We start from the raw sequence: 70,994 nt of genomic DNA on the forward strand, positions 1-70,994 counted from the left end.
ATGTCTGTCTGGTCCGTGTATCCCTGGAGAGGTGGATGGCGAACTCGGAGCCCTCTGGCTGATCCTAGGGAGGCTGCGTGCACTCATGGGGCCAGAGCTTTGTGTGCCTTAGTGCCACAGACAGGGTTGTACTCGCTGGAGCAGCTGCGGTTTTGGAGTTTGTGGAGAAGGAAGTTAAATGTTTTCAAGTGTAGAGTGCTGGAGCCCAAACACGGTGGCCTGGCAGGGGGGCCTTTGGCAGCAGGGCACCACAAGCCCCATGCTGAGCAGACTGGGAAGAGCCCCTGCCTCCCTCCCGGCACACAGCATGGAGCAACCGAGCCTGGGGGAGCTTAACTGGCCTTTTCCCTCCTGCAGAAGGTGCTTTTACACGTGGAAAATGATTTTATTTAGGAGGTTGTCAATAAGCAGCAATTTATTAACTGTGCCTCTGAGGGTGACCCCAGCTCTGCAGCTGGAAGGCAGTGCTGCGCAGCAGCCGGCATTTCAGTGGTGTGTCCTGCCCCCCGCATTGTTTCGCCTTTTTCCTTCCTTTGCTCCGATCTGCGGGTGATTTCCTGTGCCGTGGGGTGTGCAGGGCTGGGTGCATCCTTGCCTTGTTTTCCTGCTGCCATTTAGAGTCTGCCCAGCACAGCAGCATTTGTGTCAAATGAGACCCTAATGTCCCTCCAGCCTCATGGCGAGTCCCCCGCCATGAGCTCAGCTGCCTCGGCCGTTGCTCTGGCTCCGCAGGATGGACTGGAGAGAGGAGGTAGCAGAGCCCTCACTGCGACTTTGCCCAAGCTCAGCCATGGCATCTTTACAGGTGAGCGCTTCCCCCTGTAAACACTCCCCTGGTGTCCCCTCCAGCCGTGACCTGTGTGCACGGTGTCCATGGTGCTTCGGGCTGTGCCCCCCTGGGGCTGTGCTGCGGTGGGTGCAGGCGCATCACATGGTGGCACCGCGCGTGGCGGAGCTGCCCCACGCCGCTCTGGCTGCCTGGGAATGTGGGGCTGTGCCAGCGTGCCAGGGCTCAGCCCTGCCATGGGTGCGGGAAGGAGCCCACTTTGCCTCCATGCGAGAGATAAGGAGCTTACACTGGGGAATAAAGAGCTAACGGATCCCCCTGCGGGGCTTGAGCCAAAGTCCATTAAGTCTACGTGTGGCTCCCTATTAACCGCAATAGGCTTTTGCATGTGGGCGCTCGCCAGGCTTCACACGCGCTCTAATGCCACATGGGGATTATGCCAAAGCTGTGCCCTACTCACTCCTGTTAATTAGTAACACAAAGTGGAATTAGTGAATTGAACGATGGAGAAACGCGGAGAGGGGAGAGCACCTGCAGAGCGCGCTCCCCCAGCACTCCCGGCCCATCACCCCAAAGGACCTGCTGGTGGCACATTCCCCAGGCAAATGTGGCTCTGAAGCCTCACAGCCCCGCTGCAGGGTCCGCTGCCTTCCTGGGTGTCAGGAAACTGTAACTCTCCAAGTAAATCAGATTTCTGTAGCCGCTCTGGGGCCAGGAATGAGCAGGGGATGCCTAGGTTTGCCAGAAAGTGTCTCCCCTCGAGGATCCTCCATGGCTGCTGCTGGGTGGCACCATTAGATTTCCATTGCCATGGCATTCCCTTTCTCCTTTTTTTTCCTCCTTGGCATCTTACACCAGCTCTGAGAATCTGGAGGCATGGCATATTTGGGGAACAGATATTCCAAGGCACATTGTATTCCTCTGGAATGCCTGGATTTCCTCCTTGCTCCGTTGATCCGGAGCCCACTACGCTGAAAGCTGCAGCGACAGACTGCTGCTGCTCTCTGTGCTTGCAAAGCGTCACCCCAGCCACCCATATCTGTGTGAAGGAGGGAGCCTGATCTGTGGCATAGGAGGCAGAGAAAGGAAAAGACTGGAGTTACTGCCCAGGTGGTCAGGATGTCTGCAGGGGCTCACCTGCATTTGGGGCCGGGAGGGGGCCCTGGGGGCACCCCCAGAAGCCACAGAGGAAGCTCTAGTCCATTAGCCAAGGTCGGTGTCTTTCAAGAAAGATCTACAGCAAGCGAAGGAGGAAGCTAAAGCCCAGCAGGATCAGCAGCCTGGGTGGTTTTCTCTATTGCTTCGTCCAGCTAATATTGAACAAAACCCCCCAGCAGGGGCAGAGGCAGAGGATGGGGAAGGGCAAAGGGCCTCTGCCGCCTCCTGCCCATGAGCAGGGGCTGCCTGCAGGATGTCCCCCACTGCTGGGGCCGCAGGGGATGGACTTTTCAAGGGCATCCTTCCCACAGAAAAATCGCAGCCCACACCGGCACTTTCTGGGAGACGTGGGACGCGGCACCCTGCTGCACTCCCAGCTGGAGCTGCTTGCTGCTGCCCAGCCACAGGTAAAGCTTGGGCTCGCTCCTCTGTGCTGTGCCTGGCCCGCTGCTTGCTTCTGCACAGAAATCACAGTGTTTCTTCCTATTTCTACGCTGTAAGACTGGGAAGGCAGGGGTGGTGATGCATGGATGTGCCTGCAATGTTTAATGCTTTTAAAAATGCACCCTTGCCTGTGTCAGCCTTTGGCTGTGCCTTCCCACCTGTGTGTGACAGGAGGGATGCCTGACATGCAGAACCACTGCAGCGAGTGCCAGCTGCCCACGATTCACTTCCCAAATGGCTTTCCATCACCCTTGAGTCCCACCAGCTGCTCAGTGGGTTTGGGAGCCCTTGGCCAGGCAGCACCCCCCAGCAAAGCATGCGAGTGGAGGGGAGGGCTCCTATGGGAGCTGTGCAACCCCACGCAGATACCAGTCTTTGGCAGGAGGATGAGGAGCACCCATTGTGGTGAGGCTTGCAGCTCTCAGCTCGGACGCTGCTTGTCACCTTTAATTTGCACTGAAGGGTTGCTAAATCCAGAAATGAAGGCTGCTTGCTAATTAGTTCATTCTTTAAAGCAGCCTTTCAGGAGCAACTACATCAGCTGGGAAATGCTTCCTTCTTCCAGGGCTGCAGAGGGATGTCATTACTTCATTAGGTCAGCTAATGGAGCTGGAAAAAAACAAACCCCTGTGCACACTCCCTCCTTGGCATCTCACAGAGATCAAAGCCTGGGTGAGAGCGCGGTGTCATGGGCTGGAAGCGGTGACCAAGACCAGCCCTCCTTCCCCCGGCGCTTTCATTTAGGCTGCTGTGGGGTTTTGTCCCTGACCAGCCAGGGACCCGTGCACTGCAGCCCTGCTTCCTCCCAGGACGCGACATGTTGCTCCTGCTGTGAGCACTGTAAAGAGCAGACTTACTGAGAAATAACATTAATTCCCAGGGCTACCTGGGATTCTGCGGAGCAGCATGAGAAATTTTGTGAAAGGCTGCTGGCAAATTGTGCATCTGAACAGATTCCGCAAATGAAATAGTGCTGTGAAATTTTTAGTTCCTTACTGGTTTTCTTCTCACTCTTTTTTTTCTTCTGCCCTACTCCCTTCTTCCCTTCTGTCCCCAGGGCCACATGGAGGCAGCTGCAGGAAAGCATGTCCGCAGGAAGCAGGGGGGCACCAATGCTTTAGGAAGTTTTGGGTTGTGTTGTTGGGTTTTTAGATTTGGAGAACATTGCGCAAAAAAAATGCTTTCCCCCAAAATTCTTCCTTTTCTAAATGCCAACATGTGGCTACCTGCCACGTCAGAACGAGGTTTCTAACTGCTCCCAAACCTCTGCTAACTCTGAGTGACTTCCCCTGGTCACTATGAAACAGTCTCGTTGGGAACTCCTCACCCCTGCAAAGTCCTGGGGTGGCAGGGTAGCTGCAGGTCTCAGCCTTTCCAACTCCACCAGGCGCCTTTTCCCAGCACGAGACAGCAATGCTGCGGTGGCACAGAGGGGCGAGGCTCCGAGAGCCTGGTGAGGCTGGGAAGCACTCGGCCCCTCATGCATCCCATCAGCAGAGTGGGAATCCTGGCGGTGCTGGACCAGCACAGAAGAGGAGATGTTTTCCCTCTCTGCAGCCTCCAGCTGCCTCTGGGAAGTAAAAGCTCATCTTTGTTTAAACTCCAGTGCACAGGAGCTCTCTGGTGCACCCTGAAGCCCTGCACCAACTCCCCGAAGGTGTTCAGCTGCCCAGGACAGCTTGCGAAAGCGCCCCGCTGCCCAGACATGCCTGCGCATACCTTTCATGAAAGTCTGGTTGCCTTGTGACACTGCCTAAAGCTTTTGTGTGGGCAGGGAGGTGTTCTGTGCCAGGCACGCTGCCGTTTGGGCCTTGCAGCCATACCCTGGCAGCTGCCCTCCGTGCTCTGACATGGACCATTTTCCACCTTTGGATTTTGGGTGCTGGATTCAGCCAACATCCCCAGGAAGGAGGGAGCTGGCCTGCATGGCAGAGATGGGAGAGCCAGACTGCTTGCTGGGGTGGCAGTTAGGGAGTGGGACAAGGTCCACCCAAACTGGTGGGGGCTCAGGGCTGTTCCCCTGTAGGAGGCCAGGGTGTGGGGAAGGGGCTACCTTCCCTCTGTCCCAGAGGTTTTAGAGCCGTACTTGGTGAACACAAACCTGGCTGAGGAAGCCCAGGGTCCCTCGACAGCAAAATGAGGTGATGTTAAAGGACAGAAAAACCCCTAAGCTGCTGCTCTGCCCTCAAAATAGCATCAGTTTCTCAGTTTGGTCCCTGTGCCATTTTGGTGTAGACCTGGTTGGTCGGTTCCTGCGGTGCTTCCCCCTTGCCCAGGCAGGCTCAGCTGGGGATGATGGTGCAGTGTGCCCAGCCTGCCTGCTCCCAGCCTTCTGCTGTGTCACCAGCCAGGAGAGGGGGAGAAGCTGCTCAGCTCGTGCCTGGATGTGTCCCCGTGGGGCTGCATCTGTGGCCCAGGAGGGAAAGCTGCTGGGCAGGGGGGTAATGGAGGATCCCTGCACAGACGCTGTGTGGGACAGCCCTCCTTCCAGCCAGCATAGGGTTTGCCAGGAGTGATGCCTTGGGCAACCACAGCTTTGGGTCCCTGCCCTCTCCATGTTGTTCTGCTCCTGTCTGGAAACGTGTTTGGGAGGACTGGGGGTGGTGGGCAGGGAAGAGGCGAGTGCCCTACAGGCTTCCCCGGGGCTGGCAGAGGTGCTGACATAAAACCGAGGGCTGATGGTCACCTGAGAGCCTGCAGCTGCCTGTCCCCCATGTCAGAGCCCTCAGTGGATTGGGGATGTTGAGGTGAAGCTGGAGAAGCTCGGTAGGGAGGCTGCTTGTGGCTGAACATCTCTCCGTGGTGTCCCAGATGGTTTGTGCCACCAGCTGAGTAACACCCAGGAGGGCATCGGACAGAGGCTCCCATGGGACGGGGCAGAGGCTGGTGGTGACGTGGCCCAGGACAGGGCAGCTGGTGGCCAGGGCACACAGGGCAGAGGGGCACGGGAGGGCAGATGTGCTGACAGTGGGTGCTCTGGGAGCAAAAATACCAGCTGGTCCCTAACTGGGGATGGTTCCTGGCAAAGCTGCTGTGTGCTGTTTCAAGAATTTTTCTCCCGTTGTTGCATTTGTTACTGGTGGACATTGTTGCCGTCACTGTTGATGCTGCAGCACGCTGACGAATGTGACTCTTGCTCATCGGGAGCACTGAGCTGGTGTCCGGTGTTCCCAGCTGCTGCCCTCTCACTGCGGTTTCCTCACATTGGCCCCATTGTGGCCTTACCGGGTCCCTGGCACAGCAGATGGGGGTCCGTGGGTCTCTGGTGAGGTACGGGCACACTTGAACCTGGAAACCCGTGCCTGGGAGATGACACAGTGCATCTACCTTGGCTTCTGGCCCTGCGACAGCCCTCATGTGTGCCCTGAGGGACAGGGAAAGTGGCTTTGGCATGGCAGAGACCAGCCCAGAAGCATCGAACTGTGTGCTGGCTCTGCGGTCAGGGCAGCCACCCCACTGAGCTGTGCGCATGTTATCAGCTGGACACTGCTGCTGCTGCAATCAAAGCTTTTGTTTTTTAATTGGGTGGAGAGTGGAAACCCGGCGTCCCCTTTCTGTACAAACAAGAAAGATTTATTATCCAGGGGCCCAGCTCTCTGAATTGGACTAATGAAGCTCCTGCTCCTCTCTCATCTCATCTTTATTGCTGAGTTCTCCATGGAAATGGGCTGAGCGTCGTCCCAGCGAGCCCCACGGCTGCCCCAGCAGCATTGGCTCTATCAGGGCTGGGGTAGATGTGCCTGAGGCTGCTCTGAAACGGCTCAGAGTTCCGGCTGGCAGAGCTGCTGGCCTGTCCCAACCACAGTGCAGGTCCCACCAGGTGGCTCTGCCTGCAGGGGAAGAGGGATGTGTGCCATGGGGCAGCTGTCGCACAAGTGGAAGGGCTCAGTCTTAATCAGAGGAAGGCAATTGGTGATTTCCATTGCTTTCCCTTCCTCACAGACAGCTCAAGAAAACTCTGTTGTCTGTCAGGCTTGGTTTACTTTTTAAAAATATTATTTCGAAATACCTCTGGAGGGGTCAGAAGGGAGCTCTGGAGTTCCTGCCTGGGTTGTTACAGCTTGCAAAACAACCCCATTGTCTAATTTCTTGAGGCTCCAACACAGGTAATCCGAGGAGTGAAGTGCTTCTCCCCCACGGAGCGTACCTGACGGCAGCCCAGCCCCGCAGACGGGACTGGCTGCAGCTGAAGTTGTTTCCTCTCTGGCTCAGCTGCAGCCCTACGTCAAGCCGTGCCCCTACCACCGCGGCGAGCGGTGCCTGGTGCCTGGATGCTACTCTAGAGGTCAGCAAGCCCTGCTGAAGGCTCAGCTTCTGCCTGGCACAGCTGATGCACAGATGCATGACAACCAGAAAGGCTCGCTCTCTGGTCCGCATTTCTTTAAACTACAAGGAAGGGAAGATTTCCACAGGTGGGGACCTGGGGGCTCTGCAGTCTCTCCTGGCTCCGCTCCAGGTCGCCTCCCTGTGCTCTGGCTTCCTCAGCTGCTGAGCCCTGTCCCCTCCCCAGACTGTGAAGGTGCTCGGTGCTTAAAGGATGGGTCAGCTCTTTGCTTCCAGGTCATGTAAAACCGCAGGGCAGGTCCCTGGTGCTCTCGGCTGCCTGGCATTGCTGCTTCGATGCCTGTTGACATCTAAGGGACACTGGGACAAAACAGGAGAGCTGCATGGCAGGCTCTGGGCTGTGCTGATTTGCAAGGGATTTCCACTTTTCCCTGTTTACTCTCTGGATTGCCTTAAGTACATCAGTGATGCCGTGGGACCCCAGGAGTGAGGAATGCCATTGCTGCCTGAGCTCCTGCCTGCTGCTGGCAGCCCCTGCTGGTCCTGATGTCCTGGTCCTGCCACCAGCCCAGCCCAGGGCTGGTATCTCCACTGTGCCCAAACCAGTGTGACAGGGCTGCCATTTGGGAGCCCTGACACACGCAAACCTCCAAGCCAGCGCTTGAACCTGGCTGGAGGTGAAGGTGATGGTGATCCTCCTCCCAAGGCAGGATAATGACTTGCTTGGACCTTCCTTGCATGCTTCTTGGTCCATCGCTCTCAGCAATTAGCCTTGGGAGTGGCTGGGGAGTAGTTTCTCTTGTTTGTTCTTTCTCACGGGAGTTTCACATCAGAAGCTCTTCCCCGTAATTTGCTCTGATGTGTCTCTTTGCCCCAGCTGAACCTGTGTGGCAGCCGTAACCTCACCTGCCCACAGGTCAAGATGAGTAAAATGCTGGTCCTGCCGTAAAGCCAATGTTGGCAGTGGGTGTAAGGGTCCACAGAGTTTAAGGTGCGGCTCTTCCCTGCTGCTTATAAGGAGCCCTCTGCTTTCCAGAAAGGGCTCTTCTCATCTTCATACAGCAGAAGTACCTCTAGTGCTTGAAGAGTGTCTTGCAAACATCTAGATGCAGCGACACATGCTAGCGTTATTTCTTTTTCATCCTGGGAGAATTAATGATACCTGAAAATTAATTTTGGTTAAGAACTAGTGTGTCACAAAGTGTTTGGGATTTTTTTTTTAAATGAGGAAAAGCCCAGCTATCCCAACTGGTGCCTGAGCCAGTCCTCTGAGCATCTGAGGAGATGAAATCAGCACTCCTGCTACAGGAGCGGGGGAAACTGAGGCAGACAGGGGTAAGAGGAGGTTGGGGAGGCCGGTGCTGGAAGGAGAGCATGCAGTGAGACAGAGACCTCATGGCCAGCAGCATGGTGTGCAGTCACAGAGACCTGCCAGGGGTCAGCTCAGGGACCCTCTTTCTTACCTCTGCTCAGCTCCCTGCATCTCTCATCGCCCAGAGCTGCCGCGATGCTGACGGGCAGTGCTGAAGGCTGTGGCAGTGACGGCGCCAGGTGGAGCTGAGGCGGGAGCACAGCAGGTTTGTCTGGCAGAGCTGGTGTTTGACAGAGGTGACTAAAAGTTTCGGTGGTTGACGTTCAAAACCCCTCCTCTGGATGCTTTGCTGTGACACCCCAAAACCTCCCTTCCCCCATGAGCAGCTGCTGGGGGCTGCTTCGATCAGAGCCCTGAGGCAGCGCGGCACACGGTGCCATGCTGGCATACACAGCCACGCCGGGTGCTGTGCTTGTGCCGCGCTGCCCAAACCATGTAACCAAACGCTGTAGGTGCCCTGAGCGGTGTCTGGTATGTTCCTGCCGACCCTGAGTGGAAACAGGCTGGAGCTATGGGGTGAGAACATTGCACCCATTGGCATGTTTCTACTTTTAACATGTTAAAGATCATGTCTGTAACCTGCTCTAATTTTAAGCTGCAGTATATGTGCGCCGAATTCCTAGCACGGAAGAATGAGTGCAGGTGTAAAATTAGATGTATTATTTATGGGCTGGCGGTTACCAGTGCTCCATCACTAAAAAGTGCAGTGCTCATTCATGTCGGCACTTCTGCCTCCCATGCCTCATACCAATACTGATTTCTTCCCACCCCAGGATTAGCCTGCAGTCAAAATCTTGTTATCCAGGCAGAGGTTTATAGGGAAAGGACACTATTCCTGCGTTTAGGAATTGGTCCATATTAGCATCAGTTAAACATAGTAGCGTTTCATTCTCAGTCACTTTGGCTGGCAAGAGCTAGGAAAGCACGCTTAATCATTGACTGAACGAGTATAAATTATGTGTTTCTAGTCTCTGCCACAGCTGGAGAAAAGATTATGTGAAATAACTAACATGGAAATGTTAATCAGCATTAGCTGTAGTCCAAATTCCATTAAGAGGAATGCTAAATACAGAGGAGGAAAGTGCTCGGATTAGGGTGGCTTGGCAGCGGGCTCTCTTCCTTGATGTTTTGGTCTTGTGCTCCAGCATTTAAACTTCTATTTGAAATACAAGTAATTTTCTCTCCCTCATCAGTACCAACAACAAAAATGTCAAAATATACAGCAGCTGATGTGTGCAGGCAGCCTGGAGCACTCTTCTGAGGACACGTTAAAGCAGCAGCTTGTTAGTGTTAGCATAAACATTCCTGCTAAGGTCTGATCAGCGGGGTTCGGCATGCCAGAAACTTGTGTCATGGAGAGGCAGGCAACTGAATGGGTCTGCATGAAAGACAGTCAGCCTGGATGGTTAATGGGACTCTGAAAGTACACTCGCTTGTTCTCCAGGCCTGAATGTGCAAACCAGGACACAGATCTTATTGTGCAAGCAGAGCACATCCATGTGGACCTGTTGATTTCTCTGAAAACCACATTTTGCTGCAGGGGTTGCCTTGGTGTGCAGAAGTTTGTGGAAGGAAAGGCTTTGTGCCTGAATGTGATCTCCTGAGCTTCTGATATTTTAACACACAGTTATTATTTTGTATTAGACTATTCCGTTGCTAGTTTCAATGCTTTTCACTGCTTGCTTTATCCTGACTCTTGTTTACCAAGTCTTTGTAGTTAGTATTTCTGAAGTTACTCAGGCTCCACCTGTTCTCATGCAAGTTGGAAATGTGGGGAGGAGGTGGCCAGGGAGCTGTCTGCTGTGGAGTGGAACATGATGTGGGGGAAATCCTTACAGCAGAGTTTGCCCCACTCCAGCAAAACTGGAACTGAAATGGATTGGCCCGTGCTTCTAGCCCCCTTCCACATGCTGTGCTGGGCTGCCTGGGCTCTCCAGGGGAGGTGGAAAGGGAGCAGTGCCCTTCGATCGCACACACGTGCTCAACCCCTGCTGTACAGCTGATTGTTCCAAGAGGCACTTGCTGCAGAGGCCACTCCTGAATGCCTCCCAGGCTGTATGCAAGGGGGAACTTGGAAGCCGAAGCTGCCTGTTAGCCCGACAGAGGTTTTTTTATCCATGGAGTTACAACGCAGAATGCTCACTCTACTTCAGTAACGGAGCACACAAGTATGAGCAAATAACAAAATCCAAAAGAGATGAAGACTGACACTGTTTAGCAGGGCTGGAGTCTCACCAGGTAAAATAAGCCCTGAACTTAGGCGCTAGGAGCAGAAGTTGCCCATGTAGCCAGGGAAGCAAGCTCTTCAAGGCCCAGTGAGCAGCCCGTGTGGGATGCTCAGAGGCGTATGTGCTCTCCTGGGGGAGCTGCGCCATCCCAGCAGTGCTGGGAGAGCTCTTGACTGTCGAGACAGTGTCTGGTGTCTGCTTTGAGTGCACCCTGGCACTTGGCACATGCAAAAGCATGTGAAAGGGGCAGAGGAAAGGCCTGTTTTCAGAGTAGTTCTCAGGCTGTTTGGATGCTTTGACCCATGGGTATTTTATTTTCCGCTCTCTTGAAATGACAAAACTTTGAGAAATCCATCCTTGAATAGCTCTTGCAGCACTGCAGCACAGAGAGCAGGCTCACGTTACCAAGCTGCTGAACCGAACAGGCAGGTATTTCAGGCAGCCTCTCTCTGCCTGGTGGCTTTGTCCAGCATGCGGCAGGGAGGCACAGGAATTAGGACACTGTATACCTGCCACCTTCTTCCAGGACTGCTCCAAGGGCTGAGGCCTCTGCTCTACAGCTAGATCAACTCCTGGATTACAGATTACAGCGTACAGATTGCTGTCTAGCATAAACCAAAACTCTTTTCCAGAACTAAATCACATTCACAGGAAATTCACACCCCATTTGCCATCAGCCAGCATCCAAGAGGGAGCAGTAAATGCAGGCAGAAGATTTGTTTTGCAGGAGTATCGTGAAATCAGCAGGTGCAGGAACTGCGAGCTGACAGCTGTGTGCCAACCTTGCAGGTCACCCCAGGCACTCCTGCTCTCCCTGTGTTACCCCAAGGCATTGTGCATCCCGCAGCCACCTCCCCTTTCTCCTCTCCTGCAGCTCCCTTCTTGCTCCCTCTGTGAACCCCAGGCTGCCCCTGGTTTTGCTGTTGCAGGTTCAGCTGCTATCTCAGCACAAGGCAGGATTTCAAACTCTGCTGTTTTCCAGCTGATCAGACCAGATGGAGAGCAAAGTATGGCAGAGATAATGAAGCTATTTTGCAAGGCCTGGAGAGCTGTGTGGTGTTTCTCTGGCTTCAGGAGACGCTGCTGTTCAGGATTATTGTGGGAGACGCTGTGGTTGCTATTATTACATTGCAAATCCATGCCTGGCTGGTTGCTAACCTGGGACCCTGCTTGCTTTGCTCATCAACCTAAAAATGAATCAAGGATCTCTCCTGTGCTGACAGGCATTCCCCAGAGGGGACACAGTGTGAGGGAGCTACTGAAGGTCAAGGGGCTTCGGTTTCACTGTGGATCCCTTTGAGTTTAAACAAGGCTCGGAGCTGTTGATGGTCCAGCCCCAGACATCATACACATAAGGATAAGAAGCTTAGGAAGAGCCTTCCCTTTGCTACTGACTCCACAAAGTTAAAGCTTTGGAAACCGCAGCTGGTGTTGCCTAGGTACTCTGGTTTCCAGTGTAGCCAGACAGCAAATCTCCAGTCAGGATGGAGGATGGGCTAATGACAAACAGCTATTTGAGATGTTTTCCTCTGAACTGGGCTGGCTCCTCATATACAAAACATCGTCTCCCTGAAGACCTGTCTGCAGTTCTGCTAGTGTTCAGATGGATTTGCACACTATACATTCCCACAGACACACATTTTTCTCTCTCTTTCACTGCAAACAAATCAGTTGTTAAACCAGAGCATGGTTACTCCCTGGCTAGTCTGTTCTATCAGATGCAGGAAGGCATTCAGGTCTGGTTAAGTTCCTTTTGATCTTTACATTCCTCTTAGGCTCCTTATCACTTCTCTTTGTCCCTTCTGTTTGTCTGTCCTCCCTTTACCCGTATTTATGGTAAGGCTGATTGTGACCAAATCAGTTCATGAGTGACAGGGCTTTGTCTTGCCATTGCTATTTCGCTCAGTACAGCCCCAGAAGCATTGGTCCAGGCACAGAGCTTACTGGTGCTCCCTTTGCCTCTGCTCTGAGCAGTCAGATGCGTGGCTGCTGGGCAGCAGGTCAGTTTAAGAGCCTGCCAGAGTGAAACAGCCCCTGCAGCTTTCCTTCAGCTCTCTGCTGTAAGCCAGCCCATGGATGAGGTGCTTTTCAGGGAGTGCTTACAGGATGAGTTCAGGATCTCCAAGTTTCCAGATGCTTGTTTCATGTTTTCTGCCTCCACAGCCGTTCCTGAACTGCTTTGCTAATCCACTGGGCCTTGCGGGGCTACCGCGGGCTCTTGGTCTGCACGCTGCTGTTTCACTCTCCACAGATTTGCCCAGGGTACTGTGGCATCCCGGGGGGCCCCCGGACAGAAGCTGCTGTGTTACAGGAGCTGCATTATCTAATTGAAGCTCCTGCCTACTATCACTGATAAACACAGGCAGCAGAAAACCTTACTTTTGGTGGTGGTGTGGGGAACCAGAATCTAGCACTGATGATTTCCTGATGTGTGTGTGAATGCGAGAAGATTTTGGTATCCCTTGCACCCACTTCTGTTTCTAATTCTGGCTACACAGCATTTACATCCTTGACTATGACCATAGTGTGTGTTACACACAGTTCAATCGCAGCTTTCTGGGGGAACACTGCAGTCTGTCATGCTGCCTTTAGTTTCACTTGGAAATTCAGCTCCTTTGTGCTTATTGGAATGTGCTGCTTAATTAATGTAATTTATGACACAGATGCTGCAGACCACAGTGTTAAAAACACAGGCTTACGGGCTGTTTCTCAGTGCTGTTTCTTCATCACTATTTCACTTCTCTGAAAACATACTTGCTTTCTCTCAGCAACAGAGGTGCTTGACAAGGCTTGGAGACCCAAGATAAGATGCTTTAACATGCACATCTTACCTAGCAATATTTCAAAATCTTCCCCTTACAACGGGAACTAGAGTCCCATGAAAACTGTTAGCCACTTTCTTGCAAACATGTGGTAAAAACTGAGGAGCTGTTCTGTCTTAGTCTTCATCCACAACCTGAGCTTTACCCAGTCTTGCTGCCAAAACAGATTCCCTTCCTTTGGGGTGTGATCTTCTTTTGGGGTGTGTTTTAATCAGTAACGAATGCACAGGACAGCTTGTTCTGTTGGCTGGCTTGGAGGTAGGCAGCAGCCCTAGTTTCTACACCCACTTCTGACCTGACGTACGGCTTTGGAAAGTTGTATCCCACCTGTTCCCATTCCCACTGCTGTCCTCCTGGTTATGCACGGGCAGTCCGTCATGACGGGCTCAGTCTGGGCACTGTGCTTCATGTGCCGGGCTGAGTGTTTCCTGTGACTGTCAGGCACTGTTCTGAAATAGCCGCTAGCAATAAGCCAGAGCAGCCAAGTTGGCAGCCGAGCTTTTGTCAAATCCGGCTTCCAAGAGGCTGGCACACGCTTTGTTTTTTCCTAAGCTCGGCATCGTGCCAGACTGGTTCAGGAGCACAATGTGTAAACACTGGCTGCATGGAGGCTTCCGTCTGAACATGTTTTCTCCCTTCTCCCTTTCTTGGAACGCAGAACCTGCCTCTGCCAGATGCAGCGCATCCAGTGGTGAGCTTGCGCATGAGACAGGGTGTAAGATGCCCTAAGAGAACAAGGCCTTGCTGTACCCCTGCAGTGAAAACTGTGACACTTCATGAGTTCAAGAGCAAAAGGAGATAAAATTATATCCTACTCCATGCGTGTGCCTGGCATGGAGATTAATTCATTTGGATGATTAAGACAGCAAGTGATGCAGAAAGTGGCTGGGTAATTTAATGACCCAGGTAGAAATGGAAAGCGAGGAGCACATTTCCCTTTCAGTCATGTTGGGGTTTGATTTTTATGTCCTGTTACAAAGTGACTGAGAAGCCAAATGCCTGGAGAAGTGTAATATATTCAGACTGATCTACTTTTCTATCTTATAAAATAGCTGAGAACCTAAGTTTGTTGAGACTCTTATTGGAGACAGATGTTGCCATGTGGTGGTTTGTTTAGAGGGTGCTCCCCAGCCAGCTCCCTGTGTGGCTGCAGGGAAGATGTCACCAAGCATAGGTGGAGGTCCTGGAATCACAATCCGTACAGAAACCCACGCTCAGCTGTCTGCTGCTCACGAGCTCAGAAGGTTGGTATCATCTCACTTGGTGTGCATGACCACCTAGCTTTGTGCTAGTTTGTGACTCCGATTCAAATACTTCTTGAACTCTGACTGCAGGTAGGAGAATTGCACAAATGGTGCTCCTCTAAGAAAGCAGGAATACAGGCTTTGGTAACTCTGAAAAAACCTCCACCACGGTGAAGCTATTCCTTCCTCCTATCTCACTGTACAGTTTGACTCCAATTGGTTTGTCTCGACTGCTAGACGTGCAGGCCAACACTGCTTCTATTTCAGGGGAACTTGCCAGAGAATAATTAGATTCCAGGCCTGTAAAAGGACCAGCCAGCAGATTTTGCGTGCCATTAACTGAGTACTTATCACACAAACATTGTTGGAATAAACATACCCTTTGTTGTGCTGCTGTAAGTGACGGTTGTCACAAAAATGAAATGTTTGAGCAGATACAGAGCGTGATAGTTCCTGAGCGACATAAGCTGCTTGCTTAGATCAGATTTTAGCCATGGTTACTGAAACGGCACCAAGTGTGTATCGGTGCACGCAGCTCTGCCATGCTCAGCAGTACTTTGGCAGTCCCCGTGGCTGGCCACCCATGGCAGTGGGGAGTGTGACAGCAGCTACCGTGTACAAAGTATTGCTGATGCATGAGCATGGGCATCCACCAAACCCTAAGCTGGTGTACAAGGAGACGTATAGTCAGCATCATTGTCCCAAAGAAACCTGTGGTTTGAAGGATAAAGTCAGAAAGAAAGAAATAAGTGGAGTTGGGGAGGTAGTGGAACAATCTCCAGCCAGAGCTCCATATTTCCATTCAGTCTCTGTTTGTCAGCAGTGAAGTGACCTTATCTAACCACCCTCAGGTTGTGCTCTATTGTTTGTGCCCACGCAGAGCAAAGACAAGCCATAGCAGACTGGCTTGTATTGGCTCATATCACTTGCAAGAGAGCTGGGAGAAAGTCTAGCCAGACAAGTAGGAATGAGGCGATAGAAGCCAAAAAACAGTGATGGTGCGAGCGCACTGCAGAACAAATGAGGATATATCTAGCTAACAGGCAGAGAGCGGATGGGATGTGGAGAGGAGTGATGTAGTGGGAACTACATGCCAAGAATCTTAACAGCAGCAGCTTGAATTAATTTGGAGAGCAAAGTGAGAAGTCCAGAGAAAAAGGCTGTAGTAGTTGTGTCCAGAATCAGGGAATAGTTTTGGCACCATGGTCAGAGGAAGGGCCAGAGCATGGCCATCTGTCCAGACTGTGCTGCTATGGACTGGCTTGGACTGGAGAGTCAAAGGTGAGAGCTGCAGTACGTGCTGCTGAGGCAGTAAGATTAGCTGGGTTCCCTCCTGAATCTGTACAGCCTGGATGCCAGTCAAACGTACAAGTCAGCCCCTAGTAATTTAACGTGAAACATCTTGTTCTTGTGCTGACACATGCAGCGCTAGTGCTGAAAGATGGTGTTCAGATAGCGAACTTTCTGCTTTGACAGAAGTGAAAAAAGGGGAAGGCTCCACTCTAGCTGACCTGGCTCATCGCACTTACCCTGCACAGAGCTGGCTACTGAGAAACATGGTATGAATGGGACAAGCTTCACCCATGATCAGCTCCAGCCAGAGAAAGCTGGTTCACAAGGCAGACGCAGTCCTCTTACTGCGGTGGCTGCTGAGCCTTCAGAAGAGCAGACACCCAGCTGGTTGGTGCAAACATATGTATTCATGTGATCATCTAGGGACAGGGAACAGCACTAGAAATGGTTGAGCACTCAGAACTGCTATGTGCAGCTTCTCGGCACTGACATGATAGCAAGGAGTTATTTTTAAATTTCGGCTTTCCCTTGTACTGGAGTGACTCAGAAGGAACTTCCTTTAAACAACAGAAATTTGGTGGAAGGAGGAGAAAGCTACTGCTGTTAGCTTGGCCCTGAAAGTCAGAGAGTATTTTGTAAAGCTGAAATTTTTGGTAATAAAAACTTACTTTTAATGAACCAACTATTTTCTGCGACAACTTGGCAGACAACGGTTCTGATTTGAGCAACTCAAACCAGTTCATCTGCCCCAGGTTAGACTGGTGCTGGGGCTTAGCTTTGTGCTTGGATTTGTGAGTGGACAGGAACACGGCTGTCTCATGTTTGTGCAGATCCTTACTCAAACACCCTTTTGAGGTGCTGTGGCTTGGATGCGCTCTAGGAATTTGCTTTTTCAATCTTGTACCTTCAGCTAAAGGAAACCGCTGCTTGTATTGCCATGGGTAGAAAATAACCAGAGAATCCTGATCTCACCAGCTTCCAGCTGCTGCTGTCGTTTTACCCACCGCATCACTTTGATTTTTGCCAGGGTTCAAAGGGGACTTAGAGGCCTTTGAGAGCTGAAGTGGTGCTGGCTGACTGCACGACAGAGGTGTTGAGAAGTGTTGGCTTCTGCTCTGAGGAGATGCTGGTCTTTGAGCTTCTGTCAGTACCGTGAAAGCGTGGAGGCATCCACAGGGGGAACGGAGGTGGTTCCTGAAAGGAGGGAGGTTGCCTGAAAGCCTGGCTCTTTAAGGAGAACCCCAAACCCATTAAACGGCATTCAGAGCATGAACATAGTTTCTCCAAAGAGTTCAAATGTCAACTTAATCCCTTTTAGAGGAGGTTAAGCTGGAGGCTAGACTGCTCTGGGGAAGGTTTTCATTTTGGAGCATGCTGGTGCTTCTCAGCAACCCCAATGTGCACAAAATGATAGTATATAAAGGCACCAGTTTCCCTCTCAGCAGGTCACCTATAGAGAAAGTGTTTGAATACGTGGTTTGCCTGAAGTGATTAAAAAGCAGTGACATTTACCTCAAGCTCTTCTTATATTACATACTTTGATTGAATAGGTCCAATCCACCTGTAATAATCAAAGTTCTAAGAGTTTAAACGCAATCCATGGGTTGTAATTAGTCTCAAAACTGTGCATGACCTTAAACTTCCCAGTGCTGTGCCACTGTGTGTGACAGGGCTGTGAGTAATGTGATGAAAAGGAGATGCTAAATAGACTTCGGCCTGAACAAAGCTGTGACCAAAACAAGCAAACTGCCACCCTCAGACATTCCTTATGCAGAAGCAGAGTTAATTACATTGTTCTAAATGCTGCCTCTACTCAGCTTGTAAGATCTCTTGCAAATAAACATCTCCTTTATTAAGAGGGAGGATGTTTGCAAAGCCAGCGATCCGCTTGCATATTCTGCCCCTGGCAAGCATGCGCCAGGCTCCTACCCGCTCCCTCCTGCCACCAGGCCTGGGAGCTCTGCCCTCTCTCCCCACCCCGGCAAGCCCGGCGGTATGGAGGCGGCGTATTCCCGGGGGCAGGCCCCCACGGCAGGGCAGCCCTGCCCGGGCCCCACAGCACAGCACGGCACGGCAGGGCACGGCAGGGCAGGGTAGCCCTCTCTGTGGTGCCTCTGTGGTGCCTCTGAGGTGCTCCCTGGCGCCAGCGCGGCGTCATGTGCCGCTGCCCCGCCCGAGGCGCGCCCCCTGGCGGGCGGGCGACTCCGCAGGGCCAAAGCTCCACCTCAACCACACCACTCCCGCCCACACCCCCTCAGGCGGCCCTTAAAATGAGGAAGTCCCTCCCCCTCTTCCGCCTGCTGATTGGCCGCGGCTCCCGAGGGGCAGGTGGTGATTGGTTGCGACTCCCCGGTGGGCGGGGCGGCGGGCAAGGGGTGCCGCGGCGGGCGGGGGTCGGCTCGTCCCGGCCGTGGCGGCGGCGGGTACGCGTCGCGGGGCCGGTACCGGCCCGCCCGCCCGGGGCCGCGCCATGAAGAGCCTCAAGTCCCGCCTGAAGAAGCACGAAGCGGTCATCGGGGGCAGCGCGGTGGGTGTGGGCAGGGCTGGGCCGGGGGTAGAGGGGAGGGAGAGGTCCCCTCAGAGGCCGGGGGGCGTGCGTTGGCGGGCTGAGGGCCCGGGGGCATCTGTGAGGGCGGGCTGGGGGCTGCTGAGCTCTGGTGCTTTGGGGGCTGAGCCCCCCGGGGGTTCCCAGGGGATGGGGCCGTGGGGGCTGAGCTCCCCGGGGATGGGGCCGTGGAGCCGAGCTCTGCGGGCGGGCAGCGGGCATGCGGCTCCGTGGGGATGTAGGCTCGGACAGGGACCTCCGGGGTGGAGGGTGGGCTCTGCTGGGGCGTGCTTGGGCGGTAAGGCTGGGGAGCTGAGGGGTGATCTCTGGGGTTGGATAGGGCAGGGGGCCTGTGGGTCTGGGGGGTGCTCGGGGGCTGGGCTGTGAGGAGCAGAAGGGGCCGGGCAGGTGGGCGCTGCGAGGGGACAGAGCACAAGGAGCCGCGGGGCTTTGGTGGGGGCGGAGAGCGGGAAAGAGGGTCAGCGGGGTCTGTGGGGAGCGAGCTGTCGGGGGTAGCTCCACGGCTGCCCCCTGGCCCACGGGAGAGCTGGGCTTCAGCGAGTTGGGGGTCTGCTGTGGGAGTGGGGGTCCCTTGGGGGTGGAGTGCAAGGGCTGAAGGGGCAGGCAGCGAGCCCCCGGCGGGGTCTGTGCGTGGGGAGAGGCACAGCGGAGAGGGGATCTCTCAGGGCTGGCGTGGGGGTGAGAAAACGCACCACGCCTGACACCCAGCCTCCTGTTCAGGCTGCCCCAGATGACCTGCAGCTCGGAAAACAAGCATGCAAACGCATGTTACCTCTGCTTTCTGTTCGGCTTTCTGGCTCCAGCAGAAATTAACACCTTTCTTCCCCCCTCCCTGCCCCCGTAAGAGCCTTGGGAGCCAGTGCTGAGCTCTGACTGGCACCCTGCCCTGGGGCTTGCCCAGATATGCGAGCATGGCATTGTCAGTGGCTTGTTCAACATTAGTAATTTCTGTGGCAAAATCAGAGCATTTATCCCAGTGCACAGGAGGAGGATTTGCTTGGAAAGTGGATAAAAAGCTTTCAAAGTGGCTAGGGGTTTGAAAAAACCACACAGATGTGGTTTCTGATCATCCAGTCTGGAAAACTGGGCTTGGGGGGGACGCAGCCTCTGGAAGTGAGGTACCTTTGTACTGGTGCGGTTGTCTGTGTCTTGCTCTCTATGGCTTCCAAAATATAGGCTAGTGTTAACTAAGTTTAAATGGCTCTATTGGTTTTTATTTTTACCTCATTCAGATGACTTTTTGTGAGAGAAGTCTCTGAGGAAAGTTATATTTGGAAATTACTTTGGTAAATAATCTTTAATTGTGACCATTCGGTTAATGCTTCCCTGAGAGTCTGCTGTGGCAGTTGCACACCTAAGCTGCTTTGCTAAACTTGCCGGTGGCTACGTGGAACAGCGGAAAAGGGCAGGTTAATACGACACGCTGACTTTTGTCGGTTGTCTTTTAAGATATTAGCTATCTTTAAAATAATCCTACACGTTTGCCTTGGATCTGAAGCTATTACTTGAAAATAATAGCTCATTTGAAAGATACGTAGATATTCAGGCTTGTAAACTGCTGACTGAACTCATTGGACAAAATGACAGCTCCATGTAGAAGTGCATCATCGTGCTGAACACTTCACTGTGGAAAGGAGTGATTCAGAAGTCTGTTATGATAATTTGGCTGGCACTGATTTATGTTATTCATTAGTTGTCCTATACTTTAGGTTTACTTTGAAATAATAAACAATTTTACAATAATCAAATTTCAACAAACACTGACAGCATCCATATTTTTTTAATAGATATGGAGATTTTGCACTTCCATAGGTGGAGGCTCAACAAGCATTCCTTTCAAAGTAGGTTTGAGCAGTCTAAATACTTTAAGAGCTGAAGTTATTCTAAAATATATGAAGGGAAATGACTTGAAGTGTGATCCTTTAAGTACATCATGGGTACAAAACCCAGTTTTTATTTCTCCTACTTATTGCATATCTTGGTTACATGATCACTCCACTGGCTAATAGAAAAACTTATAACCTTTTGTGTGGGAGGAAAAAAGTTTATCCACATAGGTGGGTGTTAATAGTGAAGCTGAAGGTTGGGGGGATGAGTGGGTAAAGCCATATCTCTGTTTCCAGCTGCTGGGGAAGGAGGGGAAGTGGGTGGGAATCCTGCCAGTGTGAGCTCTATAGATCCTGCTTGAAATGAATGTAAGAGTTGCCTGTTTGAGAAACTTCATCCCTCTCTCCTGTCCCCACCCAGTGCTATTTCCTGGGGGGTGGAAAGAAGCTTAATCCCTTCATGCTTCTGAAAATTTTCCTCCAGGTTAAGATAACAGTTATTGCCTTCTGTCTTCTCGTGGTGATCTTTTGGAAGCTGCTTTATTACCTTGTGATGGAGGAAAGCCATGAAAAGCAGCAGAATTCCACAATTATCCAGAATATTGTGTCTGAAAATGGAATTATCTGGTTTTGCCAGTTCCAGCTGGCTGATGGGGCTTGGAAAATAATCTAAGCAACCTGTTCAGTAACTTCAGTGCTCTGAATAGTGAGACAAATGCCTGTCATTTGCAGTAGTGTAGGCTGGAAACTTTGACACCAGGTTCTGTGTAGTATGAAGCCTTGAGGGCATGGTCTTCACTTTGTAGGAGATGGTGCCTCATTCACCAACATTTACAAAATAGATTTTAATTAATGTAGTCGATCTTATCTGGGTGACCACAGCAGCACACACTACTAGTATTTCTGAGATTCTGAAATACATGCTGATATTATAAGTGTAGTTCTGTGATCCAGTTTGTGATTGGGATATGTGTTTTTCCAATAAAGTTAGAAATTCTGTCTGTAGTTGTATATAGAAGAAGCAAATATGAAATGCTCATTGGTTTGTTTTTCTTGAGAAGATGGTTGGGGAAAGATTGGTTTCTTGTTCTACAAAGTTATTTTTGTTTCAGGCCTTTGCTAATTGACTTTCCTTAGTGTGATTCTAACTGTTGGGCTCTGTGGTGGGGGGAAACATTACCTGCTTATTTCTTTAACACTTAAGAAATAGCTGTGGAGGCGTTCTGTTAAATTTGAGGTGCCTTATCTTATTAATGTGGGGGTTTTAACCTTTCTGCCCTTTGTGATGAGGTCTGGAATTTAGGGAAGGGGGCTTCTGGACTGCTTGCCAGAGCGTGGCTGCTTACTTGAGATTCTTGGCAGTGCTTGGAGCACAGCTGGAGCTGTGTCCCTGAACAAGTGGCAGGTCTGCATCTCTTGGGAGTTGTTTGTATCCCAAGATAAGACTTCAAAGATTGAGCTGGTGTGAGATACGCACGCACTTCAGAAATCGGCAGCGCTGCCTGGAGCACCTGCAAGTAATGAGAATGAGCAGATGTGAAACCATGTGAAAACCTCTACCAGTCCTTTCTCCTCTGGGAAAAGTAATGTTGGATTTTTTTTTTAATTAAGAGAAACTGAACATCATATATAATTAGCGGAAACCATTGTGCAAGAAACAAAGGTAGACATCTGAGCACTTGCCCTGGTATGATGATCTGTGATTATTATATTAATATCTGAACAAGTTCTGTGGTTAGTGACAGCTGAACTTATTTAAGGTTGCGTTAACACTTTTTTTCCTGTGGAGACTGCCCAGTTCTGTTAAATGGATGACTTTTCCTCTGTAAGGAGTGGAACTTCGTAGGTTGACCCAATACACAACTAAACAACTGCTACTGCCCTGTCAGCACCAGAGATGGGAGGTACCACCTCCTGTTCTGATCTGACCCTTTTTATTGAGGGAATGGAAGAATACTGTTTGTTGTCTGAATTTGCTAATTAATCAGCAACACTGTATCTTTGTATGTACTGCAGAGTAATTTTGTTAAAATTGCCTTGTAGCACCAGTCTGCTGTAGAATACACCGTAACGGAAGGAATGGAGTAAAAAAAATAGATGTTTGGTAACCTAGTTTTAATGACTAAGTCTCTTCTGTGATGAACTCCTTAAGTAAAAGAAAAAACTTGTGTGGCTAGTGGCACACATCAGTTTGTAAATGAGCAAGACTTTTGTGGTGTTTTGTCATGGCTCTGCTCTTTGCAAAGACAGAGCAGTGTTTGTCAGCCACGCTGATCACAATGCTATGACCGATCAGCAGAATTTTTCCAGCATTGCTGCTGTTGACCAGAGCAAAGTTGCTCTTCCCTCTCCCCTACCTCCCTCGCATCTGCTGTGGGCAACCTAAGGTGACTTTACAATGCCATCTTCAGGCAACGCAGCCAAGAATCAACAGCACTATAATATTAAAATATCAAGCCCTAGACTGACTGTGGTTATTCTTTAGAGTACGTTTGGGTTTCAGGAAGCTTTATTAAGGCTTGTGCTAATGTGTGTTCCTTGGGGGAAAAAAAAGCTTTGTGATTCATTTGCATTTATTAAATAGAATTAGGTGCTTGTTTGTGTGATGTTTGTGGTTGATGTTGAAGAAACATGAGGTTAGTCAAGACGGGCAGTTTGTGGTTCAGCAAAAGCTTTGTGGTGCAGTTTCTTTACAGGTGCATTGTAATTTTCAAGTTCCTTAAAAGGAGTATTTATCAATGCTTTATTGATAATTTTGGAATGTAGCAATTAAAAAAAAATTAAAAATTGAAGGTACAGTGAGTGCCTGTGTGCAAGTTAAGTATCCTTAGTTGATTTGCAGACATGATTATGTGTAGGTAAGGCAACTTGTTTGGTTACCTGTTTTAAGTTCATCTGACCTTTTGCTGAAATACAACTTACGCAGTACCTTCAGTATTTAAATATCAACATTTATTAGCGAGCAAATGCTTATAGCATCTGAGAGACTGATAATGGCTCTGTATTTTCATTACTTAATGATGACTGAACAGGATAGAGTCACTGTAGTGTGGTTTTCCCTTCTCTGTGCATACGTTTGAGGCTGCTTCCCAGCGTGATGAGCGCAATAGTCATGTTGTGTTTCATCACCCCCTAATATTTTCTGATGCTTCTTTATTAATAAATGGAAGTACACAAATCAATCGGTCCTGGCCTGAGAGCTTTCAATTTCAAACTAATGGTTTGCCTGGAGTCCTGAGGAAGGCATTGTGATACGCTGCTTTTAATGGCAACAAAGGCAGCTGGACTCTGACCTTGCTGCTGCTTTCTCCTCATTTAAAGGGGAAATACTTTCTCTAGGGCACTTCGTGGGAGCAGAGCTGGGCTACAGCAGGACCTAGGCTTCCATGGCTCCCCATTATTTTTGTGGTGAAAGCTGTGATGGTGTCATTGCTGCAAAAGGGTGTTAGGTTCTTTGTGTGCAAGTCTGGCCCCAGTTACCATGAAATGTACTTAACAGCTTGTTTTAAAGTGCAGCTGCAAAAACACTGTGTTGTTTCCAGGGTGCCTAAGTAGTTCTGATCACTTTTATTAGCGACCAAATTGGTCTGTGTCTCAGGGCTGAGAATTTCAGGATGTTTTTATCAGTAAAGTGCACTTGAGTTGTGTGTTGGCAGTGAGACATAAGGCAGTTGTTTAAGGACAAAATGGAAAAGTATTTTTAGCAGAATTTGCCTCCTTCAGGAGCCTGTATGCAGAGTTCTTTGATGCTTTGACAGTGTAGCTTGTGTGCTGTTGTAGTTGCCAGTGGTTTTTCCCCCTAGCCCAGCTATGCAGGAAAGATAAGCTGGCTATGCTGTTAGGTACGTCACTCCTTGTATATAGAAAAGTACTATTTAACACAGATTTAGAGCCCTTAGGATGGTTTTGAGAGGACTATTTGCCACATAGGTAGCTAGAAGTAGATTCAAGTACTTACTTGATAATAGTATGATCTTGATAGGATATATGAACTTGTAGGAAGGAAAATGCCTTAAGAATAGGGTAAGAACAGGAACGTTTATGATGGGGTTTTAGATGATTACTGTTAGTTGTTTTTTTTTTTTTGCTTTAACCTGTTTGTTGAGAGACTGTTACTTACAGTAATTGCAGGATGCAGTTAAATTTAAACAAGCCACACAGCAGCACAACTTAATATGAATTCTAGACTGGAACATTTTGAGAGCAATGCAAACCAGAGCATCCTAGGAAGGCTGTTGGTTTCGATCACTGTAAGCTTTGCCTGCTTTGTAGCATTCAATGACACTTTTGTAGATGGAGAAATTCCAGTAAATGAGGTGGTAACATAAAGTGCTGGGTGAAACATGGACCCTGTATTCAGGCTGTGCCTGTTTTTTCCTTATGTAGACTAAACAGTACATCTCGCTCATGCAGTTTTAGACTCCAAAATGTTTGTATGTGAGTGCAGACATATCCTGATAAGCAAGATATGCTTATAAAATATAAAATGCCATTCCCATCTCCCACAATTGAGCTAACCTTTTCCCAGACCTGGTATGTGCAGTATTTTTCTAGGCAACTGCAGAGAAGCCAAAGTTTGTGAGATAGATGGATATTGGCTGACGTGCATCTGTACTGTTGGGGGAAACTACACCTCGTGAATATCTTTAACAAATGGGTTTAGTAGTCTAATATCCTTTCGTTGTGTCAGTCTGTGTGTTTTTTAAATAAATCAAACCACTTCAAAAGCAATTGTCATTTTGTGCCATATAACATCGCAGGGTGTGTCTGTTCAGATGTTAGTTTTGATCACAAATGTACTCTGACCTCTGTAGAAAAAGCAGGAAAATTAAATGCACGGGCTGGTAGATGTGCTGAGCCTGCCCTTCTCACCTGTGCCCAGCTTACATGATGTGTATGTTTTTCAAGTAACTCTCCTTTGTTGGTGAGTGCCTGTTTTTCTCTGCAGGAAAATTGCATGAGACATCAACTGGAAAAATTAATATCTTGTGACAAAGATGGGCCTAAAATTAGTAATTCTCAGTCTGTTCTTTGACAAGAACTATTCTATCTATTGGCCTTCACAGACTTCAGAAATTGCAGTTTTAGTTTTATAACAGTTTCCATAAAGTATGATGTTAGTATTTTCATCTTGGTAACTTTTAAGACGATTCAAGTATTTGTGCACACTTGCTTTAAGTGGTGATGGCAGGGTTTTACCAGAGCTCTTTGCTCTCTGTGCTTTATGTGCTTATGTCACCCGCTAATGGCATTAGAGGAGGATGTGTCCCATTTGGGTTTTTTTGTTAATAGGATTATCTGCCTAGGCCAGCAGTGATGAGGAGCTGTGTTCACTTTCACAGGTTCATCAGCTTTCAGGCTGAAAGGTTTAAGATATGCTTTGATTTACATCTCGTATTTCTGAAGTGAGTTAGGTGACTGCTAAAGGTTGTCCGTACTTTATTTCAATAAGCTGTTTGTTTATGTAGTTGGGGTTCTGCAGCTGCATATGTAGGCAGAAGTGTTTACTGGATGAGCAATTCCCAGTTCAGGTGGAAGCTTCCTGAGCAATACTATTTCATCAACAAGTTAACTTGTCACATTTTTTTTCGCTGCAACATTAAGACCAGTATTTCTTGTGTCCCTGGCCCTGTATTATCTTTTTAAACAAGGTCAGTGCGTTATCATACCTCATTGTATGTTCTCAGATTGATGACCAGGTATCTCTTCTTGCTGGCATGAAAAGTCTTGTGAGTTTGCGTCTGGCTGCTGGGATTTCACAGGAGAATATTTAGGCTGAGAAAAATCTCAGAAGAAGAGCCGCTGGGATTAAATGGTATTATGGTTTATTTTCCAAAGGTTTTCAGGGGTTAGGATCTTTATTTGTCTGTCCTGTTTGGGTCCCCATAACCCTGGTATTATTCTCTCATGCCTTGGGATCACTAATAAAGCCCTTTCTTTGCTTTGAGTTCCTCAGTGGGGGCGCTTGGGTGGGTGATGGGATGTGCAGTAGTACAGCGCATGGCTTCAGGGGCTCTGCCTTATTTTCTGGCTTTTTTGTTGAGAGGGGAGAAGATGCCCTGTAGCTTCAAGCTCAGATTCCCCAAGTATGGTGCTGTGCTTGTTTATTGATTAAATATATGTCCTGTGATAACAATAAACTTTAAACATTAACTTTGCTAATTACTTTGGTTGTCAGCAGTGTACAAATATGTATTTACTTTTTGTAGTCTCAGGACTACAGTTACCGATAGTGCCTCATGGCTTTCATTGCTGGCAGCGGCATGCCATTTCCGCTGCGTTTGGTAACTCTAGAACATCTTGTCTTGCTTTGCTCAGAAAAGTGAGAGTAATTAGTCTTGGTACCAAATATGCCCTGATTTTAACTACCTCTAGTGGCTGTCATTAGTATTCTTGTGTTCATCTTTAAATACTTGTCTCTTCCTCATTCGTCACTACAATTGTTTTCAAAGTAGTTTTAAAGAGCCTCCTATAAACTTTGGCTCTGAACTGTATGCTGTATACTCAGTAAACAACAGAAAGTGGTGATACTCTTTTTCTGCTGCCTGAACTGATGCTGGTTGAGAGTATGGTAGTGTACCGGGTAGGAGGATGTAACAATGTAATGTAATGGTTCAAAGATATCTACAAGATGAGGACTGCAGATAGGTAAAGTAGCTTGACTTCTGATCTGCTAAATATCTGCTAATGTAAGGGGTTTGGGGTTCAGAGACAATAGAAGTAGATAGTTGTTTGTGCAATATATAGCTATGTTGTACAGTTCCTTACCAAAGGGTGTTGGGGATGCTACAGCTTACCTGGACTTGAGGAAAGACTGGATAAGTTAGAGCAATTCATTCAGAATTACTGAGCATGTAAGCAGAATCCCTCTAGCCCACAAAGTTTAAATCATTCATTGAAAGCTAGGTGAACATTTAGAAAACACCCTGTGCTTGTGCAGTCTGTGTTCTTTTCCTGAGTATGCTGGTGTGAATGTACAGCTTCGCAATGCTCCTGAAGGCGTTAAAGTACCAGATGGATATATGGAGTGTGCACAGACAGCCAAGGTATCTGCTTAATATAAAGCCCTTAAACTGAGAGCACACCAGATACAAGCTGATAGGAACAAGTACTGCTTTTGATCCTAGCCAGGTGGTGGAGATGGGCTACTCCCTTATCTTTGGAGGCCTGGAGATGGGAAGAATTCCTGGCAGGCTGAGCTTAGGAAAAACAGGTGCTCTGTGTTAACAGAAAATGGGCAATATTGGCCTTAGCTAGGCATCTGTGGTATGTTTGGCAGTTTAGCACCTCCAGAGATTTGCACTTCTGGTTTATCTGATGGTAGTCTTTGTTCTGAAAAACTGTATCTGAATTAGGCTCCAAACTTCAGTTACACTTAAAAGAATGCAGCAGAAGCACATTTCATTAGTTTCTACCCTTTGAGCTCTCTGAGATTCAGCTGCCTTGGAGAACAATTTAATCGGTGGGAGTTTGCAGCTGGGCTGTGTTTACCGAAGCTGCTCTGTGCTGATAGAGCCATGAAGGCTGTTTCCTGAGAACTGCTGTCTGTGCTTAGTCTGAGCTGGGCAGGCCTGGGGAATGTGTTTTAGCAATCCTAAATCTTGTGGTCAAGACTGTCTTGGGAGGATCTTCAGTGTAAAGGGGCTGCAGGATGAGTGCAGCTCGTGAGGAATGTCTGCAGGCAGATAAAAATGGAGACTAGTGAAACCTTTGGGATAAGTAAATTGGAGAAGACTGTCCACCTGGAAGGCATAGTCTCTCACCTGTGTGGTTTCTTACCAAACTGATTTCAGTTAAGTGGAGTTTTTTTGCTGTTGCTGTCACCTCTGAAGCTTATTTATTTCTTTACGCCCCCCACCCCCCAAATGCCATTTTTGGTTTCAGGAGACAGACTTGGTTCTGGTCAGAAGATGACTTGAGATGACATAGTCATTGCACTTCTTTGGAGTGGCTTTGTCATGTGGACACTAATTGCAGAGAAGTCATGGAATGTTCTTGTGAGAAAAATGCTAGTGCTTCAAGGCAAAGGGATGGTGCTCGCAGCAAGTGATGTGGAACAGTTTAGAAGTTACCGGGAAAGAAATAATTTGTGCAAATATGAGTGATTTAAAAAAAATCTCTTTCCTAAGAAGATCCATTTATTGGGTTATTTGCAGTCTCATGTGGTTTTTCTGGCTATGCACCATGTTCTGCTGCTGCAGACAAAACAGTGCATTGCTTGTCATGTTGACCTAGTCCTCTAAATATGGCACTTTGAGATCTCCATTTAAATTTAAAACTTGTGAAAGGAGACTCTACATCTTCCCTACTGTTAATCATTATGCTGTCTATTTAATGTTTTCACAGCCTCTGTGACTCCTCTCATTTAACATGTTGGGAGACAGACTGGCAGCAGCAGTAAGCTGAAACCAGGTTCTATTCAGAATGGGTTTCATCACTGTAAAAGGAGAATTTTTTTTAAGCAGAGGCATGTGTATTTTCTAATTTAAAATCGGTTACATTTCTGTCAAAATAGGATCATGCATTCCATCTGCTCTGCAGTTGTAACTGTCTGAAGTCTGATCGTGAGTCTGGTTTAGGCTTTGTGGTGTGGTGGAATGGGGAAAAAATTACTCCTGGGAGTATTTCAGTCCTCTGTTATTAGTGGTGATAAGTATGACCTCTGTTAATGCCAGTGGACAGTTAATTTGACTAATGTGTTTGTTATTTTAAAGTGAGTGTTTGCATGTCTGCAGAACATAACAACACTGTAGTAAAGTTTCATGCATGCTTGTGTAGTTAGTTAACATTAAATCTAAAATGTGTTACTCAGGGCATGAGCATGCGGAGAATGTATTAATAGCTATTGCTTTCTATCGCTCGGCTATCAAGTACTGGATTATCAGAAAATAGATCTAGGCTGATGAGACTGTCTACGTATTGTTTACAAGATATTTCGGATCGGGGCAATATTTACTTGTGAGCCTGAGTCACTCTGGCAGTCTGTTGCAACACAGAAAGAAAAGCTCTGGGAAGGTTTTCTTGGGGATTGCTGGGGAGGGACAGCTTGGGCGAGCGGCCGGACCCGCAAAGGGCTTCACCGGCCGGGCAGCCTCTGGCCAGGGGTAGCCCCTATTTTAGTAAGAGTTATGAAGTCTGAAGATGATCCTGAAGATGGGGAAAATACACTTGGGGATCCAAGCTAAGTGAAGGATGGAAGAAGATGAATTCAGGGTGGTGGAGAGAACACGTTTCTCGAAGCAGCCTGTTTGAACTCTGGCTCTGCGCTTTGTGAGCTGCAGTGGTTTGTAACTTGATGCGAGATAAACTGATTGCTTCTGGCAGCAAGAAGCTGCAAGTTCTATGATGACTTGTTGGTTTTCTTGTGCAGCTAAAGACACAGTAGGTATCTTAGGTTTCGTATCAATGGCAGTAGCTGACAGCTGCTAAAATGCAAAAGCTTGAATTTTCTAAGTGTTTTGTAACAGTTTCTTCTTAATTAAATGTGTGTTATATCTGTCTTTAACAACTCTTCCTGTGAGGAATTTTCCTTAAATGTGAAGTGCTTGGGTGACAGTATTTGATTTAGTGCATCATAGGAAATGGATGCAATTTACTTAAGTGTTATAACCAAAGAGGGGGGGGGAAATTAAGGTGAAAGATGATTTTTTCTTTTTTTTTTTAAGTAATGGTGCTGTTAATCACATGATTTATGAAATGGCAGCAAGGAATGGCTAGCAAAGGATTTCTTACAGATTTGAGTGAGTTTTTGCTAGCAGGTACAAGCTGCAAGTATAAAACTTTGCAATTGGAAACCAGGGGCAAACATGCAAGATGTGATTGCTTTCCTCCACAGATGTGAAATGTGTCACCTGAAAAGGAACTTAAGAGGGAGCAGAGCTTGATGCTATATATGTACAGTTTCTAAAGTATTTTAAAATCAAGCTTAATAAGGTAGCTTAGCAGAGGAGGCATTGCCAAGCTGTGGAGGAATACTGTCTTTCCCCTGGCTGTGCATGCGGCTCTTGATGTGAACAGTAATGTCACCAATGCAAAGACTTTCTTATGCCAACCAGGCTGGTGTGGCTTTTAAGCTAATGGATATTTTCATTGATTGACAAATTGGTACTGCACTTTAGCTGGGCAATGCTAGTGGTTGTAATTTAATTAGCTGTCTTATTTTTAGTACTTCATGTCACTTTTAGCAAGTATTGTGCTGAATAAGCTATTGCTAAGACTTCACGATTACTGTAATCTTGTTTATCGTGAGAATGAGGAATGAAGATGGTCGTGATTATACGTCCGTTATACAAATCATTCTACAGATGCAGGGTGGTGGCACTGGGCTTTTGGTTTTGTTCCTTTTTGTATCTCCTTTATGTACCAAACCCTGGCTCTGGTGCAAGGTGAGACCTTGGTTGCTGCAGCTCTGAGCCCTGTGAGAACCGGCTAGTTGACATTGGCTCTTTCCATTGTGGATCTTCCAGACTTTATTATGTGAAATCTTGAAAAGTTTCAGGCTGTGCCAGTAAGACAGTCTTAAGGGGACGTAGTTCTGTTGTGACAGAATGTTAACTATTTTTTTTAACATGAAGATTACAGAGCTTTTTTTCCTGTTCTTCCTGCTTTCACATGAAGACTGCTAAGACTTGAGTATTGTGTTTGGCATTTTAAGGAGATGGAGGAGTCTATTGTGATGAGTCCAACATGAAGGATGTGGGATTGTTAGGCTGCTTTCTCTCTTCAAGAAACAAAAATGTTTTCAGCTACTCTTTGGCTGCTCTATTTTGGAAATTATTCGCTTTACCAGTTTTAATGTTCTTTACTCAGTGAGGTGTAGAACTTCTGATCTACAGTGATAAGTAACTTCATGTGCCTACAGGCGACTTATGTCTGACTGTTATCAGTAAATTCCTTTGCTGTGTAGAGTTAGATTTGAATATAATACTCCTTTCTAAGCCTTTTTCTTCTGTTAAAAGCTTCTTGAATATCAAGTTGTCAGTGTCTAGCTTGGCTCTGAAGTTTCTGTCACAGAACAGAATTTCCTAAAAAGTGTAAAGTAATTCAGAAAGGGTGGTTTGGCAACAAAGAGAACAAACTACATTTTGGGGTGGGATGCTTGGCTTGTGGCCTGAAATTCTAAATTTGAAGTAAACGAGGAAAAAGAGGGGGGTGGTGAATGTCTGAGACTTGAATGTGTGGTGGTCTATTTATAACTGACGTCCTTTTTTTTTTTTTCTTTTTCCTTCTACACTGTATGTTGCTTTGGTAATTGCAGGCAATTTAAAGCTATAAACTTTAAATCTCTTCCACAGTTCAGTAGGTCTTCGCCTCGTGAATATCACACTTAGCTAAAATTTGACCCTTTGAACAGCCTGACACAGGAAAAACTGTGCGCTGGCACATATTTTTAGCACATCCATTTGATGTTAAAATCTGAAAACTGCTTGGGATATAATGGAGCTGATTCAGATCTATTTTTAAGAATGGCCAAATTCAGTGAGTTGAATTAGTAAGTACATTTCTGTACTGATATGTTGTGGTTTTTTGTTAATTTCAAGTTAGGCATTGGATGTGAAAAACTGTAACTTTCAGTAAAGCTGGAAAGCTCAGTTATTCTTGATAAATATGAACTTGGTTTAAGGAGGGCTAAATTTAGTACATATTTCATCTGTTGCTGAATTATTGAAAACCGAAGCCTGCTGTTGATTACATATACTTTGTAATTGTCCTGTTTAAACATCTCAAAGTTCACCTTCTTCATGGTACCTTTACCATATAAGTGTTGATAGAGGGGGAAATTGTAGCAGCTGTGTTTTATCTGCCCACTTCCTTTTGAAATATTTTTTTAATGAATACTGAAAAGCTTGTATTGAAGATGATTACTTAGATTGGAAGTTGTTAGTGCTATTTTGGGCTCTGTTGCTTGCAATTACTCATCTGTTTCTGTGTTGCATCTTACTTATTAATTTGTAAATTTTGTATCTGTACATGCCACTTAATATACAGATATGCAACACTTGACTGTTTTATGTGGACTATTACAATTTAAATGATCAATAATAAAGATGAACAAGAAACCCTCCAGTTTTCATATACTTAATGGAGTTAATTGCCTTGTTGATGTGCCTTCCCCTAAAGGGTATGAGACTGAGGCAGCTTTTCAAATACATAGTTGCTGCAGAGAAAAGTGGATGGGGAGTTCTTAATGTGCATAGTGGAGAGATTAGAATGTTATAACTAGGCATTAGGAAAAATGGTCTCTGGTAACGATTAATGGAGTGAACTGCAGGTCTCCTTGGACACTCTACCTCTTCCTTCAGTGAAGTTTTTGAAAGCTAGATGAGTACTAGGACAATACCACGTAGCTATAGCTGATCTTGTGTGGGGTTCTCTGTCAGAATGATTTAAGAAGTTCCTTCTAGACACATCACAATGTTTTTGTGATATTGCAAGTTTCTCTTCTATAAAGTATGTGTACAAGTACACATGCTAGCCCTTCCTTTGTTGTGTGAAATCCTTAGTTTATCATAGCCTGATGTGGTGTTTTTTCTTGTTTGTTAATCAACTGCTGTGGGGGAGAGATGTATTTTTTTCCCAGAATGGAATTATCCATGATTAGAGAAGGTAAAGTTGCAGTGAAAAGACAGCTGCCTGGACAGCCTCATGTGGCAGATAGAGGGACTAGGAGGAGAAGTCCAAAGACAACCAAATATGAGAAACTGTCTGAAAACTTTGAGAGCAAGGTTAGAAAACGACTTACTATGTGCGGCTCTAGACCTATTAGATACAGTAAAGCAGAATGAGGAAAACCGAAGAGGTTTGATGTTAAAGGTCTCTTTTAGGACCAGGGTGACTTAACCAGACTGTCTTGGAGCACTGTACATTGAATGACAACAGCCTGATTGAAATGCTATGGTGATGTTGTATATAGATAACTCTAAATATCTTAACAGGTACAATGCTGTTTGCCAGCCAAGATATTTTTGTCGTATCCCCCCTCAATTGCATATGAGTCAGCCTTTCCTTGAAGTTCCTTTTAGTAGATCGATAGTGTACCATAAGCTCACTTGCTTTTCTGATTCTCTCTTACACAGCTGAACACAGACTGGAACAAATATGATGACAGGTTAATGAAAGCAGCTGAAAGGGGTGATGTGGAAAAGGTTTCATCAATCCTTGCCAAAAAAGGAGTCAGTCCTACTAAACTGGATGTGGAAGGGAGATCTGCGTAAGTAACTTCCAGTACTCCAATAACAGCATTGGGAAGCTACTTGAAAGTAACTCAATTCCTAAAGCTTGCTGCTGGTCTAAACCCTCTTTTTTTTAATATATAAATCTATGCAATAAATCACGTTAAATTCTAGCCTTGTCTAAATTAGAATACCAGAGAGCTAGAATGTGAAATTCTCATAAAAAATTTTCACTTCAAAGTGAAGATCAGTAGTTAAATAATTGTTTTTGCCAGATTTGAACATTAAGGGGAAATGGAAAGCGTTTTGGTTTTTCACATGGTTTGCTGATTTAAGGTAAATAACTTTCTTGAGAAGTAATCATTATCTTGGTCCTTAAGGTAAAATCTGTGAAACTCTTAACTGGATTTGAGTGCTGTCCAAAGCTGGATTTGTACCATATAATGTTTCAGTATACAGCTCTTTGCTTTGAATTTCCTGGTTAATATTAATGGTTTTGGGTATAAAACAGTTGTGCTTAAGCAAGGTACTTTCTGTTTTTAGATTCCACGTTGTAGCATCAAAGGGAAACCTGGATTGCTTGAACACCATCCTTATTCACGGAGTTGACATCACAGCCACTGATGCTGCCGGTAGGCTTACTCAAATGTCCAGCTGCAGCTTGAAAAAGTACACAGCTTGGGTTTTATTTTGGAGTAGAATTAAGCTGAACTACAGAACTTCCTCCTTTCTGTGGCTTCCTGTAGTTGGCAAAAAAAAAAATTGATCATCTGTGTGACTTGTTGCTGAACTTTGAGGAAACTGGTCCTGTCATGTAAGGTCATGAATGCAGCAGAACTTAAGAACTTTGGTCTGCTGCTGCTGTAACCGTATATATAGTCTGCTCCAGACTCACTGTTGAGATCAGCATTTCTGGGGGAGAATAACAACATAAGAATGGTTTAAAATGAATTTGTTTCATTTAAATACTAAGTGTATTTCACTGAGACTTGTACTGTGTGCAGTGAGGATTAAAATTAAATGATACGTTAGGTGTTTGTGCACCCATACTGAGCACTCAAATTCAGAATACGCCTGTGCTACCTTCTTCATTTGCATGTGTGATATCAGAGTTGGTGTGAAGGTCTTATGGGGGAGGTTGTTAAAAATGCGTGCTAATTTTGCCTCAGAAATTAAGGTAAACATGGTTAATGAATATTCTCTTGTTTTCAACTTCATTACAGAAATAATCTAGCTTCCTTCTGTCATGTAACAGATTATTTTTTAAATGCTTATGTGGAGTAATTTGAAGTATTTTGAGATTTATTTCACTAATGAACTTGAATCCTTGGTTGCAGTTTCTCTAAAATAAGAAAAGCCTGTGTAACAAATAGTGAAATATACACAAGAGAGATGACTTAGTTATAGTACTGACAGAATTGATGGGGGAGACGGGGACGGTTGCCTCTAAAATGATGTGAATGTTGCTCTGAACTGTCTTTTGTCGTGAAATTGGTCTGATGACATGTGTGTATCTGTTTCATACGTCTAGCACATGATTAGCAGTAATGAAGCATATAGAATTATGGAGGAGGAAGATGACAGTTTTTTTCTTCAGGTGAAATAAACTATGCTAATGTTTTAGTGAAGTACAAATTAACTTCTGATGAATTAGTATTACAGGATTAGTAATATACTTTCTGAGAAACAACATAGGCATGTTGAATTTTTGTGTGGTATTTCTAAATGCATGTTCAAAATAGATCCTGAATTGATGTTGATTTTTTTTTTTTTTTTTTAGGTAGAAACGCATTGCACCTAGCTGCAAAATATGGACATGCTTTATGTTTGCAGAAGCTTTTGCAGGTACTGAAAAATAAAACTTGTCTGTTATGGTTTTTATTCTTGAGAATAAAAAAAGGTGCTCTTAAATATACTGACTCAAAATTGAGACATGCCACTCTTCTTAAACAATTACATGCTTTTTTTAAAAAGATAGTTCTGTGGAAAAGACCTCATAGTAAATAACAGATGGTGGCTAAAAGAGTGCTAAAATAAACTTTCTGTCTCTTCACGTAGACAGTCAAATCAAGTTGCAATTTCTACCTCTTAAAGAAAATGGAGTTGAGTGTCTTTTAAAGACTAGTGCTCTTTTTCTGAACGTTTGTATTTAGGAACAGTAACACTGAAAGGTCTGCTCAAGGGTAGTGTTTTCTTCAAAAGATGAGCGTTTACATCCATAAACTTTCATTAGTGAAACAGTATTAGTGGGTTGTCTTAGGTTTGTGGGATATTTATTTTTTTCTTCATTTATTCCTAGTCAGTTTATACTCATTTGAATTCTTTGGAACTTTCAATGGGTTCTTCTTGTCTTCTGTTTTTGATGCAGTTTCCATGCAGATATAAATGGCACACTTTCTGTGGAATGCCAGAACTAGTAGTGATAGTGGTAGCAAAGGAATAATCATGGAATCATTTAGGTTGAAAAAGATCTTTAAGGTGGCAGAGAACCTTGGCTGTAGTGAATTAACTTTTGAAAGTGCTTGTGAAAAGTCTGTAGTGAATTACTCATTTTCTTTGCATGGTCTTAATTTACTTCTACAATTTTTCATCAATGTGTTTAGAGCACTGAAGTGCATATATGTACGCATAGCTCTTTCATGTATGTTATTATATTTGTAAACTACAAACTTTTTTCTTAAATCAGTTTTTATTGTTCAAACCTCAAAATACTTCAAGTTTTGTAAGTGCAATCTGAATCCTAATTGATAACTGGGGTTACTTATTTTAACAGTACAATTGTCCAACGGAGAATGTGGATCTTCAGGGAAGAACTGCTCTTCATGATGCAGGTAAAAGGCTTTTATGGCAACTAATATGAAATCTAGATTCACTGAATAGATTAATTGTCAGAGGGGCCAAATTCTTCTCTTTTAATTTTGATGACTGTAATAATGAAATTAGAGAAAAAGTTCTATATTGTCATGACACTTGTCCTCAGTAACAAACTTGTTAACTGTCTTAGCAGAGGTTGTAGGTCTGAAAGTCTCTTCTAATGTCCATGAGTTGCATGGTAAAAATCTTAAGCAAGTATCATGATCAGTGTTTTAGAGCAATGATGCTAATAGGTTAAGATAGCTTTACTCTGGATTGTCTGCATCCTCACTATGCTATGCAACGTGTCGAACAGTAGTGTTTGGTCTCTTTCACATGCTTTAGAGATGGCTGTGTGAGAGCTAAGTCATAGAGCCTTGTCATGCTTTAACTTGGTTGCATGAATTTTTGTGAAACAAATACACCCAAGGAGGTGTTTGGGGTTTCATGAAGGCTGTTTTCAGCAGTATAACTTTTGCTCTTTCTTTGTCTCTTGAAAGCTATGTCAGACTGTTCCTCTAGCATACAACTACTGTGTGATCATGGAGCCTCAGTGAATTCAAAGGACGGTGTAAGTTGCTGCTGATAGCATTTTCGTGCACGATTTGGAGTTCTTGTACTTTCTCTGTTTTCTCTGCCTTTCCTTATTTCTTTCCTCCTTCACCTCTTCAGGACGGGAGGACACCACTAGTGCTGGCCACTCAGATGTGTCGTCCCACGGTTTGTCAGCTTCTGATAGACAGAGGAGCAGATGTTAATGCCAGGGACAAACAAAACAGGTAATGCATGCAGAGTGTTGTCAGAATGCCTGCTGACACTTAAAGGGTAGGAAGCTGTCCCTTGGCTTTCAGACTACAGAATAAATATGCTAAATTCAGTGGAAAAGAATCTGGGATTTAGTTCAGAAGTAGATGTGCCAGTTCAATAATGCAGATAAGCGTGGCCTTTTTTTATTGCTTGTTCTTGTGTTTAAAATACATGTAGGCTTGTTACTGCCAGCAGAGAAACAGCAGCTGGTTATTTTAAGGTTTTGTCTGTCCAAAGCTGTATCTTGCACCCTTTGGGATCAATATACAAAATGGGTCATGACAAAACTGGTACCCTTGTCAAGAAGTACTTGAGTCCCATTGGAGCTCCAAAGGGACCTAAAGGCCTTGAAAAACTGTTTGCGTCTCTATTCGTGAAAGGGGGCCAGGGGAGGGCTTTTCTATTTGTAGCTGCTACTTCTGCCAGTGATTTCTTGGAGGATGGCTGCCTCGTGGCTAATGGACATGAGGCTGCTGTGGGACAAAGCATGGGTACTTGGATTGCATGTTCTGAAGCTGGCGAGTGTTTGGAAGGCATTGCCAGGACTCCCAAGCACTTGTGTGCCCGCTGCCCAGCTTTGTCTAAACTTCTTGTGTGTTGTGCCTATTGAGATTTCTATCTAAATGGAGAGGAAGCCAAATTCATGGGAGTTTTCAAAACACTGGGTGGCTCTCTCAAAGGCAGTAGGTTTTTCTGAGTTTCATGAAAATAGTGTCCTCGTTTGCTTTTTTAAACACTGACCAAATGAACTTCCAGGCTTAGTTTCCTCCCTTTATAGAGGAAGGATTCATTGACTCAAGTTTGCATGATTAGACATAAGTGTATGAAGAATTCTTTCTGTAAGTGATTGGTCCATTAAAGTGTGAGATCCTGGAGTCTGAATACAATCTTTCTCCCCATCCTCAGGACTGCTGTAATGTTAGGCTGTGAATACGGCTGCAAGGATGCAGTAGAAGTTTTGCTCAGGAATGGTGCGGATGTTAGTTTGACTGATGGCCTTGGTCATGACTGTGCTTACTATGCCAGAATTGGTGACAATATTGACATTTTGGCTTTAATAAAAGCTGCCGTTGAGGATTCCAGCAAAGGTATGAAGAACATGGCTATAACAGTTTGCTGTTATTCTATCATTAGAATTGTGTGTCTTCCCACTGCTGTGTCTTCAGGAACTGTTTTTTTGGAGGGCAGCTGTAGTCCTTTGAACAAAAATGTGATAAATTGCTTGTTTGGGCAGGGAAAGAAGGCTTTTGTTTTCTGTTTGTTTTTAGAAAAGCTTTTAAGGTAAATGCAGGCTCTGGTGCCTCCAGGTATTAACGCTACTGAACCTGGCATTGCAATACTGATCATAGGAGTTACTTAGCCTTATTTGTAGAAGGACCTTGTACTTGTGAATATTTCCATATTTGATTAACTGGGGTGGTGGTGAATCTACCTCTTGAAATGTCCTCCTGAGGTCAAAACCAGATAGAATTAGTGGAATGTGTTGCATGAATCTGAATGAAATGCTTTTTTTAACTTCCTACTTTTGTGGTGCTTTTTTAGCAAGAGATACCATGAAGAAAGGGCAGCCTGAACAAAAGGTAAGGCTGTTTATATTCAGTATCTTCTAAGGTAGTACATCACTTGTATTGGTGAGAGCGTGATTAAGATTGTGCTATGATGCAAAACTAGTTCAGTATTTTTTTGAATTCTTAACCTCATATGTAGCTGGGAGGATGCCCTCTAATCCGATGGTGTGGCTGTTTCTATTTGAAAAATATTTGATGATGTGCACACTCAGGATTAGAGTTTTGATAAGCATCCTATTTCCTGTCTGGGTGAGATCATAGTGACCTCTTACTGAGAAGCTATCTGTCAAAATGTGGATGCTGGTAGTATTGCCCCCCAGCGGAAGCTGAAATGAAGGCTGAAAGCAGCCCAGTGTCCCCAGAAATGGATGTCTGCAGAACACAACAGGAATATAAATTAATACTTTACTGTTGCAATAACAGATTATTAATATGTCACAGAAGTGGAATTGGCTGCATGCACAGGAGGAGGTGAATGTCAAGCTGTATCAGAAGGAACATAATGCTCAGGTAAGCGAGAAGGATTTTTATGACTTGCCTATTACCCCATGCATAATGAACCAGACATGCTAAAGACAAGATGTGCTTGTAAAGTAAGCATTAGTGATTCCATTAAGAAAGGTCGTATATATTGCTGTTTACTTAAAACTTAATTGCATGACTCGGTAATGTGGCAATTATGCAGATAAGCTGTAAACTTTTTTCAGGAAAAGACTTGTTTGTGTAATAAATAGTTGCAAGTCTGTTCATTCCTTAACTTTTCCTAGGTCTTAACCTTATGTATACCACTTTTGCCTGCAGTAAAATCAGTCACAAAACTGGAAGATTTATTTTTTTAACTTTTCAAGAGACGTGTGTTTAAGTGTCTTACTAAAAATAACAGATGTCATAATCGTTCTACTAACCATTATTAACTTTCTCATCTCATTACTATGTCATTACAGTTTTCAAAAAGGTAAACAACGTTTTAAGCTATGGGGAACAAACCACTGAGAAATTGAGGCCTGCATTCTGAAATGCTTTGTAATAAAAGGATAAAGATCTCTAAATGCAACTTCTCTGGTTTGAGCTAAAGTAGTTACCACTGTTAAGGCGGCGATTATCAGGCAAGAGTTAAACATGCTTTATTGTTTGCATGTGAGCACTGGACTAATTGACAGTGCAAAGACCTATAATTTTCATGTGTTGGATAAGTTACCGGGATGATTCTTGTAGCTGCTTGGAACAGTTAGCACATTTAAAGTTTGCTATGTTTCTTGCTGGTGAAGGCTTTTTCATTCACCTTTGGCTGCAGTGGTTGGGTTTCAGGAACTGTTTTAACATTAGTTATTTTTACTTGTTAACAGACAGCAGATAAGCAGCCTCTTGAGTGCTGCCAGCATTGAATGTAATCTTAATCTGCTCAGACTTCAAAATGTGTATGTATGCTCCTATGAGAATGAGCAATCTAGAACAGAAGAGCTTGAAGACTGGAGCTTGTGCTGATGTAAACCTTCAGAATGAAACAGACCTGGAATAAGGCCACAGAATCATTAGGGCAAGGCTTGGTGTCTTTAGAGACTGTTAAAACTGTTGGTTCAGATTCTTTAGTTTTCCCAATGTGCGTGTAGCGTGGTAGTGTTGTTTTTTTTTAATTTTATTTTTTACTTTTAAGGAATTGGAGTTAGAAAATCAAGATTTGAAAGATCGAATGAGAGAAGTACAAGAGGAGCAAAGGATGCTGCTGGATAGAATCAGCGGGCTACAACTACAATTGAATGAGGTAAACCTAGACTTGAAAGCTGTAATAGCCACCTGAGGCTGACAGTGAAGGCTGGTTGAGGCAGAAAAGAAAGCATGTGTAATTAGAATGTAGTCGTCACTGCTTTCCTGGGAATTACTTCTGTATGTGTCACTGTCACTTTCTTCTGCAGCAGAAGCATTTGCTCCTGTAATAGTATTCAAAATGAGAGGAGGCATGTTACAGTGTCATTCACTGATACTCAGAAATTTTAAGCAATGATATTTATGGCTATACTTTACTATGTAATGTGAACCATGAGGTGTTCTGACATGTTGTAATTTTGGGTAAACTTAATCTGCACAATTAAACGTAGTTGTTGTGAGTACTTTATCATAGCCACTGCTTATTTTCTAGCTGTTACTGTGAGTGACAACACTGAGAAGAGTCTTCAATTGGCAAAAACAGAAGCAAAGGTTTTCCACAGGGAATTTCTCACCCAAATTTGAAATCCTGTTTTTAAAAAAAGTTCCCTTTCCTTAGAGGCTTAAATATGACCAGTACAATTGAGGAAGGAAAATAAAAACAGGGTGGTTTGTTGTTTGTTGTTGTTGTTTTCTTGTTTGGTGGGTTTTTTTCTTTGCGGAGGCTCACATTTGTTCCTTCACTGCATTTTTGTAGAGGTACAGTTAAAAAGCATATATAGCTTCCTCTAAATGCTGCATGTGGATAGAAAGAATATTTCTTAGAATCATTGTCTTGTCTGAACTTCTCTCTTAAGCATTGCCTTTATAAAAGAAACAAAACCCACAAAATCCTTAATACTCACTTCCCAAAATAAGCAAACTTCTACTGAAAAAATGTACTTTTCTGCCTCGGTAGTGGTTGATCTAGATAATTAAAAAGATACTCCAGTTTCCTACTATGCATGTCAAGAGACATTGCTCTGTCAAACGTCCTTAACTTCTGTTTATTTCTCTTGCCAGAGGTTAGATGCTAAATAAAAGAGGAACAGTCAGAAGCATGTAGGATTAGAAACTGGGGTAGACTTGTCAACTAATGAACTGTGTATAAACCCCTTAAACGTTATTGAAAAAATGATTTGTGGGGGAATTTTTTTGTTATTTTTGCAGGAGCAAATGTTTGCAGATGATCTTGAAAATGAGGTATGATATATTACCTTAAAGCATCATAGAACTAAGAAACAGGGGAAGTGACTATTGCATTTGAGTAATGGTATTTAAAACTATAGAGAAAAGAAAGCTATTTATAAATACTAAGTGAAATATCTACTGGTATGTACTTATTTTGTAAAGGAGCACAACACTTCTATTACTACAAATAAAATATAATCCCTGTGGCACCTTTAATGCAGACTTAATATTGTAAGCATATCTCTAGTGACTTTCAGTAATGCAAGATGAATAAATATTAATAAATTAAACAATAGGAAATTATATTGGTGCATATTCCCTTGACTCATTCTTCAGGACTCCTCTGGTAGAAGAGCAGTGTTGAAGAACTTCAGAATCAAAAATGTAGGGATTCTTTCAGTGCTGATCTTGGTTGAAGTTCTCCCTAGACCCTTGACAAAGTTGCTTGAGATCTTATAAATCTGGCCATCCTTGTGGCTTTGGCTATTTGGCACTCTTTCTCTTTCAGAAAGATGAGTTGAAGAAAATCCTAACTACCAAGGAAAAACAGCAGGAAGAAAGCTTAAGAACTATTGAAGCTCTCAAAGCTAAACTCAAATATTATGAAGTACGTTAATTGATTTGAAATATAACAATTGATATCTATAGTAGTAAATACTTAAGCAATTTTAAATTTTTGAAACTCTTAAATGGTTGTCTTACTGTAAAAGCTTTCCTTGCCCTTTAATCCCTAGCTTAACATATAGTAAAAGTTTGAAATTAATTTTGAAATTTTTTGTGTTTCTTGCTGTTTGCTTTTAGGTTGACTTTGTGGCATCTGGAAGTAACTTTGGTAATAGTAAGTTAATTTCTTAAAACTTGCTATGCATGATGCAGTGTTAGCATACACGGACAAAGGGTGGGTTTTTTGTTGTCTCTTCTTTTTGTTGGTCTTAACTATAGTCAAGCATAACGTGTGTGTCCACACCTCAAACCTGAGTAGTCAGCTGGGCGCAGTTGGGTTTGTACATGAGTGCTGGGGCCTTATTGATCAGTCTCGCTTATGAGTGTCTGGTCTTGTGAAATGTGCATTTTAACTCTGCTACATCTTCTAATAACATGGAAAACAAGCTGAGCAAGATCCGTGCTCCAAATTGAGCTCCCCTTTCCATTCTTTGTATCTTAGTATCTAGCTTATGACAAGAAAACCACGGTCATTGTGAAAGCTTGAATGTAGGCAGGTTTGAAAACTACTTTAAACACAAGACCTCAGCTCACACTTCTGGTAGAAACTACTCCATTTCCAGAAACTGAAGTCTTTTGCATCCAATGTGTTACAGGCCTGTAACTTGTGTAACTTAATGTCACTTCATCTGTCAAGAGCAGTCATGAGAGCTGTTTGGCTGCCTGTCAGGAAGGATCATTTATTTGGAGTGCAAGGGCATGCTTTTCCCTGGTGTGTTCATATGCAGACATGCAGCTAGCTCAAGGTGGCTTTCATGGACTGTTTTGCAGAACAATTTACCTAGCCTGGCACAGTAGGGGTGTTTTTTCCTTAGGACACCTGGAAAAACTCCTCCTATGTGACTTAATTAACAAGTTGTTTTAATACTAAGTGTCTAAAACACCAACATGCAGCCTAGTGCAGTCCCATTGAACAGAATAAAATTATGAAGGAAAATCATAGTTCTTGTGATCATATATTACTGTTTTTAAACAGACTAAATGCTGTTTGCTTTGAAAATCTAGGAAAAGAAGATTTATTACTTAAACAAGGCCAGGTGTTTGCTGTGGAGTCACAGGTAATAAATATTTTACCACTTGAGAGAATTTTAAGATAATAATGTTTGGGAAAGCTAAATAGAAATGTACATATATTAAACTTGCTTCTGAATAAAAAAACTTTCAATACTTGCCCTGCTATGTTTATTTTTAACTGCTGGTGCCCTCTAGAGTTACGTATGTGGCAGAGCTTTAAATGCTGTGAAATTGTTGGATGCTGAATGGTCTGTAATGAGCATTCTTAAAACTGAATCAACAGACTATTTGATCAATAGTCACAGTGTACAGTGCAATTGGGTATTCATCTCCAGAGTTTTTTTCTACTTTAAATTCAGCTGAAATTCAGAAGATTTTTTTCCCCCTGCCAGCTATACAATAATTTCCTGACAATTGTTGGCTGATAGCTAGCTACCTTTTTAAAGAAACAATTATGTTATAAAGAAGGTCAATCAGACCCTTACAGTGAGTCATGTATGATAGGAATTGGTTCTAACTGACAAGCTGCTCTTATGCTTATTTCAGCCGTAATGCTTCCAGAAGTGAGTGATGGCTAGAAGTAAATCTGTACATCATATGCTTTCTTGCCAGATTTCACTGATACATGTAGTTTGTACGTTTTGCTGGTAACACAGAAAAATCCAGTCTGTTCTGTCTTGTTTTACATAAGTTCTAAGACTATTGGGTTAACCTCTTTTTTTTATTTTTTTTTTATTCTTAGTTGAAGTTTAAAATGAGTCGATGTGTAACTTTATTTTTTTTTTTAAAAGGTGGGGGGGGAAGGGGGTGGGCACAGAAAGCCAACCAACCAAAAAGACCCCAAACCATATCCCAAGCAGGAATTAAGTGGCTTTAAGCTAGTCGTGTCTGGAAGCCACATACAGTTTTCCGGTCCTTGGAATGTGAATGAGGTCATGGGAGCAAGTCTGTGCCGTGTAATAGCCATCATGGCTGGCAGGGAAGTGAAGTTGGTACTGAAGGCCACCTGACAGGAGGCAAACACTTGGTTTTTTTTTTTTGAGATACCCTGTACTAGACAGTAAATGAAATGGCAGAGAAGGTTCTGTTAACCATGGCATACCCTGTTTTGATTCCTTTTAAAATTATTTTCACATACTTGAGGGGCAAGGGAAATCTCTTAATAAATTGAAGTTCTTCAAGCATGTGAGTGGTTACGTATGAATAACATTATAAGGGAGATGAATATACTACACCTGCACTTTAATGCCAGTAGGGTCTGATGGTTGGGAAACAGTAATGCAGAGCTGTATATTCAAGATTTTAATGTTGAAAGCTGGAATACATGTTCTGTAATATGGGCAAGAACAGATTAGTGTGTTTCTAAGAAAAAAAAATAATCTCAGGCAAATTTTATGCTTATATCAACACAGATTTAAGACAGTCACGTGTATGACTTGTCAAACCTGTAAAAGTGTATCCATTTTGTGCCAATTTATCTTCAGTCTAGGTCTATGCTGAGACCCCTGGAGCTCTCACTGCCAAACCAATCCTCCAATTCAGAGAAGGAAACTTTAAAGAAAGAACTTGACAACGTGAGGACCTGCTATGGTGCAGCAAAAGAAGAAATTAGCAAATTGCAGAGAGAACTGTCTCACAAGGTATCTGAATGTAAAGCTTTGGCATCAGAGTGTGAAAGAACCAAGGCAGAATCTGATGGACAGATAAAACAACTGGAAGATGCTTTAAAAGATGTACAGAAAAGAATGTTTGACTCTGAAGGCAAAGTTAAGCAAATGCAGACCCACTTTCTTGCTCTGAAAGATCACCTGACTAATGAAGCTGCTTCAGGAAACAGCAAGCTAACAGAGGAGCTGAAGGATCAGTTGAAAGAAATGAAAACTAAGTATGAAGGGGCCTCTGCTGAAGTGGGAAAACTAAGGAACCAGATTAAGCAGAATGAATTGCTGGTGGCGGAATTCAAGAGAGATGAAGGAAGGCTAGTGGAAGAAAATAAAAGGTTGCAGAAGGAACTTGTTAAGTTGGAGATGGAGCGAGATAAAAGGGGAAGAAATGTCGTGGAGTTAGAAGGGCAGCTCAAAGAAACAGCAGCAAAGTTAGCCCACTCTGTAACTTCAGAGAAATTTGAAAACATGAAGAGTTTGTTATCAGGTGAAGTGAACGAGAAAGCAAGGAAGTTAGCAGAGATGGAAGGAGAGCATGAAAAACTGCAGGCAGAGATTCTGCTTTTAAAGAGGGAATCTGAGAGTCAGAAAGCTAAACTTGCTCAGTGTGTGAAGCTAGAAGACCATGAAAAAATGAAGAGTGGGTTTGAGCAAAAAAATGAGGAACTTGGGAAGACAATTTCTGATTTATCACAGAAGAATCAGACTCTGCAGAAGGAACTTGAAAGGTTGCAGATCGATAACAAGATGCTTAAGCAGCAAATCCAGATGCTAAAAGCTGAAATTAAAAGCCAGAATGTGCCGTTAAAAATTCACGAAGAATTGAAGAAAACAAATGATCTGACTGTTGGTGACCTGACCAAAAAGCTTTTTGAAATAACAAAGAAGTACAATGAAAGCAAAGCTGAAGCTGAAAAGTTGCTGGCAGAGAAGAACAACTTGAGTGAGAATATCAGCCACTTCCAAGCTGTGTACCTGTCTCCAGAGCAGCACGAAAAAGAAGTGGAAGCCTTAAAATCTAATGGTGTTGAACTTGAAAAGCAGCTTTCTGAGCTTCAGAAAAAATATGATGATGAACAAGCAAAAGTGTGCAAACTAGTCTCTGAAAATGCAGTCATAAGAGAGACTCTCAGGGATCAGTATGTGTTGGCTACAACACATGAAGAGGTTAAAACAGTCCTGAATAACACTCTGGATAAGACTAATAGGGAGCTGTCAGATGTGAAGGAAAAAATGGAAGGGATAAAGCAAGAATTCATGAGGGTAAATGAAGAAAATGGAACTTTGAAAAATAAGGTTAAACTCTTAGAGAATCAATTACAAACTGAATATATAAGTTTAAAAGATCATGAAACTACAGTGACTACTTTAAATAAAAGCACACAAGAACTTCAGGAGAACAATATTGCAATTATGGCTGAGTATAAGAGGGGTCAAGAAGAAATTTTACAGTTGCATGTAGAAATTGAAGCCCAAAAGAAGGAACTTGACACAATTCAGGAATGCATTAAGTCAAAATATGCCCCGGTTGCCTCCTTTGAAGACAGAGAACAACTCTTTGAAGCCACAGTGAAAGAATTAAAAGTGAAGCTGCAGGAGCAAGCCCAGAAGTGCAGAGAAAGCGAAGAGGAAAACAAGAGGTACAAACAGGAGAATGAAAAGCTCAAAAATGGCATTTTGTCCATCCAGAATGACTTGCAGCAGAACTATATCCTTGCTGAGAAATCCCACGAAATGGAAAAGATGTTTGCAAGCAAAATGGAGGAGTTAAATAAGCAACTGAGAGAACTGCTGCAGAAATATACAGGTGAGAAAGAAGAGAAAGATGAGCTGCAAGAGAATACCAGGCAGCTGATAACTGTGCAGGCTCAGCATCTTCCGGCAGAACAAATTGAAGTCTTGAAGAAGGCTCTTGGTCACACTATAGAGGATCTAAAGGAAGCCTTCAGAAGTAAGAAGGAATGTTATGACAAAGAAACACTAAAAGTAGGAGAACTACAGCAGGAATTGTCAGGGTTAAAAAAATCTTCAATACCTTTGGTAGAATATACACAAATGAAGGAAATGCTAGAACAAGAAATTGTAGCAATCAAAAACAGCTTGAAAGAAAAGGAAGAAGAAAACAGAGTTAAAAATGAGGAAATTTTGAAGTTGCAGTCTGAGATACAGCTTACTCAACAAGCTTTAACCGACCTGGAGAGCAAAGAAATGATTGACATGGCAGAATACCAATCCATGAAAAGTACTCTGGAGGCCCAGATTAATAGCATAGCTGAAAACTTGTCCAAGATGAATAAAAAGTACAAGGAAGCATGCGAGGAGGCTTTGCAAGCTAAAAAGAGTGAGCTTTCCTTAAAGGATGAAAAGGAGTTGCTTCAGTTACGAAGTTGCAGTATTGAACAAGAAATCAAAGACCAGAAAGAAAGGTGTGATAAATCACTGACAACAATTATTGACTTGCAGAAGAGAATACAGGAATCTGCAAAGCAGGTGGAAGCCAAGGATAACAAGGTAGGATGTGTCGGTTAATACTCTTGACACTTTCAGTTTAGTGGTAAGGAACTAGACTTCAAATACCACTACTAAGGTATTCAAAGCACAACTTTGTGTACTGAGCATTAGGTCCCCAGAACTGGCCCAAATTTGCTGAGATGAAGTCCTGGCTTTGGTGGCATTATACGAATGTTGGTTTTTTTTCTCTAATGCTTGATATGTTTCAGGCATCATATGTAGTGTCTAAACTCTAAAACTTCCAAGCTGAGTTTCAGACTTCTAGGGTATAAGCTCATTCTCCCATCGGAACTGTATTTGTTTAGTATCTCTGGCTTGCCTTCTGATGGTTTGTTGGTCTTTTTAGAAATTAGACCTAGAATATCTTTAGAGCATAAGTAATTTATGTGGCTGGCTGACCTCCAGGGTCCATACCTTACAAATTTCAGTGCTAGGAAGCAGTATGTGAATGAGTGATAGCATGTCATGAAAATGGAGTCTTCTATCTTAGCAAAGACACTTTAGTGTGGTGGCAAGCTGGGACAACAAAGACCCTTCAGTGCTTGCTGGTCTTCATCAAACTTCAAAGAATGTTAAAGAATATTCATTTTCAGTGAGACATCCTTAAATGAGGGTTTTGTATGCTTTTTTTTTTTTAAGATAACAGAGCTGCTTAATGATGTAGAGAGGCTAAAACAAGCTCTTAATGGCTTGTCTCAACTTACGTACACCACTGGGATTCCCTCAAAGAGGCAGAACCAGCAGGTTGAAATGCTCCAGAACCAAGTGAAAACACTGCAACAGCAGCTAGCTGTAAGTAAACATGCAAGGTGTTGACTGAAATGCAGTAGAGTTGCTTACAGTTTCTGGTATAAACAAGGAAATACATATGTGGTCATAGGGGTTGACTGTAGGCTTAGACTTCAAAAGTAGAGTATTCATGATTTCCCCCTCACCTGCCATGGTTGCTTTTCTGTAAATCTGTCTGCTTCCTTCTGCGCATTAGAACTGCAACATTTAGGAACTTTTCCAGATAAAAAAGAAAAACAATTTAGAGAGGATTTGTGCTTACGAGGTATACTGCTGTAGTTCATGCTAAGACCATTTCTGTATGTAAGTTCCACATGAATATTTTCTTGCAAAAAACCCACCAGCCATGTATATTACTGAAAGAAAGTGAGGTGATCCATCCTTAATGGATTTCATTTTGTGTTCCCTTGTCTGCAAACATTGTGCAATGTATTGCTTATTACATACTAACAGTTAAGGGGAACACTTTATGGTAAGCGCTGTGACTTTTGTGCACAAGCATGTTAGTGGCCCCTGTGACTTCAATAAAGCTCATAAAGAAAGCTACATATGTGAGCAGAGTTAGTGGTAAATCTGTACAAAAGTAGGATACATCTTTAATGGTATCTGCAAGGTTGACCCCATCAGGCAAACTGTTCTTAAATTGGGTGATTTTAAACAAATGCTAATGCTGTTGATAAGCATTTCATCTTAGCACCTGGGCTGAAGCACTAGAGCAACCTTTTTGCAAGTAAGCAAACACAAGTGAAGCAGTGACTTTTTTCTTGATTAATGGAGGGGATATAGCTAACCTTAACCTTGAAAATCTGCTTTGGCTAGTCTGTAAGTGCACAAAACCAAGTCCACGAAGTTGGAAATAGGCAAAAGTAGATGTTAAAAATCTGATGACTTCACCTTCTCTTCCTATCTTCTTTTTATAGGATGCTAAAAGGCAGCATCAAGAGGTAGTTTCAGTTTATCGGACACATCTTCTTAGTGCTGTACAGGTATGATAGTCCCAAGTTCAGATTGTCTTACTCTGACATCTCAATGCAAGAGATTCTTGAGACTCGTTTCTAACTGCCATACTGGAAGACCTCAAACTTGAAACTAGCATCAAGTACTGGTTTTCATGAGTTTTAACTTGGACTGATTCAACAAAAAAGCAAACACCACTATAAGCTATTTATAAGCTATAAACTTATTGTGCCATCTTATTACCATTTATCTGTGTAACTAGATATAACAGTAACCTGCTTTGAAGGGTGGTGGTGTCAGGCAGTGTGACCATGTTGTTAATTCTGCACATCCCAGGTAATGCTGGAGAGAAGTTGAGTAGAAGTTGGAAGCTTAATGCAGACTTATTCACTTGCTGCCATTGAACAAAGAGCTGATCAATTAATTCAGGTCTTCCGATTTCAGATAGAGCATGCAAAGGAGGGGCCATTACTACAGCAGCAGGCTGTGGAGCCCAGAGGATAGGAACAGTAATTTTTTGCAACATCATGTTTTCATAAATGAAACTGCTGTGTCAGAGACAGACCCTTCTTTCTCTCATGAGAAAAAACCAGCTGGATTCCTGAAGTATTTCAGATTTTCCCAGAGCAATAAAAATGCAGCCATGAGCTAAGACTTTTGGGTAATGTTAAAGAATCTCCTAATATTAGCAATGGTTGGTTGGTGCTTCATGGTCATCTTAATTTTTCTTGTAACTAAGTGTTTGCTTGCTCTAGGGTCACATGGATGAAGATGTCCAAGCTGCTTTACTACAGATCATACGAATGAGACAGGGACTTGTTTGCTGACGTGCTTAGTGCCATTGCTCTTGAAGGTGGCTGCATCTTGTAGTAAGAGTGCTGTGATTACAGTAGTGATAACCTTCATGAGATTTATATAATTATGATGATATAGCTGCAATTAGAACCTCCAAATATGAAACAACTTACAAAGCTGAAATATTATCTTCTTGTAAAACAGTAAAATAGGGCTACTAAGTTTCAGATCTGATACTACTTTCATTACATAAATAAAAGAAGTAGAACCTTTTTTAAAATTGGTATGCAAACTGACTGTCAAAATGATGACATAGTAGTAAAATTATTTTAATGTCTGATTGACCACTTATTAAAGCAAGGCCTATACCCAGAAACTCTAGTTTATGCTATAACTTGAATTCTCATGGTATGGTTAAAAATAAACTATGCTCAAATGAGCTTGGCTAAGTATTGTAGCTGTATATCTCCTTTATTGATTAAGTGAAAGTGGCTGTTTTGTCACATAAGCTGATCAAGACATACTACAACATGCTTAGTAAGTCAGCTGCAAAGGTAGATGAAAGGTATTTAGCTGTATGTTGTAACTTGGCTGGCCAAGTTACAGACTTTATTTAACTATAAACTTAAGATGTAGTGCCTTCGCTTTTTGCAAGACTTAAAAATCGGTTTTTCCATCAAAACACTAACTTTTATGTTTGCCTCCTCTTCCTTGCTCCCCCAAGATTTTTCCGTGAATTCTTGTAATATTGGTTATTGTAGGCTACAATAGCGGGACTGGAGTGTCATGGTTAGTAGAGCAGCATTTTGATCTAAAGGCAATAGTCCTACTTCTGTATAATTTCATTCTTCATTAGGCCTAATATGGGTGTAGACTGAGCACCTTGTGAAGCTGTACGCTAGAAAATTCAGGTATTGGATTTTCAAACACTCTGGAAGTTAAAGGTATCTTCCTCTTAACTGTAAATTATGTACTATAATCTTATTTATGGGGAAAGATGCAAATACTGAGGATTAATGAAATGAGAATTTTTATTTGCTTGGAATCTACCTATAAAACAAGACAGGGCTTCATTTTTAACTGAAGGATGATGTTCCCATAAGTAAGTTTTATGGCAGAAAACATGAAATTTGGGACTATTCAAAGGAAGAAATTGAAAAATGAGCCTGATTAATGTCTGTGGCTGTTTCAGTAGAGCAAACAGTGTAAGTGCTATCAGTAGCCATGTTGACTTCAGTCTACTTGGTTGAAAGCATTTGCTTATAACTAGCAAGTAGGAATCTGGCATCGTGATGCAGAAAAGACAAACTTCCTCTTCCATGTTCCTGAAAAATAAGGACTTAAGTCAGAGTGCAGAGTTCTCTGCTTCATGTTAACTGGGCCTCCCTACAAGCTGCACCTCACAGGCTTGGGTCTCATTTTTTTAGTAGTATTATGTTTGTTTCCTTTTTAGTCCCTTTTTGGGCAGAGTCTTGTAGTAGAATTGAAGAGACATCTGCCACATAGAGGAGAACACAGACATAGTGCTGAATGTGCAGGGCAGTTTTTATTATATAAATACACTTAATATATTTACTAAATATGTGTCTGTAGTTAAACAGATCTACTGCTGCTTTCCTTTAATTTCTTAGAGGACTATTACAGAAAACATCTCAGTATATATACATTACTTTTTAGCCAAATTCTTTTATAATTGCATTACTTGAAACTCTTATTAGAGAGAATTTGTTTTGATATACTAACTCTGGCATATTTTGATATTGTATGTTTTCTTATGAGGGAGTTCTATGTATGTTTTTTCTAAATTTCTCCCATATTACATTATCAATAAAATGTTTTCTTCTTTTTTTATTGTAGTGGTCAATTCTGTAAAAGGTAAAGAAATGTAAGTAGTGTTGGCAAAGTAGTCTGGGTAGTGAAGGATACTGAACTCACTTGAATGCTCTCGAATACCAGGTAACACATTTGGTTTTTTGATGTCTGCTGGGATTCTTGTTTTTTTCCTGTCTATTTCCAGAGTTTCTGGTTGGTAAAATGTTGGTGGCATTGACCGAAGCTCAAAGCTTCTACTGGTCAGTTCTTCAGAGTACATTGATTCTGGCCACTTCTACACCAAACAGCGCGAGCTATTACATCAATCATTAGGTTTGGGGATGAGCTAGTGAAGGTTTACTACTGCTTTTAGTGAAAGTGCGTTCGCTTAATAGCTTACACTGCTTAGCATGATATCAGGTAGCAATCTTTGCAGAATAATTTCTTGGCACTACTGAGGTCCATTCATTTGGTGTGACTTGAAAGTGAAGGGTGCTCTAATTTCACTATTGGCTTAATTTAGTTTTTTGGATTATCTCGTCCAGCTAGTGGGACATGAAACAAGCAAGGCTGTTGTTAGGGTATGAACAATGTAAGTGAAACTTTACTGTGTTTAAACGTTGACTAGAACAAATGTTTCTTCCTTGCATCATTGGAGGAGTTGCTTTTATTCTGAGTTAGTAAGCAGAAGCTCTCTTCAGGGTTCTTGTAAATCTGTAATGTGACCTTGGGGTGGGGGGATGTGAGTGTATATATATTAGATTTCTTTTGTTGGTGTGTTTTGGTTGGTTTTTTTTTTTGTCCTGAAGACCTGACATTCAGGTAGAGTTATTTCAAGAGTTGATATGTCTAAACCTTCCCTCTGCCAGTAGACGTGTTCTATCAGCTTTACTGAGTCAGCTAATCTACAGGGCATTGTGAAGTGCTTTTCACTGAGAATTTTCTGATAGCTTTATATATTCTTCGGTGTACTACATGGGTATCTTGATCTCCAACCACGTGTTTTCTGCAGAGTGACGCTAATTATTTAAAACCTTTCTCAATTATATTTACATCCTCTTATTTTTTAGTACACCAAGTCATTTTTTCTGCTAGAGTATTTTACTTTTGCCATCTTTCTTTTAAACCGGGGGAAGATAACATGCTACTTAAACGCCAGCTTGAAACATCTTCAAAAGCAAGCTGCTAGGTGAAAATACTCACTATTATTCCACTTCTTGACCCTGACCAGAATAGATACTTGGGAATGCTGGGGTTGTACACTTTAAGCTTCTTATTTTGTTGAGACTTGATTGTTGTAACTGCTGTTCTAGCAGCTGAATTAGTGGCATGGATCTGAGGTTTCTCATCATGTTAAATGACTTGAAGATGACTTCTGCATTTTCCACACAATGTCATGTTACTTGAAGCATGAGTACAATTATTCCTTAAAAAAAATTATTTAGAGATATGTACTGCAATGGATGAAAACAGTAATTAAAATTGTCATTTTTCTATGAAATGTGAATTGGTAGTTGGGTATGGGAAGTTGTGCGGGTGTTCTGATTTGGTTTTTTCTTTGTTTTTGTTTTTTTAAATGTTTCCTTAATACTGCTATTTAGAAACTAAATCTGGATTTCCTTGGGAACACTGTAATTCAATATTTAATGTAATACATGGTCGCTCAGACTCTTGTTACCTTGGTATTGGTGACACTATAAAATCATAGCGTGCAAGAAGGTAAGCTTAACGTTTTGAGTTTTAATAGGTGTGGATTATTTAAATCCTGTACAAATGGGGATGTCTCCAGGCTCAAACTGAATGAACAAGTCCCTCGGCAATGCTGCATACAAGTTTAGGGTTTTTCTTGGCTCAATTGACTCATGAAGGTGAAGGTAAAATCTGGGTTGTGTCCACATATCAGAGAAGTTCCCTTGGCAGTGATGATCCATGTGTTTGGTAAAGTTAACTGTGAAGTATCACGTCCCTAGTGAAGGAAGCTTTCAATATTAATGCATTCATAGACAAACATGGCTGATAAATGAAAAGAAGAAATGAGAGGTCACAAAAATGTCAAATGTAGATGAAATGCAGCTAAGAGGTTTGAGGGGTGCCTCACAAGACGTATTTTGTGATCTGTTCCATGAAACAGTAAAGCAACATTAATAAGGTAATGCAGCTTATAATTGATTGTTGGCACAATGTTCCTATTATGTAATAGCACTTTTTGAAGTGAGTGTGTGACTTCTTTTTGTTTTGAGTAGCTGACTTGGAAATATCCCTGAATCCTGGAAAGTTTATAGAGATTACTGCTTTTTTAATCTAATGCTTGTATTGCTCTGCCAACTCAGAAAATTAACTTTTAATAGAAAAAAATACATGTAATTCAGTCACAGCTATTAGATCAGATGGATTTTACATTAAGTGAAAAAGATGTTGAGCATTTAAGGGCCATTAAATTGTAAAGCTTTTTATTGTTGGACTCGTAGCCTTCAAGCCAGCACTCCACTGTGAAGAATATTTATTTTTACATTTGCAAAGTACGCTACATGACGGGAAGGGAATACATTTTAAAGGAAAATAGGACATGAAAATGTGATGGTTTTCCACTTTGTGAACAGCCAGTTTTATTTCATAATAATTAGTTTTACACTTCATTAAATGTTGGGGTTTTTGCTTATATGCTCTTCAAATACAGTGGAGAAGACTTTAAAAATTCTCAGCAGGGCATCAAGGTAGAGTTTTATAATATAATGGGGTTATTTCAAAGTAAGTTGGGATGTTTTTAAGGGTTCATCTCATCTTTGAGGGTCAGGTGTAGTATAGAAATTATTTTGGGTGCCGAGGCACTTCTAGCTGGTGTCTTGTCTTACCATACTACTTGCTGGAGTTGAGGTCTTGTAAGATATTGATTTATGTACCAATGGACAAACTTAAAAATGAGGAGTATAGATCAAGTAAAGCTGTAGTGTGATCTTGTTATGATGGGCTCAGACAAGTGACTGTCTTCAAGCAGCTCTGGGGCTTGATGGGTGGGAATGCTTATACCTTTGGTTTTAAAAAAGTTGTCTATAAGTGTTGCAGCTATGAAAAAGGGTGACTTTTCAGACCATGCAGATGTAGTCCAACTTGCAAATTCCTCTGAAAGAAGTGATGAAGGATTTTTTGAGGGAAGCAAAGATGGGAGATTTGAATTAGATGATCTTTTTGTCCATGAGAGATTCACTCAGAAAAAGTAGGTAGGAATAGAAACTTAGGCAGGGAGGTGGGTGGGAAATGCCAGTTGTGGGATACCAGAATAAAACCCCTTCCAGAATATGAAGATGGCTTGAGCTTCAGGGAAACAGCCAAAGCTGCTTTTTTTTCCTTTTTTTTTTTTTTCTCTGTATGTGTGGGAGGCCAAGGACTTAAAAGGAGTACTTGCTGCAAGCAAGAATAATGGACAGGTTTTTAAAAGAAATGGGTTGAGAAATACCCATTAAGTATTTATGGGCCTGACTTGAAATTATGAAACTGGAATATGTTCCAGCTGGTGAGCTATTACAGGAATATACTGGAAATGGCAGAATGGGTGGTGAGGTATGATATTAAAGCTACCAGTGCATGGCCTAAAATCAGAGAGAACATTGTCCTCTAGGCTTGAAAGCTACAGCAAGGAGAGAGAGACCGGCTGTGGGTGGACTCTTGCAAGACATTTTGAAAAGCTTTAATTTTAGCTTGAGAATGAGTTAAAAGGCAGCAGGCCTTTCTTGCTCTGACTGCTTCTGTGCAACCATGGCTGAGATGAACCTGTGAAGACACCGGCTTCTGTTGGTAGTCATTGGGTTAGGCGACATTGAGGCCTGTCATGTTGTATTTAAGAAGTTGGCAGCCTTGTATCCAAGAAGTATCTCTTGGAGCAGGACACAGTGTTGGCTTGTCTAGTGAGAAAATGCAACATTGCTACTAGTGTGGTAAAGCTGGAAAAACATGGAAATTCTCAGCTGAATTTTACCTGGCCATACATGAAGAAATACTGAAGTCTTAATTTCTTTCAGTAAGACGGGGAAGCACATACACCTCTGCCTTTTAGATTTAAAATCTGAAATGAAAATTACTCCATAATACCTGTTTCTCATCAGAGGAGGATGCTGAGATGATATATGCATGAGTACTTTCTAATGCTAGTATGACATATATTGAAAACAGCTACAGAACAAATCAGTCTGTATCATGCTGTGTGCTTGGTTGAGGCACAAAGCTGGCAAGCTTAATTACTTGGCGATGTGTTCTTGACTGGCTGTGCTGCCTGATGAGGCACAGAGCTCCCTTCTCTTGACAGCGGCAGTTCTGCAGTGCACAAATTGCCCCATGTCTGCAACGCTTCTTGCAGCAGGCCATGCATTTATCGTGCCTTCTAATGGGTGAGAAATTTGAGGAGCAGATTACAGTTTGAAATAGAGCAGGGATAAAGCATACTGATAAGAGGGGACCACTTTCTGATCTTGTATGCCCCTGCAGAAACCTGGTATCTAGAACTACAATTACTGGCTGCTGGGTGGACAGGAGATTTGAAGCTTTTGCAGTGTGTTGCAAGGGGAAATGTTTGGCTGCAGAAATGCAAATTTGAAGTGTAGGTGATGGGTGTAAGACCTCTAAATGCTGATCTTCAGGAGCTAGGAATTCCAGCATGAACTGCAGTAGGGCCTGGATTTTCAAATGGTAATATTCGTGTTTTCTTTGCCTAGAAGAAAATGACCTAGTCTCCTTTTTGGAATCCTGGGCTGTTTGACGGCTGATCTGAAGCTCAGCAGAGTTGTCAAATTCCTGTAAATCCGAATAAAAGGCAACAATGTGTACGCATCTCGGCTCTTAAGTCTGATACTGTCAAGCTGTTGGGAGGTTTTTCTGGAGGTGCTGTGCTGATATCTTCCATACATACAAGGAGTGGGTGTGATGCACTCGGAAAACATTGGGACCTCTGGTAATCATGCATAATTTTGTACGAGAAATCTGAGGCAGAAATACAGTAACCCTACTCCAGCAGTCTTCTCTGAGCCTTAGGCAGTTAAGTCTCTCACATCCTACTGTTGCTAAAAGGTAAAGAAAATCAGTGGGCATTTAAGTAGTGACATGCTGTGATGAGGGAGTTTTTTGCTAAAAAGCAAAAACTTGCAGGCGGTTAGGATGGAGGGACAGCAGGGTCTGAAAAATAGGGTAACAGGGTTCCCCTAGGGTTTCAGATTTACCTGGGGAGAGTGAGGGAAGTACAGAAATAGATTAATTTGAGCAGTTTTGAAGAATCCTGGCAATCTTCTGCTGTTTTTTTTTCTCTTCTAAATGAGGGTATAAAAAGAGCTGTGGGATGGTGGTACAATTCCCCTGTGCACAGGAGAGGGCTCTTGAGATTCCCTGGTTTGTCCCCAGTGTACCCACAGGGAGAAGGCTGTTGATGGAAAAGAGGACAGACAATTGCTCAGCCCTCCAAGAGGGTCTTTAAGGAAGGAGGAATACATCACTGCTCTCTACTGTTTAAAGATTTGCCACCAGCTGAAGGGATGAAGCCTTGTTGCTCAGACCTGCTGCATTTCCCTGCACCGCTCATGGCTTGCTGGAGTGGGAACAGATTGCCTTCCTGTAAAAGGCAAGAGCAGGGTGACCACAGGAGCTGGTGGCCTGCTCCTGGCAGGTGGCAGTGTGGGCCTTGATGGCTGAGCACGCTTTCCACCTGCAGCAGAATAAAAGAGCTTTCACCTTGTTTCTTAGCATCAGAGTTTCTCATTTTGCTGTGGGAGGTGCTGGTGGGAAAAGGCTTACTCAGCTGTGGCTGACCAAAGCTTGCCATCCTGAGAAAGGGCTTCATTGGGACACCAGTGACAGCTTTTCCATGTGACTGGAGGTGCTCCATGCTGTGGCTCCTCTAGTGCAGTGCTGCTGAGAGCCCCTGTACAAGGGGTGTTACAGTGCATTAGGCTGGAGGGGTAAGGGAGGGGATGGAGCTGTGACACTGCATGGGAGAACTTCAGCTGAGTATTAATTTCTCTGAAAAAGTTAGGGTATTTGATCTGCTTATTCTCTTGGGCTGTTGTAGAGCCAAGAACTTTGGTGATCAAGGAAGGGTCATGTAGAGATGTAAAAGTATTGGTGCTTCAGCAGGTCACCAGCTTCAGATTGCACCTTGGGTGTCTTGTTGCACTTTTTAGATGCTTTCTCTGAATCTGTCAAGGCTGTCTGCAGGGATTCACAGTTGTCCTTGCCAGAAACGTGACCTTGGAAAGCCAAAGTGAGTTCAAATGCCCCCACCACACACCAGCACAGCCCCCAGGCCCCCAATTCACTCACCGAAATCTCTGTCTGATGGCTTGCTTGTGGTGTCTGATAGAGCATGTGATTTAAAAACTTCCCAGGTCACCTTTGCAGTATCTCAAATGCAATTGATGGGGAATCCAGGGACACATTTTAAAGTAAATTACATGGAACAAATAAACCAATCTGCTTTTAAAGTGCTCTTGTGCCTTTGAAACACTGACTATCTGCTGGGTTTTTTAAGGGTATTTTTATTCATTCTAATTGAGTTGACCTTAAAAAAAAAAAAAAGGCAACAACTGAACAAAAACCCACCCCAGCGATGTGGGCGTGTGCTTAGGAGATTTCTGTTTTTAATCTATGCCAGCCTGCTCATACAGCCACAGTGGCAAGGATGTTGTAATTACTCCCTTGCAAAAGACATTGCTGTACCCCAGAATCTGAGTTCTGGTGGCAGCTAGTGCCAGCTGCTGTGGTGTGCAGGGTGCGTGGTCATGCACTTGGCCAAGAGCAAGCAAGGAAGAGTGTCTTCAGAGCCGCTTTTGGCCGTTGTCTGTTTGCTAGCCTGGAAGGAAAGGAAGCTAAGGGGAGGAGGGCCATTTTGGTTGGGGCAACCTCATCTGCTCTTTGTCTTCCTACCTCTTAAATCTAACTACGCTCTTCGCCTGCTTGCTCTGTAGCAGAGAGGTCTACCATCTAGTGATGTATGTGCTTGTTATTGATGTCTCTTGGGACTAGGCAGAATTCCTAGCGATAGCTTTGCACCATGGGCTGTGTTCCATGTGTTTTTGACTGGGTTAGCGATCATTAACAACGTGCCTGTGTGCCATCAGATCACCTGGCAGTACAAATTTGTCTACCTCAAGCATGATCCTGTCATCATATTTGTCAGACTAGCTAGAACAGGCAGTCCTGAGCTCATGCTGGCTTTGTGGTTTTTGTGCCAGCTGTGGGATAACAGATGGTACCTGCTCTGGCATAACCTCTGCAATCAGATAAAGCTAGGCTGAGGACAGAGGTTACCTGATCTGGCACAGAGCCTGCTAGGCTAAAGTTGATGTGCCAGTGCTTCTGGAATCTGTTTGAACTGGCTCAGGGAGATTATACTGCATCAGCACTTCTGGGCTACACGCTTACGGCATGTCTTCATCCTGTATCACAGAATCGCAGACTGGTCAGGATTGGAAGGTACCTCTGGAGATCGATCATCTAGTCCAACCCCCTGCTACAGCAGGTTGTCCTGGAGCAGGTTGCACAGAATTGTGTCCAGGCTGGTTTTGAATGGAGACATCTCAGAGCTGAAAAGTGATTAAAATGCTTAAAAGGAGGTGTCCAGTGTAGTCCATCTCTGACACTTGCATTGCAAGCTTGTTTTATTCCTGTCCTTCTCTTGAAGCTAGGTGAGATTTGGGGATGACATTTTTCTCTTGTGCAGGTCTGGGTTTGACCAGGTGGTTATTCAGATGACTGTTTTTTATGCTAACGGTGAGCTAGCTTCTCGGAATCCTTTCTGGGACCAGGGGCGGCTGGGGCGAGAGGAGCACAGCTGTGTGGTTTTATAGGCAAGATAAAGAACTAGAAGGGTCTGTAAACCCTGACTAGCAAAACTACTATTTCGGCAAGTGACTGCTCGACTGTTGTGGGGGAGAAGGTATCTTGCTTGTCGTGTCAAGATTCCCATCAGATTTGTCTCTGCAAGATGCATACTTTCCCCTGTTAGTTTCAAATGCATTTAATTGCAATGTACTTAGAGCTGCTTCTGCCTGTAGGCTCTGGCAGAGATGTTCTGCCCTGTGGCTCTGAGGTTTTTTGTGCCAGCTGACATCCCTAATTGACAGTGTTCACTCTGCACTGATATGGCAAGTCATAAACTGTCTAACAAGTGTTACGGGGAAGGAAATGCTGGCGAGAGGATTCTGGCTCTACCTTGATACAAAACACTTACCCAGGAATGTGCTTATCTGGTTGTATTCCCATCTCAGGCATGAGATGCTGTTGTATTTCTGTTGAAACAGAGATGCCCAGGAGATGTTAAAAACACTGCAGATGGACTTGGGACTGTCTTAATTCTCCTGAAATCCTGGGAAACATGCTCTAGGGGGATTGGAAGAAGAAATGAACACAAATAATCTGGAGCTGGACAGTAAGAGAGCTTTAAATTCTTAGGTGGGCCAATGTTATGTAGTCTTGTGGCTGACTGTGGAAACCCCTGAGGCTCAATCCTGAGGAACTGATGGTACGGAGCTGCACAGCACCCTGCCCTGCATTGATCCCTGTGCAAGCCTGGATCTGGTTCAGCAGCGGCTTGTCTGCAGGACTGTGACTCATCTGTGCTCCTCTGGAACGGGTTAATGCTCAAACTGTCAGATTTCTGCAGCCTGGGCTGCTACCCTGGGTTACCAGAGCCCATAATCTAATATGATACCCCAAGCTATTAGGCTGTCGGAACAAACCTGGAAATTGTATGTCAATACTGTTCATGGAAGTGGAAAGGAAAAAAGTTTCTGTTCATTAATTGTGGGTCATGGGAAGCTCAGACTAGTGAAGGCCTGGCTGTGCCGGTGGTTTCCCAGCTTCTGAAAAGAGCTGAGTGGCTTGAAGTGCTATAAACATTGCCTAATATGAAAAACAGACAGGTAACAAGGTGGCAGGTGTCCTGACTTCTATCAGCATACAGGATGAATAAATGGGAAATGAATACTGTTAGGAAGAAGCATTTATGTAGGAAGAAAAATGCCTATTGTATAGCTTGTTCTGTACAGCTGGTCAAAAGGTATTGTGAAGAGACATTTCTTCTCTGAGTGCTTGTGTGGGCACTTCTTCAAAGCTTCCCGTATTTGCTATGGAAATGTTGCATGGCATGAACAGAAAGAGGTGGAGAGTAAGTGGGAGAAGCATTCTTTGAAATGAAATAAGTAATTCTAAAACTTATCTCAAAATGAGAATTTCCATAAATAATCAATTTAGGGGAAGAAGGACTTCTGAATACCTATGCGTAGGGGTAGACATTGCAATTAATTCTAATTTAAAGGTAGTTTGCCCTATCCTGATATGATCAGACTTCATTGAAGAAGGGTAGTTGTGCACTGACTTGGCAGCGGCAGAGCTGCTCAGGCCTATGAACAACCTTGTGCTTTGGGATTACTCGTGGTTTTTAACATTTGGCATGTATTTAACAGCTGAATTGTACATGCTCTGACACGCTCCCCAAGACTGGGATTTGAACTCCCACAAACCCTGGAAATACTGCTGGGAGGATCTTGAGGCTGAAGGCTCCAGTTTTGTTCATTAAACTCCTTAAGGCTGTGATTAAGCCTCCCTGACCCTGTTCCATGTGCAGTTTTCATTCGAATGTTTCACATGGATAACTCTGCCTGTGTGGGGAGAGCTTACAAGAGACACTTTGCAAGAGCAGTTCCTAGCACCTTTGCCAGCACAAGTAGCTTGTACAGGCTCCTGCTGGGGTTTGGATTTTGGCACGCGTGGCAACGCGCTGATCTCCCCTGCAGCAGGAGCAGGTTGGACGCCTTTGTCGTCCACTCTCAGGATGAGATTCCTCCACTAAGCCTTGCCTGCTTGTGTTGCTCTGGCGCTCGTAGCTTCTGGCCTGAACTGGTTCACAGCCAGCTTTGTACCTGTTTTGGTCTCACACCAATGTTGTTCTTCAGCATGATGCTGTTCTGCGTTCTCGGTGCTTACTGCCTCTGTACCGCTGAATAGCGGTCCAGTGCTCTTTGGGCGGTGAGGCTCTTCCAGAATTGTGAAACTTTGTCCTCCCTGGGTGCTGGCAGTGACTCAATTTCATCTCCTCATCTTTTTGAGCATGCTTTCAACAACCTCCTTTCTGTTAACTCCTGTTGATCCCCACACTGATCTGTGAAGGACTCCAGTGTGTGCCAGGAGCAATCTGATAAAGCCATCTTAATGTGTGCTGCCTGCTCTCTTCTCTTTTACAGGTTCTTTATGGTACCTTTTCCATCAAAGGTAGGTAGTTCCCTGGAGTATGCCGTCAGGTGCTTCTGGAAGTACAGCTGAGGCTCACTGCTGTCCTTTTGGAGGGTCAGCTCCTGGGGCAGCTGTGCACAACCTGCTGGGGGATGCTTTCTGTGTGGTTCTACTCTACCTTCCTATTTAATTCCATTGCATCAACTGTTCTTTGAAACATGCTCTGAAGTGTCACATGGGGCCTGACCTCAATACTTCTTCTCATGCTGTCACTTGTGGGTATTGCTGTATAGGCTGGGCAACAGAAATAAAAGTGTTTCTTTTAAATATATTTTTTTAAATAATCAAAACACCCAGATTCTATAATCTGCTTTGGAATCTGATGAGCAGCAGATGGCTCTGTGCTCTTTGCAAGCACCCATCCTTTCCATACCAAGGAATAACTATGTCATGTTGTTCAACAAGCCACAGAAAATAATATTTTAATCCAACCTTGCTTCCCCTTTCTTCCTCCCACCCGCCCAGCCCCCGTGGTTTGTTGTTTCACTCAGTAGCTTGCCATAATGCATTTAGTCCTGCCTGCCTCTGATTGGAAACACAAGACATGGCTTCATTACAAGCTCTATGGCTTCCCCCTACACTTAACATACCGTACAAATTGTTTGCTCAACTTTGGCATCTTGCCTCAGAGGAATTTTTGTCATTTGAAGGTTTTAAATCAGCTATTTGAGCCACTCACAATTGTAAATAATAGGCTATTAGTTTATAAGAGACATGCTTGCTGGCATTTCAAATCTCTCAGAAGGGATCACACTGTCTTGGAAACCCTGTAATGCCTATGGAACTGAATGCTGTTAAAAAGAAACCCCAAAACACTGCCCTGGGAAAATTCATTTATAGAAAATAAGTGAAACGAATAGACGTTTTTAGCCACATGTTACTCATTTTCTTTTTATTGCTTTAACATGTCTTCACTGGAACATGTTACCATCGGAGGCTGCTGGTGCCAGCTGTACACCTGGCTCAAGCTGGAAAGAAACAAAGTTTGGCCTTTCATCTTTTCTGTTTTCTGTTATGATTGGAACCAAGGATTGGCCCCAGATCAGACAAAGGGTGAGCTGAAAACCATCCTCAGAGCTGGTTTCTAGAGGAAGCCTTATAGGGTTGTGTGTGGGGGGTTTGGTGTTTTTTTTTTTTTCTTTCTTTTTGGAGCAGTTGTATCAAGTTTATATACTGGCAGAGGCAGGAAACCATTGTGTACAATATGGCAAACAGAGCTAGCAGGCAGCCAGGCCAAAGGCTATAAATTATTATTTTAATTTCTTGGTTTATGGTTTTGTGTTGACTCCAGATCAATAGGAAAAAGGTGCATTGAGCCACCTCTTTTAATAAAAAGGCTGCTGTGATTATGCTTCAGTGAGGGATGGAGAGAAGTGTGAAAAGGATGTGCCTGGAAGCAGATCCTGATTTCCAGTGTGGGGTGTGTTGTTTTCCTCTTCACTGTATTAGTTGCTTGTGTTTTCTAGAGGCCAAGTTCCTTGGGTAGAAACCTAACTGCCATGCAGCATGCTTTACAAAGTTTCCTTCTAGCCTGTTTTGTGTTTGTGTTCTCACATCTGAAGCCAGTGGACCTTGTTTCCCATAGAATAAAAAAGCAGTGTATTTAAGTGGAATCTTCTGCTTGCTTCAAAATAATTCCAATCTCATTTCACCCGAAACTCAGGACACTTTCCTTGTAGTGCTGAGAAATCATTAGCATTTTGCATCTAACAGGTGCAGCAATATTTTTCTTTCCAAAGAATTTCCAGAGTGAATTGCACATCTGTAACAAAGCTTGTATTTTTCTGCTCATCGCCTTCAGACATGAATATAATTAAATGCAGATATTAAAGCCAAAGCCTAGTTTATGTTCCATAATTCTTAGGAGAATGACCCATCGTATGATACTTGTTTGAAGTCTTAGTTAACCTTTAATCATTTGATGCAGAGTCTGGCTTTGATTTCGCTGCAGAAAAAAACCCAGTATATTTTGCAAAATCTTCAGGAAGGAAAGATGCCAATCCTGCGGCATTTCTCATTGTGCTGGGAATGTTACGTATGAAATCTCTTAGGTGATAAACTCTGTGGAATGAAGGCTTTTTCCATTTCCATGCTTGGGCTCTGTGTGTTCTAAGGCTGGTATCCAGCATCAGAATAATAATTTAAACGCTGCTAAAGCTAAGACATGTGGTGGAGACCCAGGGTAGCTGAGCAGGATGGCTTGGTGCAGGTCTTAGATGTGGAATTTCCTCAATACTCAGGTATGCTGAGTAGGTACCTGAGGAAACACTTACAGGTGTTCAGAAAAGCAGAACTAGAAATGTTAAATCTTCAGCACATTCCACGATGAAGTCAGAGCCAAAAGCTCTTCAGAAGCATGTCTGCTTGTTTGTTTTTGCTTTATGGGAGGTGCTGGTTAACTGACATCAAGCTGTTAGATAAGCCAGCCTCCGCCGTGCCAAAGAGCAAGGTGAAGAATTCCCCTTGCCCTCTCCCACCCAAGTGTGTGGTATGGGAGCTTGAACTGATGCCTGTTCAAGTTGCTGTGAAAAATCTGCCTTCCACAATGGGTTTGGCTCAGCGCCTGGGGAGCTGGGCTTGCCGTCGGAGGTGGAAATCCTTAGACTGTTTCACTGCTTGTGCAAGGTGGGCAAGGAGCCAGGTGCCCCGGATCAGACCAGCCTCGCTACACCCATCTCCTGAGCAAACCAGGGCTTCTAGCATTTCCGACCTGAATTCTTCATCCCTATGCCAGTGGTTGCTTTTCACCACAGTTCCTTCCCCATAACTATCCCAGCTGTTTCCTTCTCTCATTCTTTAGAAATAAACTCCCCTAGCTCCAGCCAAAACCTGATAACTGCTGGTAAGTGGCTTGTCAGCAGGGACTATGACAGGCGATGGTGCGAGTGACATGGCCGCTTGTGGAGGGAGGGACATGTGCTTCTAGCCAGTGTTGGAAATCTCATCCCTTCTTCAGGGAAGAAGTTGAACCCTGCATCTGCCGTGGAGCAGGAAATCTGTCAGGCCAAGGGGAGCATGGAGCACCCTGGGCTGCAGTGATGTGCTCGGGTCCAGGTGTTGCCCAGGGGCTTGGCTGTGGGGTGTGCAGCTGGTGGACACATCAAAGGGAGGGTTACAGTGGGCATGCGCTCCCCAAAATGTTTTCTTCCTGCCATGTGTAAATACGTGGCCTGTTCACTTGCAGTTTAGAGAGTGGTATTGGGAGGCAGAAGGCACACCGGGCTTGATTTGGGGACTTCAGGCTTTATAAGCCGGTATATTCTTTCCTTTTGGTGCTGGTTGAACCTCATGGGGCCTCTTTCACCCCTGGCTTAAAAATGCTGTTGTGGGCTTGCTTTGGCCTCCGAGCACTTCTCATGAACCCTAGTGAGCACTGGGCCCAAGAGCATGTGGGATCAGATCTAGTCCTGTAAGGCTCCTAGAAGTCATCTTAAGCTCACAAGCTTTGACAATGTTTACTTACCCTGTGCTGAAAGATCTGCATGGGCAGTTGTGTTTCTCCTATCACAAAGGACCTCTGCATGGTTAAGCTGGAAGACGCTTTGATTTTTGGACTCGCTGCAGGCAGGTTTTGGTTTGGTCCCCAAATCTCTCTTGGCTTCAGCTTTCTGTCTGTGTGCTGATGATAAAAGCACTGCTGTGTCTCTCCAGGGGCTTGGGAGGATAAACACACTAGAGATTTATGAAACACTGAATGAAACAGAAATTGGGACTGGCTAATGCTGAGAGAGAGCTCGCTGCTGACATCTCTTAAGCACCACACTGCCCTTTTCATATATACTCTTATTAGTTTTCTTTTGCTTCCCTGAATGAACTCAATGGAGCGATTCTCATGTTAATAGGAGAGGCGATTACATTGCATATTGCAGCACTGCTGTGCTGGCTGGGCTTTGACTTATCAGACGTGCTATTCTTCTGTGGTTAAACACACAATTCTGAAGGATCCTTCTGCTTCCCAGGCACCCTTTGCTGGTCCCTTTTGGGGAGGGGGAAGTGTGGCAGCCCGGGCTGCGGCTGGCACTGCTACCTGCAGATGGTGCCAGAGACGTGGACAAGAGCAAGCTGGCTGCGACTGCAGAGCTTTCTGCCCGAATGCTGCTTTTGGGGGAATACTGTGCTCGGTGGTAATACCAAGGTAATACTGGGAAGTAAGTGGAAATTGAGAAGAAATCTGTACCAGGAGTGTTCCATGGTTCAGGGGAAGCTGTTTCAAAACTTACTGCTTTAGGTGGTTGAGACTACTACCTTGAAGCAGGAGAAGCAATGAAAACAACAGTAAGATGTGGAAAAAATCCCTCGCTTTTTTTTTTTTTTTTTACAAAATCTTTATTGCTTCATCTGGTCCTGGACCTGTCTGTGCAGTGAAAGATGATGGATGCAAAGAAATCAGTGATGTTTGCTCTTTAAGCGCCCTGTGAAGAAGAGTATCTAAAGGTGGTGCACATCCACCATCAGTCTCTTGTGCCAGTGGTTGCATGCCAGATTGCTTATCCATCCTGCCTCGTGTTTAGTCTGTTCCATGTGCATCTCCCCTGGTTCTGAATATCCTTGAAGACATTTTCATTAATCTCTCAACCCGAGAGTGTTTAATGCAGTTTCAAAAAACCTAAGGGTAGTCAGGCAGGCTATTGAATTATTCTTTCATTGAGAAAATGGGGATATCTGGAGAGCAGCAGTATATCTGCCATGGTTCATAGCTATTGCAAGGCTGAAATAGTTGATCTCTTAATTTCCACAGATGTCAGATTGACTGTTTGTTTTCCTGTTAAAAGCACTTGTAGTTGGTAAGAATTGGGGGTCAACTGCAGGTTCTAACAAAATTAATCCCTGGTCCCTCCTGCTGCAGGGGATGTCTGCTTCCAGCACAAGCCTGGCATAAGAGCTCTACTCATACTGGAACTGGACTCGCTCATCTGAGCGTAATCTCTTAGGGAAGCATTGATTGTACAGAGCTGGGGTGCATCTTTCCCTTCTGAAAGAGGGGAAGCCTTCTGCCATGTCCCCCGAGACCAGGACCTCTTCCTACTGATGTCCAGAAGCAGCATCCTTGGAGGAAGCTGGGAACTAATGGCTGCTGTGCGTGCACTGGGTGAACTGGTCATGGATAGCACCCAGCCAGCCTCTGTGAACTTGGCTTTCTTAGTCAAAACGTGCTCGTTGGCAGTGCTCCTGCCATGCCACACGTGTCCACCATGCTGATTTCTCTGCTGAATCCTCGCTGATCAGGCCACATGTGAAAGGGATGTTAGTTAGAGACAGGGACTGACTCTTATCTGGCTTTGCAATAGCCTGTGGATGTGATTTATTTTCTGTGGCCAATCCAGCTGGTTGCCGAATGGGGTAGCAGGGATGGCATTTTCCTTTTCAAGTCTGGTTTCTGTGGAGACCAGTTTCTTCATAGGTGTTAACTTTACAGAGGAGACTAATGACCACATGTTGATGAAATACTGCTGTGAACCCATCTGGAACTGACCTGCATCTTTGGGTAACAGCTGGTGAGCAAAGACAGCAGAGGGAGCTGCCCTAGCAAAAGTGGAAGAGGTTGACCCCTTTTCTCTCTAACAGGGCTGTTAGCTTTTTAGGATCAAAGCTTTTCACATTTGGTCCCTGTACTTGAAGAAGCTCAAGTGTTTCCACTGCAGACATTAGTGATTCTGGCTCTGCTCCCTGCCACCCATCCCCAGATCCACTTTGCGAGCATTCTCCTTGAAACTGTAGTTTACAAAAATAAAACCTAGATTAAAGCCAGTACAGCTGCCCCGAGGTTTGAATCGATGCTGGTATGATGTGTTGCCAAAGAGAGAATTACTCAGGAGTGTGGATTAGAGCTGTTTGTCTCCAGGAAGACCTGGCCTTCAAAGCCAGGGAATTTTCCCAGCTATTGCTGGTGTATCTTCAGCTATGAGGCTCTGGTGCCCTTCTCCATGGGCACCAGACTGTCAGCTATCTTGTGTTTTATCTCAGCTGCTTCATCTTCTTTCTTCCTATCTGGTTCAGTATTCTCCCATGCTCTTATTTTGGCTAGAATTTGCTGGCCAGGACTGCTCTCCAGCCTTCCCCGTTGCTGTCTCTCACCAGCTGTAAAAACTTCAATACTTTAAAAAATATTTTTCTTCCTGTTGGGAGGGAGGTTACATATTTTTTTTGTTTGCTTGTTCTAAACAATCCATACTTCTGCAGCACTGCTGAGGGTCCAAATGTTCAAGGAAGTTTTGGAAACTCCAGTTTTTAGCAGCTCCGGGTTCTGGGCAAAGAGATGCTGCTGCTGAGCTCTTGCAGGAGTTGTCCGTGCAGTGGTAGTGCCATATGGCAACATCTCAAAGCAGCAGTGCACAGGCTCATGTGCTGGCCTGCGTGCAGGGAAAGCTGAGGGTGCAGAAGAGCAAAGGGCTCAAACCAAAGCTGGTGTTCAGCAAAGCACTTGGGGCCAAGTTTTCCTCCACCCAATGTCCCGACAGTGCACGTTGCCACTGGAAAGGGCTGCAGCAAGTGGTGGTTGGTGCCCTTGCCTAGCTGCAGCAGAAAGGCAGCCCTAGTCTCGCGGTCCGTAACAGGTCCTGCCTATTCCACAGCGAAGGCAGGGTGATGCTGGCTTCCCAGAGCTCCCTGCACGTTGTGCTGCTTCTCTGCACAGAGGCTGCTGGCTTGCTGTCTTTGTACCAGAAGCAGAGGCTGGGCTGAGTGTGGCTCTGCAGCATGCCCGGGTGGCTTCAGCTTTGACCAGGCATGCGCCTGACCGGGATGTGAGCTCTTGACCTGACTCTAAATGCCAGCTCTCTGTATTTACTAGATGGATAGTCTGCCCCAAATTGGGGTGGGATTGTTCAAGGAGCCATCTGACCACGTGCGGGAGGGGAGGCAAGGCGGAGAGGGTCACAGTACTCGTAGAAGTGATGTGAGAAAGCGAGCCTGCTTGGGGTCATCTGTCCCCTGCCAAGGCTAATCTCAACCTTGTCCTGTAACGTGTTTAACCCAGGACCTTGGACTTCACCCCCTGCCCAGGGAGTGAAGAACAAACCGATGAATTTCCCAGGCTTGAAGGTACTCAGCACTGCCTTTGGGTGTTCAGTCTTCATGCTTGGCTCCTGGGTGTAGAGCTGAAACCCTGCATGGAGGTTTGGAGTCCTACTTTGGATTGAAGCTAGTTGTTGATATCCAGTGCTGGTGCACCCCATAGGACTACGTCAGAAGTGAACACTGCATTTCTGACTGCAGGTTAGACCAGCTGCTGTTAGTAGGAGGGTTTAAGGGTGGCATTGCTGCAAGTCATGTTGCTTCCCAACCTTGAGCCCAAATCCCATCACTGCCAGGCATGCTGTGGAGCCTTGCCTCTGCCTCAGGACGGCGTTTGCTCTCCAGGGACTCTGCATTCTGAGCTCCTAGAGCCAAAACTCTCCATGGCTGCAACTGCTGCCTTTGAAGCAAGCTAAGCCTTCTGCGGGTGGTCTTTGGACAAGCTTGGGCTCTGGCTCAGCAATTCCGACATGAAGCGTTTGCTGCCCCTCATATCACCCGTGTTTCTGGGGATTTGTTTCTAAAAGGTGTTAGAAGAAGAGGAAAATGGCAGTCCTAGGGGAGTTCTGGATGGCGAATCCCATCGTACCGTCTGCAGGTCATGCTAAGCTGAAGCCATTGGAGAGAAACTGAAGCGTGTGGTGTCTGATGGGAAGGAAACTGGTCTTTTGAGCAGGCTGGTAGGAGATAGCGGAGAAGAAGGTGCTGGGGGACTCTCTGGTGTGTTTTTGGAGAAGAAATGATTGAGGCAGTGGTGGATGTTTTGATTGATTCAGGCTTTATTTATTAATGCTCCATTTTTGGCTTATTTGTCCATCTCCTTAACAAGGTCATGGCTGTAAAACAAAAATAGCATCCATGATGGATCTCAATCTTGCCTGTTAAATCTCTTTTAAAAATGCAGTCTGGATCTTTAAAAATAAAAATCCAGCCTGGCACAGAGGAGGGGTGAGCCACCAGATTCCCTACTGAATAGAGAATTTCTTCCAACAAATGAGGACCTGCTTCCTTATGTGTTGAGACCCCAGGATGGTTTAATTTCTGTGTCAGTGCTAATTGATTGGAAGCAACAATTTTGCCAGACAAAGCTGTAAATTAGTTTCAAATGGGGGAAACAGGCCACCCACTGCCCAAATATCATATTGCAGTAACAACATTAAACATAGAGCAAACCATAACCCAGGGAAGGAAAACCCAAGTGAAACCAGATTTCCACTCATTCCCTTTCTCCAGGAAAGTGGAACCAGATGGTTTGTGGCTTTGATAATAAGTGAGGCTGATTCTTTCAGATACAGCTTAAGCTAAGTATCACACAAAGGGATGGGCTGAGAAGCAAAACCTCACAGGCATGAATTCTGCCTCTGGAGACCATCGGCATGTGAAACCCTCCCAATAAAAACATTACAGAAAATTGTCTTCCTAATTGCAGCTGAGCCCTTCTTGCTTGGATGGCCCCTCTCATCGCCTCGTGCGAAATACCAGCACCGCTCCCACAAGTTTCAGCCACATATGCATATCCCTCCTTGCATTTCATGCAAGGCAGCGGGTGCCCGCCCTGGCTCGGAGCGTTTGCAAAGTGCCTGCGCAGCAGCAGGGCCGGGCTTTGAGAGGTTAGTGATGCTCCCTGAAGGCAGCTGTGTGATAACCGGTGCCTGCACTCTACCTCTGCAGCCAAACATTTGGACTGATCCAGGGACTGTCGGGGCAAAGAGTGCTGAGTAGCTCTGAGGTTGGGCCACAGCTTGGTGGTGGAGCTTGAGCTGACTCATAGTCTCCGCTAATTGGGAGTTCTGCCGCCTTAGAGCTGTTTCCTACATTGCTTGCTGGGTCTGACGCTGCATGGGTCTGTGTTAACAGCCCCGTGCACGTGGTGGGCTGCTGGGTTTCAGCCACAAGCACTGCACTCCAGTGAAAACTCATGTGAGAACAGCTGGCAGGTCCTTCTGCCTACCAACCAGGTGGGCTGTGTTGACCAAAACCCTTATCTGATCCAGGTCTGGTGCCTTGACATTCAGGAGGTAAAATTTTTGCTGGGTGAAGATCTCTTTTGGCTTGTTGTCTTCTCATGGAGCATAAGGCAGGAACCCATTGTAGGGAGACTATCGTGCCAAAACTAGCCCTGCCTTTGCTGTGCTGCCTGCTTTGTCT

At 44.3% G+C, this 70,994-nt stretch overlaps 1 protein-coding gene across 9 annotated transcripts; it reads left to right on the forward strand.

The window, feature by feature from the left end:
• The first annotated feature begins 600 nt into the window (after positions 1-600).
• On the forward strand, positions 601-51,602 carry UACA (uveal autoantigen with coiled-coil domains and ankyrin repeats). Of its 9 annotated transcripts, none has more exons than XM_027811374.2 (19): positions 601-805; positions 33,101-33,234; positions 33,740-33,828; positions 34,977-35,041; positions 35,970-36,027; positions 36,550-36,620; positions 36,722-36,828; positions 37,763-37,944; positions 38,399-38,436; positions 38,848-38,934; positions 40,079-40,186; positions 41,278-41,310; positions 41,807-41,905; positions 42,100-42,136; positions 43,027-43,079; positions 44,520-47,210; positions 47,850-48,002; positions 48,920-48,985; positions 49,712-51,602. In XM_027811374.2, exons 1-19 carry the CDS (start codon positions 734-736, stop codon positions 49,781-49,783), a joined length of 4,215 nt encoding a protein of 1,404 aa, XP_027667175.2. In that variant the 5' UTR covers positions 601-733; the 3' UTR covers positions 49,784-51,602. The 9 variants fall into 9 exon arrangements, with proteins under 9 accessions (XP_027667175.2, XP_055572641.1, XP_055572644.1 ...); XM_055716666.1 differs by having other exon boundaries at positions 42,100-42,130; XM_055716669.1 differs by having other exon boundaries at positions 38,866-38,934.
• Positions 51,603-70,994: the final 19,392 nt, after the last annotated feature.

The sequence above is a fragment of the Falco cherrug genome, chromosome 7 (assembly GCF_023634085.1).
Source record: "Falco cherrug isolate bFalChe1 chromosome 7, bFalChe1.pri, whole genome shotgun sequence".
Taxonomy (NCBI): domain Eukaryota; kingdom Metazoa; phylum Chordata; class Aves; order Falconiformes; family Falconidae; genus Falco; species Falco cherrug.

Bases quoted from the DNA above. Each gene is read 5' to 3' on its own strand.
- UACA (XM_027811374.2), top strand. From the start codon at position 734: ATGGACTGGAGAGAGGAGGTAGCAGAGCCCTCACTGCGACTTTGCCCA. The intron at 37,945-38,398 runs GTATGAAGAACA...GTGCTTTTTTAG, and splicing joins CGTTGAGGATTCCAGCAAAG to CAAGAGATACCATGAAGAAA. The intron at 41,906-42,099 runs GTACGTTAATTG...GTTTGCTTTTAG, and splicing joins CTAAACTCAAATATTATGAA to GTTGACTTTGTGGCATCTGG.